Source organism: Haemaphysalis longicornis, unplaced genomic scaffold, assembly GCF_048455015.1.
Source record: "Haemaphysalis longicornis isolate Haplotype H1 unplaced genomic scaffold, Haemaphysalis longicornis Haplotype H1 scaffold_9, whole genome shotgun sequence".
Taxonomy (NCBI): domain Eukaryota; kingdom Metazoa; phylum Arthropoda; class Arachnida; order Ixodida; family Ixodidae; genus Haemaphysalis; species Haemaphysalis longicornis.
The window spans coordinates 130,154,969-130,227,057 of record NW_027526460.1 but is presented as its reverse complement, the minus strand read 5'-3'; the positions used below and the strand labels follow the sequence as shown (position 1 = coordinate 130,227,057).

The 72,089-nt window shown below is 47.2% G+C and overlaps 1 protein-coding gene and 1 non-coding gene across 2 annotated transcripts; both read right to left on the bottom strand.

Annotated features, from left to right (window-relative positions):
- Nucleotides 1-32,459: 32,459 nt before the first annotated feature.
- LOC144153434 (uncharacterized) lies at nucleotides 32,460-71,558 on the bottom strand. Its single transcript, XM_077685080.1, has 3 exons — nucleotides 71,521-71,558; nucleotides 33,964-34,762; nucleotides 32,460-32,471 (listed from the first exon to the last, which is right to left on the bottom strand). Exons 1-3 carry the CDS (start codon nucleotides 71,556-71,558, stop codon nucleotides 32,460-32,462), a joined length of 849 nt encoding a protein of 282 aa, XP_077541206.1.
- Nucleotides 47,221-47,291, bottom strand: Trnag-gcc (transfer RNA glycine (anticodon GCC)). Its single transcript has one exon. It is a non-coding gene; the product is annotated as a tRNA-Gly (tRNA).
- Nucleotides 71,559-72,089: the final 531 nt, after the last annotated feature.

The following is a 72,089-nucleotide window of genomic DNA, read 5'->3' as shown; positions in this document are numbered from 1 at the left end:
CCTTCTGGGAACACATTTTTTCAGGCGTCGTGTAGGCTGTCTGGTACGCAAGTGTTGATGCCGTGGGGCGTTTCGTTATGCAGGGTGATCGAAGTTAAGTCTACAGGTTTTTTTTTTTTAATTGGGTGCTGAGGTTTCCGGGAAGACCACCTCAGCATTGATGTTACGCGCCCAGGGGGACACCGAATGAGGTGGTAATTATTGATGTCGGTGACTTAATTAAAAAAAATTTGATAATGAACTTTTTAGTGGCTGCACTAAGCATGGCATGTTTGTATTGAAGAGTTGGACGCAATCGTATTTCCACGCAGTTTCATTTGGCAGAATTCTTCTAGCGCATCTGAACTCCGAGATATCGAACTGGGAAGCTTAATTGCCGTTCGCATGATTACGCACGCTAGACAGTGAAGACCGGTGCAAAGCTCCTCCCTCTTGTGACTTGCCTTCTGCGTATACGGTGGTTGACAACGGGGTGGAGGCATAGGAAAAAGTGATAACTGGCACCCTTTCAGTCTTGCAATCTGCAGTACTCCGAACCACTATGGAAACACAGAACAAAAGGGAGGAACATTGCGCCGGTCTTGACTCTCTAGCATGCGTAACCATGCGAACGGCAATTAAGCTCAGCAGTTCGATATCTCGGAGTACGGATGCGCTAGAAGAATTCTGCAAATGAAACTGCGTGGAAATACGATGGCGTCCAACTTTTCAATACAAACATGCCTGCTTACTGCACCCACTAAAAAGTTCATTATTAAATTTTAAATAATTAATCCATAATTACCACGTCATTCTGTCTCCCTTTGGGCGGATAAAATCGATGCAGAGGTGGTCTTCACGTAAACCTAAGCACCCAGTTTAGAAAAAAAAACGTGTAGACTTAAATTTGATCACCCTGTACCCCCCACAAGGCTCATAATCCCCATGATACGCTACATGCATAGCCCAGTAAAATTGGGCTCTAAATACATGCACGAATGCTTTGCTGGGAAAACATTTGTAGAAGCAATATAAGAAGACCTAGCGCCTTATATTTTATGAAACCCGATTTATCTCTGTGGTAGAGCGCTACGCAGAACGCCTTTCGATAACCGGTTTCACAACTGTACCAAGATGCTTTGCTGGGAATACATTTTCTAAGGAGAAATATAAGAAGTCTGAGATATGGCCCAAGGGATTTTTTATATACCTCTGTAAGCCCTCAGGTATCCCTAAGAAGCTGTTTAAACCGAGCTCTTTAAGGTTGTTGCAGTACTGTGGACAAAAGGGTTGCAGGGAAGACAACTCTTCAGGCGCATTGTAGGCGGTCTTGTACGAAAATATGAACGCACTAAGGCGATCAATTAATTGAACGCGCTTTCTGATTTGGTGAAAGTGTGGCCCATATAAGGTTACAGACGGGCAGACACGCTCACCCCCCGGCCCACGAATCCTTAACGAAAACCCAGGAGAGAATACTTAGGCTGCTTCAAACAAATACGTTTCCCCACTGTATCCGACCCAGTACTCCGCTCTGTGTCAGTTTTGTAGCGAACCTGGCACGCTCTATCATATGGTGTGGGGTTGTCAGAAAAACCCCAAGTCAGACAGAATTCCTCGTCCGGCTTAAGAGCAGTGAGAGAGCGTGTTTTGCAGTTCCAGTCCGGAAGACCAGCTTCGGTTGGTTGAAAGGGCTGTCACGGCTGGCACCTCGAAAGGGGTCCTGAAATGACGACACCACTCCACATTTTTTTGCTAATAAAGAAGTTTACGCTCTCTCTCTCTCTCTCTCTCTCTCTCTCTCTCTCTCTCTCTCTCTCTCTCTCTCTCTCTCTCTCTCTCTCTCTCTCTCTCTCTCTCTCTCTCTCTCTCTCTCTCTCTCTCTCTCTCTCTCTCTCTCTCTCTCTCTCCTAGTTGAATCCACATAGAAATGCTTGAACGTTTAAAAAATTGGGTGCAAGGGAGTCCGTAGGGAATCAAACCCCGGCCTTTATAGTGGAAGCCGGTTGTGCTACCGCGGCGCTCAATCACCAGGATGCCGGTGGTGAAGACAGCCCGCTGCGTGCGGCGCCGACGTAATGTCGAGTGGCAGGTCAAAATGAAGGTAAGTGCACGTAACGGCATGTGAAGGGAACAGGTGCACCGGAGCACGGGGAACGCTGATTGTTGGGAATTAGTGCTCGCATTAAAACAAAGCGAATTGTCTCCCGCCTTTTAAGCATGCTTGGAGCGCACGTGTGAGTTTGCGTAATGAATCCTACAACGTTTACATTAGCAGCACCCTCGAAATGCTTTGCCATTCCTTCACTTAAGTAAGCACCCTTAAGTGTCTCTGAAGTTTTTTGAGTGGGTACTAGGTGTTACAAAGTTGGTTTCTTTTACGGTATTTTGTATGGTTTTTCTTTCGCGGTTTTACTTGTTGTCGTAAACACGTGCGGACGGTGCAATAAAAAAACCACAGTGATTTATTTGGTTCGTTTTTAGTATTTTTCCAGTTCTTTTTTTAGTTGCTTCGACGAATGATCTCAATTGACTCTACTATAGCGGGTGAATGTGTTAGCCTGTTCATTCATGCTTCCTCTTGTTTTTTTTTTTCTTTTCTTTTCTTTTTTTTTTTTTTGCAGATGAGAGGCGAGGCACGGTTGGTGCCCTGGAGAACTCGGCACGTTTTATATCCACACGTTTACATCTTCAAAGTTTGAAAGAAAGAACGAATTCAGTTCCCGAGGTGTTAGAACTATGCGGCTTGGAATCGTTCGAAACTAGAAGGCAAAAGCAGCGCTTAAAATTATTTTTCGATATCTCACAAGGCCAAAAAAAAATAGACGAAAGAATTAACCTAGAGTCTCCAGGTCAGCTCAGCAGCTGACTAAACCATGACGCGGCAGTTCTCCCTTTCGGTGCCAAACGGACACCTTTCGAAAGTCGCGTTTTCATGATGTTGTATGAACATGGAACAAAGTGTCTCAACATAGTGTTGAAAGCTCTGATGTCAAGAAATTTCAAATTTTTATTGATGTTTACTTTACACAGCAATGAACATTTGATTGCGCTTTTCTTCCAAGTAGCTGAAAGTGTCTGTGCGTGTACTTGTTGTCTGTATCTTTTGTTCCCCTCTCTGTAATGACTCTCAAATGAGGGTTACAAATAAATAAAATATAAAAATAAGGAAAGAATCCCGGAGCACTACGTCTAAGATTGGACTAATTAAATCACAAAAGTCCGTGTAGTTCACCACTCTGACGGGATTAGGAAAAAAATAAAAAGCCGAAGACCCACAGACGATAACATAACCCAAGGGAGCGTGCCGTCGCCTAACGTCGTCCAACATACCAAGGGAGAACTAAAAACAGACGCACATCTGCTTCTTCTTCGGTGGATGTCTTCCCTTTCCACGTAACGCCCTCTTCTCTCTCCCCCTACCGCCCTACCACTCTTCCCATGACGAATGCAATGGACGTTTGCTTTTATTCAATTTTTCCCGCCTTAGCATTGCTCGCACGTCATCTGTGGTGACCTTCTGTTTCACTTGCTCTTACAGCAGATCGAGCCGACATCTTTTTTTTTTTTTGCTGTTTGTATTTGTCTCGACAATCTTCGACGTTTCAAAGTATAGTTATTCTGTCATTTACTATTCTAAAGAACCAATTTAGCGTGTATATCCTTAATAAAAATAACGCTGCCACTTTTGATGGTATACTCTTGTGTACACCTATTCTTTGTTTTATTGTTGCATGCTATTTTGCTATGTTCAAGTGTAAGCTTGTATTTTTGTGATTATGCTCGTCGCTGAGCCTTGTAGTGGTTTCTTGGGCTCCGTCAAGCCGCCTATGCTACTTTTACGCAGGAAACCGCCCAGTTTTATCTGGATATCAAAATTGATTTGATTTGATTTGATTTGATTGGATTGATACATTTTCATTGGCGTTTGAACAATGTGGAGATGTATAAGCTATCTCAGCTGTGTTATAAGTTTCGAGCGGTCTTGCCTATATATACTTCGTGTTTAAGCATTATTCCACTTTGGTGTGACATACAGACCAAAATTTCCCACCTTAGGTCGCCCAAGAACGGCTATCGTCATTAAAACGACGGTAAGTATAGCGCACTTTGTCTACAGATAGACAATTCTGGCTGTATGAAAAGCTCAAAGTGAAGAGAGGAGGCGTATGGATGTTTCCTTATTAGCAGATAATTATCGGAATTTGGGAACAATTTTTATTATGTTTCATTCACTCTGGTTACTCGTGTCAACCGTGAATTCTGCAAAATAGTTGCGTACGCATTGGCCGATAAGTATCGAAATTTCTTAACAGGTTTCTTTTATTATGCTGGTTATTGTCTAGTAACTCGTGGCAACCACGAATTCTGTAAAATTAGCACACATTACACATTAGCAGATAATTATCGGAGTTTGTGAACAATTTTTTGATCATGTTGGATACTCTCGGGTTACCCGTGTTAACCGCGGATTCTGCAAAAAAGTTTCTTACGCATTAAGTTGTGAAGTTGAAGGTGAAGTTGAAGTTGAAGTTGAAGTTTATTTTCACGTCTTAAAATAGCGTACAAATAGTAATGCCGAGGAGGTCCCGTAGTTAAAAAACTGTCGGGGGGACCTCCTGTGACAGTGCACAACGGAACAGCGTAGAGTAGGCAACCAGTAAACAACACATCAAACGAAAATGAGCAAAAGCAGGCAGAAAGCAATACATATATGTATATACATACATACGCACACATATGTACATTCTATTGTAGCAATACAAACATATGCACATAAATATTGAAGTAAAAACGATTCGACGTAAGAACAGAAGCACTGAAAAAAATGGCGCTACAACAAAAAGACGTTTATACATTAGGCCAAGGTAGATAATAGAAAACTTCTAATTGGTTTCGGAAATAATTGGGTAAGGGAATTGATTTGAGGGGGGTCGGTAGTTCATTCCACATTGAAATGGCGGCGAATATGGCACTTTGTTTGCTGTCGTTAGAGCGAATTTTTGGTAGAATTAGGTTATCGTGTTCTGAAAAGCGGATGTTGTTGACGTTAAAAAGTAACGACTGGTCGATGCAGGTGTGCATGGATTCATTATTTCTAGCGCGAAGAAAGAAAATGCACATTTTTATTTTATATTCAAATAGAAGGGGTAGGATTCGAAGGTCAAAATATAAATTCGGAGCACTGTCTCTCGGATGGCTGTAATTTATGATTCGGATGGCTCGGTTTTGCAAAGAAACAAGCGGGGATAGATGAACATCATAGGTGCTTCCCCACGAACCTAAACAATATGTTAAATGACTGTGTACAAGACAGTTGTAAAGAGAACGGAGAACAGGCAGAGGAAAATGTGCGCGAGTTCTAATTGGTACATGAATACTAAACGCAACTTTACTAATAAGTGACTTGATGTGCAAGTGAAATTTTAAATGTTTATCGAGGACCACTCCTAGGAATGTGCTGTAATCTGAAGGGTAGAAAAAATGCGTGCCAAGGCGGAGATGCGGGATTGAGGTAATTTGCTTATGAGGGGAGTGAAAAATTATGAAACTGGTTTTGCTAGGGTTTATATTTAACCTATTGTTTCGGCACCAATCGGATAACCTTATTAAATCGTCGTTTAATTTTTTAGTTAGGTTCGAGGGGTCAGAATCAGCCAAATAAACCGTGGTGTCATCTGCGTAAAGCATGCATTTTGAAAATTTTAAACAAGATGGGAGATCATTTATAAATAACAAGAACAACAGTGGTCCCAAAATCGACCCCTGGGGGACGCCTATATTTACTGTCTTGTATTCGGAAAGTATGCCACTGCATTCCACAGCCTGAAGCCTATCAGCCAGATATGACTGTAGTACGGCTAATGTTGGCCCACAGACACCAAATGATTCTAATTTTGAAAAAATAATATCGTGAGTAATGGAATCAAATGACTTTGTTAGGTCGACAAATATAGCTGCTGCAAATAGGCCGCAATCAATTGATTGTTTCATGAAATCAGTTATCTCGATAAGAGCAGCCTCAGTAGAAAAATTAGGCCGAAAACCAAACTGACAGGGGGTCAGTAGTTGAAATTTGGAGATATATTTCCCCAGCCTACTTACAATAAGTTTTTCTAATAACTTGCTGAGAAATGGCAGTATGGTTATGGGGCGATAATTATTTAACACACCACGATCACCTTTCTTATGAACGGGTACTACTTTTCGTTTCTCAAGTTCAGACGGAAAAACGCCAGGCCTAAAAATATTGTTAATGACATGGGTGATTACAATGGAAAGTTCGTTGGCGACAAGTTGTACCCTGGCAGCATAAAAACCATCCAATCCAGCCCAACAACTTTTCAAGGCTTTGATCACTTGCACTATTTCCTCGGGTGATGTGGGCTGCAAGTAGAATGAATGGGGACAGCGAGTGCAAGGTGCAAAATTTGATGTTGTGGTAGAACTGTAATTACAGAAATGGTCATTAAAAACATTAGCTATTTCAGCAGGGTTACTAAAAACTTTTGTGCCATCACTAACCTCTTTTATTTCAGGTCTGTGGTGCGACTGATTTAGAAATTCCTTTATGACTTTCCAGTTCTTATAGGTATTGTTGCCATTTTTATTTATTTTGTCTAGATAGTACTTTTTCTTTGCTACTTTTATAGCATGGTCAGCTTATTCGAATAATGCTTGAACCGATTCAATAGAGGCATATCAAATGGTTGGCGCCGAACTTTCTTTCGTAGGTTAGACCTCTTGCGTATGGAGCGTAAAAGCCCGTCTGCTTCTCGCCTGACATCGCAAGAGTTGGCGCCTACGGGTACCGTAAAGCTGAATAACGTGTCGGCATCTACGTAAAAGCCATGTCGTGAGCGATGGACGTAAAAAACCGCGTGTCACGGAGTTCGCTTGGCTGAGACGTGAAATGACGTCATTCTTTAAAGATATTACGACAGTTGCGGCGACAGTCTGAACCCGGCCTGAGTCGACGCACGGAACTTTGCGTGCGCACATTTTAAAGACATTAATCGTGACTTTTTTCATGCGCCTGTCCGACGTCGGCGTGGAATGGTTTACTGAACGACCCTTTAATCTAATGAAAACTACGTTACCTGCGGAAAGAACCCCTTTTATACTACCAACTAAAGGCGATGACGATCGCCCGCTTCGAATTTCGCGCGAATATAGATAAGGCTATAAGCCTTTTTTTCCATTTTCCTGGAGCTGACGGCCAATCACATTCTCCTTTCCTTTCTCCTTGATGTGCCTTTCTTGTTTTGGTAGACGCGGCGCCCTGATTGGTCACCGCGCTTTCTGCTAACTCAGAAGGCGACCTTGTGCGCAAGAGGCAGCTCGCGCTGCTCGGCGAATGCTGCACGTGCGGTGACTGGTCAGCATTCGCCGCAAAGTCAACACCCTCCCACCTCATAGTCAGCCATCATTGGCTGTATTTCGAGGGCAGAAGACGTAAATTCTTCGTGTTGTTCGGCATGGACCAGTGGGATGGAAGGTGTTGGGTGAAGGGTTTGACGTCATCAGCCTGTGCCACCGCCATTGCTGGCCGTGTCGAAATTGCCAGGCGGATAGTCATACTGCGACCACTCTTGCGGCCGTACGCACGCAGGCTACTGGCCGTTTCTACAGCAGTAGCTTCGTTGTGCCGCTATGGATTTATAAAAACAGCTCTGCTCCCAACGTTACGTCTGTGTTCCTGTGCTCCTAAAGCTCCTGCTTATCTTCGCATCTTTAGTCATCCAAATCGGCTGGCTACTTGGTGAAGTGCAGATCTTTTCGTGCCTTTGTGCTAAAGGAGTGAGTGACTACGCCGTCCCGACGTGTGACCGGATTGAAAAGTGATTTACTACGCATCGTTTCGTGGAAGTGCCTCTGAAAGAAAGAAACACACTCCGTCTCTCTTGTACTGTACTTCGGATGCTCCCAGAGTTCTGACAGCCGACCCTGTGCATGTGTTAGGAAGTTTCGGAAGTTCTTTGCGTTGTGGTTAAGGGCACTGTGATTAGTTTATTTATGATAACTTCCACCAACCTGCAAAAACAATTTAGAACAACGAAATTCGCAGGAAGACAGTTAATATAAAGGCAGAACTGGAATTACGGATTTCCCATTGCCGCTATTGTTTTGGGGTCCCCATTATCATTATTTCTTTCGAGAGTAGATATAGCGTTTAGGTTGACTTCAAAGCCGGAAACAGAATATCACACCACTTGACTTCCAAACATTAAAAAATTGATAATAAAATTTGCGACAACATTTTGTGCAATTCGGAGCAGTGCGATTCTGTAACGCTGGAATCAGTGCAAGGCCTCGCATTCCCCCAAAGCTACCGTCATACACCTACAGTCCCTCGAAAAGCTACTTTAAAGCCTTCCAGCGAGTAGTGTCGTTTTAAATTTCAGTGGTGAATGAAAGCACTGGCAGCGACGTTTTCGCCCCTAGCATGGCCTGTACGTGCAAACACCTTTGCGTTTGTTATCCTGCGACGAAATCGAGCGCACGGCTTGCTCCTTCCATTTCAACTGTTTTTTAGGCGGAATCCTTGTGTGCTATTACGCGAAAAGGTGACGGCGTTTCTGTAGCCGAAAAAATGGTCATACAAAACGTCACAAAGCACGCAGTGCACCTCCGAAATAAAACAAAATCAGCGCCACCTCGCTGCCACCCAACGCCTGGGTAAGCGCAACACCACGGGTAGAAGCGAATATAGCTCTCTTCTGCCGCGGCGCTTGTCTGGACTATGCCGGCTGTACTAGAGCTATATGTACCACTGGCTAAGTTCTCGTATTAAAAAAAAATTACACCATCTTCCCGTAGGGGAACCCACAGTAGTATGCGAAGCAGCCATGGGGTCGACTGAAGTTCCCATGCAGTAGTTTTCAGTTCGTCGTTTCCGTTGACGTTCCGCTTCGCGTGCCTTCGTTGTATCAGTAGCTTCTTGACGTAGTTTGAATAAGTGAAGGACATAAGGCGCGTTCGTAGCACATGCTCTCGTCTCGGTCTGTAGCACAGTGGAAAGAGCGCCACGTACCTCCCTTGCGGCCAGAGAGTCGTGAGATCGAAAACTGGCGCCGCCTAACTATTTATTTTTATAGTGGACTACACTGACGTCAGCCCAAAAGCTGACGGCGCTGAAGAGACGCGCATGCGCAGTAGAGTACGGACGGCGGACAACGACAACAAGGGAGGGAGGGACACAGCCCCGAGCATGTGATGCTTCGCATCTAAAAGCACCGGAAATGCCAGGCACACCGCAGGCGCAGTCCAGGATAGCTGCCTGTGAACGTAGTAGCTACACAAACACTATTTGCAAAGATTCACCCGAAAAGTGCAGCAACGCAGATACTTCGTCAAGGAAGCCGTGCAGCAGGTGGGGCTGACGCACTTGTGCAGTCGGGTGGCGTGATGTGACCGTTGGAGCGCCGGTGCGAAAGAAATGCGTCGCGTGGTGCGATCGCTGCAACATGTTTCTCCTGTTAATTGATTGATTGATTGATTGATTGATTGATTGATTGATTGATTGATTGATTGATTGATTGATTGATTGATTGATTGATTGATTGATTGATTGAGTGAGTGAGTGAGTGAGTGAGTGAGTGAGTGAGTGAGTGAGTGAGTGAGTGAGTGAGTGAGAGATTGAGTGATTGAGTGAGTGATTGAGAGATTGATTGAGAGGTTTTAACGCACCAATGCTACACAGGCGATGAGGCGCGCCGTAGGGGAGGGCTCCAGATTAATGTTGACCACCTGGGATCTTTAACGTGCGCTGAAATCTCGAACACACGGGCGTTTTTGCTTTTCGTCTTCATCATAGAAGCGGCCGCCGCGGCCGGGAATGGAACCCGCGTCCTCGTGCTCAGCAGCACATCGCCATAGCCACTGAGCCACCGCGGCGGATCACGTTTATCTGGTTGCAGGCCTGTTACTCGAAAACATTTCACCCGCGAGGTCGCACTTGTTTCACATTCCTACGAGTAAGCAGCGTTAAGTGTCCCTGCCGATTTTGAGCCATAGGGGTATTATTTTCTCAAAAGTGGTGTTTTGTTCCACAAAAATGTCTCGAAGCATGGCATGAATTCACAAGTAGAGAGTCATTGTTGCTCTTCGACATTCCAAGTACGCACCCAAAGGAACATTCAGCGCCCGCCAGTTATAAGCTTCAGTCCTGTCGCGGTTCCCGTGCACCAGCTGCAAGATTCCAGCCCCCGACCTCTCTATGAATGTGGAGCACGTCGTGTTGTTTCGCACGTACACCCTTTCGCTCCTTGCGGCATAATACGGCCCCTTTACACTCGCCGCACCAGTAAAAATACTTTAGAAATGCTGTGCCAAAAGAAATGACGGAAAAGCGCGCGCGATGAGGCTCTACTTCGTGTTTATCTCCAGGAAAGCGCAAATTTATGACTGCCACTTTAAGCCCTCGGCGTGCCCGGAAAAACCCGTTAGAGGACGAAATGACACGAGCTTACGTCTCGGCCTTCGCTCCTCAAACGTGTGGCTGCGATGAAGATATCATTCGTAGTGCGACTGCACCGGGCACGTGGACGCGTTGTCTTCCTGTTTTCGAGCTTCGTTTTCTTTGCTTTCGACACCTTTAAAGCACGGCACACTCCGTCAATCTGCCACGGTAGGCCGAGAGCCTGGAATGTTCGGTATTTCCCACGGACGCTGGCCGCGAATGGCGTACATCGCGGACGCTCCGAGACGTCAGTATCTAAACCTGTATGCACCGGAAGTCCTGTTCTGGCGTCTTCAATTTTTTTTTTTTTTTTACTGAAAGAGAAGCTAGGGGGCTATCTGATGCATATTCGCGGGTGCAAGCCAGCTTCATTTATATCATCTGGTCATTGAGTGGGTCTGAAAGGGACGTGCTTGCTCTCTATGGCGAGTGTACATAAGATGTAGCAAATACCCCTTCTTATCAAGCGTCGTTCAATAACCCCTAGGCGTACGTGCTACCATAGTCATTCGATGCTTTTCTGGTGGTGCTCACTGCGTGTGCAACACTTACGAAGGCTTCAGAGTACGCGTACAAAATTCTTGTGGTTTAAGGATTGGAATATGGAACAGGGAACGAGCTTTCGTTGAGTGCAACACTGGGAACACGTTTTCCCACCAATACACCTGTGTTAAAGGGGAAGCCTACCCTAGAGGCATCGGAGTAGCCTTGGTTTTTAAGAGCTCTTTCCCATATTGTGTGTTCCACAGTGAAGCCGGGCCACCTACGGAGGGAGTATGATTAGAGAAAACGGCTCTAACTCCTGGGTTTTCCAAAATATCCCGAAGCAAATTGTATGACAATTAGCTGCTAAGACGACTCTACCAGTACCCCGAGTTTCATTTCCTGATCTTAATTAGTTCCCAGTGAAGTCGTAAATGTCACAGAACTTTTTCTTCGCTATCCCGCTCACCTTTCATGCTGTTCCTCTCCCGTCTTGTTCTTCCCAAGATAACACGGTAGAGGCTTGCTCATGTCAATTTAAATTTATCGCGTTCTACTGCTCCAGGCCGAGTGCCTCGATGCCAGCGCTGCCGTATGGCGGAGACGCGCGTGATGCGAGGCACCCTACTACAACGTTTATACGTTCCCGTGCTCCACGTGCATTCCAAGCGGAATGTGGAACCTGTCTAGTGGAACCTTTCGTTACTGCTGTCGCTTGATTTCTTAAAATTCCACCAGGAGCTATAGTGGTGCGGGCAACAGCAGGCGACGACCTTCTGCAGGTTAGGTAGTATTTCATTTAGTGCCGCAAAAACATAGCATCCACGAATTTTTTCAAATAAAAGAACACTGTAAATATTACTTATGTATTGATTTTCTGCCTCACATTGGCGTTATGTTTGGTTCTTGTTCAACAGTGTTGACATGTAGGAAGATTACCACTAGACTTAAACGTTTAGTTCTGGCTGTGGGTATATAAGGCTATTGCGCAGATGCAGTTTCACTTTTCCAGGCTGGTTGAATCGAGTCACAGACAGACAGAAAGACAAACAGACAGAAAGACAGACCGAAATTTCTGCGTTTGAGTAGTCCAAGAAAGACTATCGTCTTTAACATTTTATGACAATTATAGCCGCTAAGACGGCTGTAACAGTACGCACCCCAGCTTCGCTGGTCATGCTACTTCCCAGAGTGGAAAGGCGCTGCATTTTTTGCTATTGGTGAGAGCAGGAGACACCCGTGGCTTTTTTTTTTTCCGCAGGTGTCTGCTTACTGAAATGTCCGCACGTATTTTTTTCGTTTCTTAGCTTGTATGTACACCCTTGTTTATTCCCAAAAACGAGCAGGAAAGAGTCGGCTCATTTTTTATAGGTGCGACCTTTCATCTGAAACATTCTACAGCGCAAACGTGGCTTCCGTCTTCACGCGGAGCGCGATAGATCTTTAATGGAAGCTGGTGAAGTCGGCACTGCCAGTGACAATGTTGGCTGCTGAAGGTAACAAAAATGCCCGGGGACTTGAGTCACGTGCCCCTGTTCTCCTTACCTGATGACTCAATATAGCGCCGACTACGGGGTGGGCTCAGGGGCCGGAGCCCCCACCCCCGGTGATGCTGACGCCCGTTCTCCTCTAGTCCAAAAAGTGCCATTGCCGGAGTTCGGTAACCAAATTAAGTTGAGGTTTGTTTTAGGTTTCCTCTACCTTCTTACTAAAAATATTATTGTTGCAAAAAGCTCACGACACCATTTTGGCGCAGGTGTTCAAAGCTTTCATCAATACCTTTAATTTACTTCTGACCAGGAAATGCTCTTCAAATCACCAGCGGCTGTTGAGTCATCTGCAGTTATTATTTCATTTTAATTTCTGAATGTGAATGCATTATATACACAAAATACATTTAATATGCACGTACGAATAATTCTAATATATTTTTAAATAGAAAGACGTAGCCTACTAACCATCGTTTTCTAATGTTGCGGATAGCCTAAACTTGGTGAATGAATATGTCGCTGTTTGTTCACCTCACTTTAAATTGTTCTGCATATTTTTTCAAGCTTGAAAAAGATGCTGCAATCTTCAGTGACCCCATCAGCAGAGTTTGCTTCCCAGCGGCTTGTCAAATGCACGTGAGTGTTCTGTGTCTCAATTTGCTGCTTTCCAGTAGGCAATCCTAGCGACTCATGAAAAAGTCGGCTGTTCTAATAATTTACATTTTTTAGGGATGGAGACATCGTCACTTGCATGCAGGGGTCATAAATATATATAATTCATTCAGTAATCAAAATGACTCCAAGCCGCACTCACTCAAAATCTCAATCGTATAAAGCTCCTGCGCTGCCCAGGGGGCGTTGCACAACCAACTCCCGGGTATAACTACCGGATAGTACAAAGCTGCGGGGGTCTCATAAGATCCCGTGTTGACAGAAGCAAAATGAACTCGATACTCCCGATTGTTTTGCAACATGGTCTCCAGCCCGTCCCCGATGCCTCCGATCTCTCCCGGCGAATGTAAGAAAACATTTCAGCATATCCACTCCGTGGATGATGGCGAGGGTGCGGAGTACGGGGACTCTAATTGACATCAAAGTTGCGCCCCGAGTGACATCCGATTTGCGCCCCGACCGTTATTCGATTTGAGCCGTTACTTGCACCATGATTATTCCCTAAATGAAACTGCAACTCACGGCTGAAATCAAATTTCGCTTGATTTTAGCTTTATTTCCGCTTGATGGTGGTGTGCGCACAGATGGACGCGGAAGGACATTGGGAGGTCCTAAGGTATTCCGCACAGTTACATGTGAGGGAGTAAGCCGTTTGACTCTCGGGTACTACCTCACGGTCCTGGCCCACCAGTTAAGACGGCTGACACTAACTCTGTCTGCTCTATTAGACAGAGGCGCGAATCTTGCCGGTGCCTGTGTGATTTTTTTGCTATTGTAAATGCTATGCGCACGGACGCAAACGGACATTGTGCGGTCCTAAGGTGCTCCGCAACTAAAAAAGGTTTGCAGCGCTAAATACGTTTACGGCGTCGACGAAAGTACTGGGTAGGTGACGGCACCCTGCCACTCGCAGATACACCGATCGATGGTCGTATGGAGTGGAATTTGAAGTGAAAGCTTCTTGTTTAAACTAACACACTTGGTGACAAGGACTTTTAAACAACAGCCGATCAAAATAAAAAAAGAGTGACGGAAGCGGTGATGATCGGCGATGAATCCGGCGGACAGCAGGCTTCGTCTGCTACGGTGCGCCGCGCTTTTGCGCACTTATGCGTGCACCTTCATTAAACACTGCTGGCCTCGCCGTTCCATTGCGTGGCTCAGTGACAAATCAGAGAGCGTCAGAAGCGTGAAATATGTTTTGAGTTTCCGAACGTAGTAGCCGTAACACAAAGTGGTAGTGCCAAATGAGTGGCCGTTCCGTTTTCTTGTTTGCTCTCACTTTGTCTCACATTTTCTCGTTTGCTCAACCACTTTGCATTTGCCTCCGTCTTGACACGTTTACAAGTACAGCTAAACCTGGATATAACGGAGTTGACAAAATTTCGCAATTCTTCGCTATATGCAGGCTTTCGTTGCATGCAGGTTTCGTGAATGAAGCAGAAACGAAAACAAAATGCTATACATCAGTGGTCTCACAGGGATTTCACAAGACTTGTTTCACAGTACAAAAACTGCGTGATCTCAGCCTGCCGCTTTCGCGCGACCTTAGGCATGCACGGTGCTCCAAAAGAAGCAAGGTAACTTACCCTCGTATTTACAAACGTAACTTTATTATAACTTTTTGTATTTCCACACTTTTGGCGCCAAACACGCTTCAATAGCCAAACGCATGCTGAAAGCGCGCATTTTTGCATACTTGATGTTCTTTCTGCACTCAAAATTGTCCAGAGGATACAAGCTTGATTACTCTACCTGACAGCGACGTTCTTCCTCGCCGATGGAGACGACATTTAAAATTTTAAAATTGCGAGCTTGCCTTGAAAAGACAAAATTTTCCATTTTCTGGCATCTCAACTGATCACGGAAAAACCAACACCGCAGATAGCAGTGAAGACGCGCGGCTACACGCCGACAGGCTGGCCTACCTAACCGACCCCGTACTCACACGAGAAGAAGCACCGCAATTTCCGGTGCGCGCGAAATTCGCTATATTAGTGCATTTCTCCGGCTGATTTTGCAAAAAAGAGACAAAAAACAATGAATAATCGTAATTGCGAAATCGTTACATCCAGGTTAACCCTCGAAACGTCTTCGTAACATTGAGGTTGCGAACATGAATTTGAAATGGGTTGGCGATGGGGAATTCAAAAACTTCGTTAAATCCAGGATTTAGTTACATACGGTTTTGTTACATCCAGGTTTCACTGTAAATTCAAAAGGAAGTTGAACAGCGACTCACCACCATACTCGATATTTTATTCAGTTTAGGTTTTCAGAAGGTGTTGCAAGCTTGGGGGGGATTCTTCTAATTAGACCCGCCGCGGTGGCTCAGTGGCTAAGGCGTTGCGCTGCTGAGCACGAGGTCGCGGGTTCGATTCCTAGACGCGGCGGCCACTTTTCTGGTGGAGGCGAAAAGCGAAAACGCCCGTTTGTACGAGATTTCGGCGCACGTTAAAGATACCCAGGTGGTCAAACTTAATCCGGAACCCTCCACTACGGCGCGCCTCATCGCCTGCGTTGCGTCGGCGCGTTAAACACCACAATCAATCGATTCTTCCATTTGGAAAGACTGGTCTAATCGCACTATACCAGAGGTCAAGGAACGAGAGCTCGAGTTTATACAGGGTGGAGAAATTCGTTTGAAGTCACGAGCTAGAGTCTTAAATGATTTTTGCGCGGCGCTTCCGCACCAAACCGCGTGAAAAGCACACAATATCCAAAAACGAAAAGAAGAATCAGGAGCGAGTGGAAACTATCAACTGTCTTTATTGTCTAAAAAGATTGATTATAAATAATCAAGCAATGAATGTCACGCTACAGAATTTATGACTAATGGCGTGTTTGACAGGCTTGTAGAAAAACATCGCGAACGACGGGACAAAGCAACAAGCCCTTTAGTCCACCATTCTGCATTTTATAAATCGGTAATTTTGGTCACCATATTTTGATCTATTTATTTATCTATTTATTTCTTTTAGTACCCTACGTGTCCGTGATGGGTTTTACATAGGGGGGGGGGGTAGAATAAAGAAAACGCTACAATAGTAAGTTTCAACGAGGAGTGACGTATCACTCCTAAGTCACTAAGGAGTGACTTAGAAGTGAGTATATCGTTCATCTATCTTTCATCCTGGTGTCCTTTTAGCTTTAACAGTGGATATATGAACTATGAACACAAATAAGTTAGTACTGTCACACTATGCTAACAACAGCAAGGCAAATGATTCATACGTCACATCAACGTCATCCTTAGACACATCTTCAAACTTTCTGCCCATTACAAAAGTACACCGGGCATCTGAAACTGCAAGCAAGATATCCACATTTTACTACCATTTTCTAGCAACGCATTTCGTAAGGGTTACTGATCAGCATATTGATTGATAAACAAATGCAACGCGGTCTGAAAAGAAGATGACTCCGTTAGCTGAACTATACTTGTCGGTAGCATGTTTCATTCGTGTAATGATAAACCAAAGGAGGAGTTCTGATATTTTGTGGTTATTGCAAAAATCGGTTTTTGTGTGCGTGATCTGTTCGAGGGGAAATGTGGTGAGCCCTTAAAGTATTGCATGACCTAGAGAGAATGAATAAAATATTTTTATTTATCCAGCACAGGATGTTGTGTGGGCCTCGCCCCGTGGAAGGCGTCCCTAGTCCGGGGATGCCTTGACTTCGGCTGGCCGTGCGTGTTCGGGTCACCAGCTTAAGCTGCATATCCGGGTCCGGGCTGGCCAGGGAAGCCCTCCACTGCTCGAAGGTGGGGTTTGGAAGTGGGGGCAAGTCTGGAGTTCGTTGGCACTCCCATATGATGTGATAGAGGGTGCCAGGCTGGGGGCAGTAAGCGCAGAGGGAAGATTGTTGGGTGGGGAAGATGAGGTGGAGGCGGGTGGGATGTGGGTAGGTGTTTGTCTGGAGACGCCGCCAAGTTGTAGCTTCCTCTCTGGAGAGGCGCCAGCGTGGTGGTGGGAGGCTGCGGTGAGTTTGGTTTGCTTGTAATGGGAGAGAATCTCTGTGTGGCCGCTCAGTGGGTGGGGTTGATCTTGAGGGGGTAGACATTGGCCACCGTCGGCAATGGCTCGGTGTATGAAATCGCCAGCCGCGGCATGAGCCGCTACATTGCCGGGGATGGCGGCGTGTCAGGAGCCCAGACGATGCAGATATCGGGGATTGTCGAGCAGTTTTGGAGGATGATTAGGGCTGATAATGAAATGCCGCCAATCTGGTAGTTTCGGCAGGCTGTCTGCGAACCGGTGAGGATAGTAACTGGTTCAGGGCGGGAAGTGGCGGCCAGGGCAATGGCTATTTCTTCAGCGACCTCGATTGAGGTTGCGGTAGTAGTAGCGGCATTGATGCATTGGCCAGTATGTGTAACTACACAGGCTACGTGGACGGCGCGCGCAGGGTAGGGGGTAGCATCGGTGTACAAGGTCGTTCCCGTATCGCGCAGTAAGGGCTCGAGCCCGAGAAGCCCGGCGGCCAAGGTGGTAGATAGCGTGCATATTTCGAGAGATTGGGGCCACTCGGATGCAATCTCGCAGTGCTAGAGAGATGCGTTTTTGTTGTTCCCTCGGGGGTATCGGGCGGTGTCCTAATGCTTTAAGGAATTGTCGACCTGTTCGAGTCAATTGCAGGCGCCGTAATTGAGCTGAATGATGGGCTTCTTGTAGCTCTTTCCACGTGTTGTGGACTCCCAAAGTTTTTGGGTCGCAGTGGCAGTGGGGAGGCCAAGCGCAGTTTTGTACGCTTGCCGAATCATGATGTTGAGTGGAGCCTTTTCTGTTGTTTTGAGAGCGAGGTATGGGGTTCCTGCGTGACCTAGAAGATGATAGTCAAGGGAGTGAAAAAACGGCAAGTGCAAGAATTTCCTTGGGGTATGCAGATTAAGCAGATCTAGAGAACGTTGCACAGCAGATACACCTAAATAAGACGAGTGAGAATGCAAGATGGATCCAGTAGCTTTGTTCTGCACAGCTTTAAGGGAGTTTACAAAGGAGGCCTGGTGTGGGTGCCAGATAAAAGAAGCCTATTCTTCTAACTTACCGAAAATAAAACAATATTACAAGCTTAATCGGCCGAATTTTCCGCCACCTCACCCAAACCTCAGAAAGCGCCAAGAAACAACACTCAGACTGCTACAAGTAAACACCTTCTCGCATCCAATTAGGCTACACGGTATATCCCCCACACAGTATCCAGCAGAATGCAAATACTTCCAACAGCCAGGTACGCTCAAACATGTTATCATAGAGTGCATAAAAACAAGCACCTACCCCTTCTTCCCGGCACACCCAACCGTCAACAGCAGTGGAAGACTGCTGTCCCATCCCTGCCTCTTTGACCAGCTCTTACTCGTCGGGAGAGCAGTTGATGTGAAGACGGCTCACGGATTCCTGTGAAGAGGAAACCACTCCTATACTAACACCATAAATGCTCTCAATAAACGTTTTTCTCCCTCTTTCTTTGACGTCGACCTTCTCAAAGAAATGTACGCATGCAGTATGGCATTCCAGCTAGCATGAAAAAAAAGATCTCGTTTAAGAAATAAGTTTTTTTAGGAGCTTCTTAGTGCTGTATACACAGTGAGTGCTCCAGTTCAAGTCGGAAGTAAAAAAGATACTCGGATATTTAAATGTGAAAACTGCTTCAATTCGACCACTAGCAACAAAATACTGATTGGAAGAAGTAACTAAGAGGGCATAAAATGCCATGTGATTGGTTTTTGATTTGCTAATCTCCATTTGGCATCTATTGCATTGTTCTGTTAATGTGGTCAAGTCAAACTGTAGACTAATGACGTCATCAATGTTAGTTATGTGCTTATAAAGCATGCAGTCATCGGTAAAGAGGCTAGGTAATGCCAGATGCTGTCATTAATTAGAAACAGGAGGGGACCCAAAGTTGAGCTCTGTGGGACTCCGGAATTTAAGGGAAACTGAAGTGATTTGTAAACATTGCGTGATTACGAGCGCAAATTGTAGCATTTATATTTTCCTAATCCATGGCGGATCATGGATCAAGAAGTTTGCTGGGATAAATTGGTCACAGTTGGCACAGGATCGAGGTAATTGGAGAATAATGGGAGAGGCCTTTGCCCTGCAGTGGGCGTAGATAGGCTGGTGATGATGATGATGATGATGATGATGAATCCATGGTGGCATTCTTTCTAGCAGCCGTCCGGTATGTTCTTTTCTTTTTGTTTAAACATGTCTCTTAGCGTCCCTTGTGCGCCTGTGCCCGTCGCCTCCCTTTGTCATTGTCCGTTTTTTGCTCTGCACGAAGTCATGGGGTCCCTTGTAAACCAAGGAGCATTTGTTTTTGATTAGAGATTAATTTTCGGCATGCACGTGCTTTCTATTTCTTTAAGCTCATCTCGAAACATTATCCCGAAACGTTATCCCAAAACATCATCTGCGAACATTCACCTCTGCCTCGTATGAAGACCAAATAAAACTTTTGAGCGTTTTACACGCCGAAGCTGCATCTGGGCTACATGAGCTGAGCCGCGGTGAAGGAATCCAGATTAATTTAGACTCCTGAAGAACTTCGACTCTATATGAAGTCAAATTCCTTATCGTGCTATGCAGGCTCCTTCGCAGCAAATAAATAAACCTTTTTTTGATGCTGGCAATTAGCCAGCATAGTGGAGAGAGGCGGCGTGGGCATGTTGCCCGAATTGCTTTTTATAGCTGGCTGACGATTTTATCCAACCTGTTATCAGCTTCGCGCCTGTTTTGATTATATTACCATTGTTTTCGTAGTAGATACACGCCGCTGATTGTCACAACTCGGCGCGTAGTCTTTGCATTCGTCCTTGTTCCACGTCGAACAATCACGCGTCGAAAAGCTAATCCTTAATTCCTTGTATAGTCTAGGAACGCCTTCTTTGGCTTCCGCTTTCGCCTGCCAAAAGCCGCGCTCCCCGCTTCGCCAGACGTGCCTGCCCGGCGGGGCGCGTGGCTGGTTGGCCCTCCGCCGCCGGTCGGGGTTCCTCAAGGCCTCCTGCGCCTCACGACGGCCTTGCCTGAGGTCAACGGATCGGCACGTGCGCCTCAGAACCGAAGGGGGAGCAAGCGGCCCGCTCCAAGAAAGTACTGCCCGACTCGGGCGGCATTGCACGCGATTGTGTGTGCGTTCAGTCACGCTCTGTTTGGCCGTAACCGCGGGACCTCGGGGCGTTGCATTCGGTGGGAGCAACCTTTAGTGGTAACGCACAGAGAGTATTGCACGTGCGCTGTGCAGCAAGTGGAGAATTAGCGCGTACTCTTGCCGGCTTGCGGGAGTTTCAAGCATTTCGCCACCGTTAAACTGCCGCAGGAAGTCGCTGCGCTAGGACTGGGATAGCAAACGCAATGCCACACGCCTTGTCGTGTTTGATCAAAAAGATCGTGACTGTTCGAACTATTTTGGCAACGAAGCTGTCTTGCGCTGTCTTCTGCATAAAACTGCGTGCGTCTATCCGGTGGAACCGACAAAGAATCGCATGTTCTCCTTCCAAAGCTAGTGTAAAATGATGTGACGCTCTCAATTTAATGTGCGCATGTTGGACAAAAGCACACTGAAATTGGCCGCTAATACGGACCTATTATTAGGGAGTTCCATTTACTAATCATAATTAGTTCACAGTGAAATTGCAACCGCTTCGGAATTCCTGTCTGCTGCCATACATGGCCGTCGACGGAGGGAGAGTATGGTCTTAGAAGACGGCTGTAACTCCTGTTTTGCCAAAATTATCCCGAAACAAGGTCTATGATAAATAACTTCTATGATAACTTAGAATTAATTTCAAGGCAGTATTGAGTATGTGTTTTTATTCAATCAATATGGTAAATCGCCATACATAACTCACAGGTTTGCTGCGATTTATGTATGGTGACTTACACAGATAGAAAGCTTTGGGTTCCTAGCGCGGACGTTGGCTTCGGAATTTGGCTGAATCGAAGTGAACTTTGGCCTCGGACTTTGCAGCATGGCTTTTCGACTTTAAGAGGGTGGGTTGTGGACCTCGATTTCATGGTTTAACTTAGTTTGCAAAGAAAAAGCTTCGCGCTTTAATCATCTTCCTCTTAAAAAGGGGGCAGATATAAGAAAAGACAAGTTAAAGCTAGCGAAGACCACCATTTCCACCGTTTCTTTCGTCTTCGCATCTCAATTACGAGGATGACCGAATTTTTTTCAAAAAACCGTAGCTTTAGGTTCAGCGCCTGTCTTGTGTTGCACCCTTCTCCTTCTCCCGGTTCTAGGAACGCGCTGTTTCAACAAGCTGACTATCAAGCAGCTCGCCCGAAAATCACTGAACTTGACCGTCATAACGCCACGGGCCCACCTCTATAGGCGTTGTTGTTTCACCTGCTATCTTCTCCTTTCTCATTTTTTGTCCGCCTTGCCATTTCCCATGTGCAGGATAGAAAACTAGGTCTGGTTACTATTCCTTTTTTTTTTAGGTTAGCACTCCGCTGTCCTAGCATTGTGAACCATCGGTACCGTCTGTATTGGCTGATGGGGAACGATCTGAAGATAATTTTGTTTACTCAGAAGGATGGACGTGGATAAAAATGTTGAGCGTTTTCATTAAAAGCCGTTCAAATGGGAATTGTTTTATAGCTCTTGTCAGAATTCTGCTGAAAATCACCGCAGCCCCAACAGGTTTCGCCTAACATTCTGTCGGTCGCACAGCCGCCATCGTCCAAGCCTTACATATCAGTGGGCTACTGCTGGCAGTGGTCTACGGAGTATTTCTTTTCGGGGGAACATAAAATCATGAAAGGAGGAAGAAGTTAAAGGAGAAGCCCTTTCTTCTCCTAAAGAATCACCTCTTCTACGGACGTTTCGATCACTTCTGCCACCTCACATTACTGATGTTTACCTTGTTTGGGTCCCTGGGCATGCAGGAACCACCTTTAATGAAACCGAAGATTCACTGGCTTGGGTAGCACTCTCCGGGCCTGTTGTCGATGTCATTGAGACAACGCCTTTATTAACCGTCGCAAGGTTCCGTAGATTGTTTAAGCTACAAAGGCAGCACGATTCAGTCTTAGTCTTGTTGAGAGGATTTTAGATGCGAAGCATCTCTTGCTCGGGGGGATGTCCCGCGTCCGTGCCCCGTCCGCAGCGCCTCTGATGATGATTGTGGCAGGATTCCCAGAGGGATTGACCAACCAAAGAATCCATCACGAGATAGCTTCGCATTCAACCACCGTCATCATCTTCCCGTAGGGGAACCGCTGAAGAAGAAGAAGGAGAAGAAGACAAAGCTGCGAAGAGGAGGGCGTTTTCGTTGCTCTCGCACCGTCCAATACTCCGGAGGCTTCAAACAAACACCTTTCCTCGCCCAACTTGGCTACATCGGATGTACCCCACCCAATACCCTGCCACATGTAAATTCTTCTCTAACCCATGTACCCTCATACACATGATCTTGGGATGCACACCCAACCCAGCCCTCCCATCTTTACCCACTTCCCTTCCCCTCCCTCAGCTGTGGGAGAACCTGACGACCAGCGCCGGCTTGGATGCACAGCAACTCCTGGTGTCCAGGGCTGAGACAGCGCGGTCGTCCCATGGTCTCCTGGACTGAGGAGCCACTCCCACATCACCAGGCTCACAAAAGTTTTTCCTCCTCCTCCGCAGCGCCTCTGATGATGATTGTGGCAGGATGCCCCAAGGCATTGGCCAAACAAAGAATCCATCACGAGATAGCTTCGCGTTCAACCACCGTCGTCATCTTCCCGTAGGGGAACCGCTGAAGAAGAAGGAGAAGAAGACAAAGCTGCGAAAAGGAGGGCGTGTACGTTGCTCTCAGCCGGTGCACCAACGTCAACAACCTTTACCTCACCAACGCTGACGGAGACTACCGATTCTACCACAGAGACGACAACATCGACAAGAACATGATGGACGAGTTTCGGCGCCTCGAGAAACACCGCCTACTGACCGTAACACAACAGTACTTCCGTGCCTTTGCCACCGGTCTGGACCCGGACGCGAATTCCCTGTGGCGCTAGTAAAAACCAGATCACTCAACATAACGGCCACACAATGGAACCACACGGAACCGCCACGATGCTTCGCATCCTCATCAGGGTTCCCCACGGGAAGATGGTGTACTTTTTGTCAACTAAAATTCTCCAGGAAACCGAATTGGTGCCCTTCACGTGATCTGGAGGTGATTGTAACGAGCCTTCGATGTCGCGTGCCCCATGAATAGATACCTGCACAGGTCTCGTCTGGCGCAGTCTGGTATGTGCAGTTACTGTAATGAAGAAGAGTCTGTCGACCATTTCCTTTTGTCCTGTCGACGATTTTCAAGCCTCAGACGTCAGCTGCTTGAGGTGCCGCTTCATAGCCTGGGATTGGCATTATCAGTGCCGGCTCTATTATCATTTGGGGCTTCAGAAATGGGATATTGGCGCCGGGATGTTTCTTCTGCGCTTCTGGGCTTCAAAGAAAATTCCAAAGGATTCACAACGTAATTCGATTCTTATTCTGGCACCTCACCAAAGCCCTCCAAAAGTCTTCATTTCTGAATATTTTTCTTATTTTCTTCTCCTTCATCATCCTTCTTCTCCTTCTCCTCCTCCTCCTCCTCCTCCTCCTCCTTCTTCTTCTTCTTCTTCTCCTTCTTCTTCTTCTTCTTCTTCTTCTTCTTCTTCTTCTTCTTCTTGTTCTTCTACTTCTTCTTCTTCTTCTTTATTTATTTTTTCTTTCTTTCCCTTTTTTGTTTTATTTTAATAGTGACTAATTTTCAGACTCGATTCCTCAAACACAAGAAGAAAAAATCGTCCAAACTTTTTTTTTTAATTTTCCTCGAGTAATGTACCTAGGTGGTAATCTCTTTCGGTTTAACGACTCATGTTTGGCCGATCCCCTGATTGGGTATGCGCCATTAATTATAAGGAACAACAACAACAATAAAAGAAGGAAGAGTAGCAGCACACTCAAACAAAAACAAATAATGATCGAGGTTCACTGTAACGATCGGTGCAGTTGGTGACCTCCCCCGGCCCTTCTTCCCAGATCCCCCCCCGCCCCCCGTGAACGCCAGTGACGGCTGCGGTTATTACACGGATACATCTGAATATGAACACGCAACCCTGGAGCACTATCCTTCCCATCGGCCTTCAGGTCGCGCTCTTCGGTATTTTTAGAATCGTCTGATACGCAAGGCCGCGATGGTTATCGGGACACGTTCCTAAACTGATACTGACCCTGCTACATCTATCCTTGCGCTTCTCGACGAACTCCTTGACGCATTCCATTCATTGGCGCTGCTTCGCCCGGCCGGATTTATAGTCCTGATGTCACTTTTATGGCTCGAAGTATTTGCAATAAAGTTCTTGCAGCATTACCTGTGGGAAAAATCAGCTAACCCAAAAAAGGTATAAAGAACCGTCGGAACATCAAAATTTAAAGTGTAAAATTTGTATTTTTTGTAAAGCTTATTCTTTGTCACCTTTGTGCTTGTTTATTTAACAAAAATAGTCGGTATTCCACCAGTAAACGCCGTTCGGTTGCCTGCCTTGAAAAATGGCGGTGTCTTAGTATGGGTTGCTGCGAAGCCTCAGACGATTGATGTATGCTACACGTAACCTGGCCAATTTTAGATAGCGGGGAAAAATGGAATCCAGAGAAATTCATGACGAAAGAAGCTGTTCTTATGCCCCTTAGCTTTGTTAACAAATATGGGTGTCCTGTCGAATTGCCAGAGCGTACGAATGGATGGCGGACACTACCTCTCTGTCGCAGAGACCCTAAAGTGCAAGACTGTATTACAGGGATCCAGAGTGGAATACGCTGCAAAAGAACGGAGTATTCCGCCCAACCTCAACGCAGTATGAAAAATTTGCGGTAAAATGAAAGAAAGTGATGGCTCGTTTATGGAGAGAGGGATAACGGTCTTTAATGGCACTGGTGACGTTAGCCTGGCAAAGGCGCCTGGCTTGCTGTACCAGATGCATAATAAAAAATGAATTTTATGAATGTGATGGAGATGACTATGATAATTATGATGCGGATGCTTGCGGAATCTTTAGGGAATCTGCTTTAGGGACTCTGATCAAGTCCTGTACTTCGCAGGAAAGTCAATAGCACTTTTTTCGCTCGGTATGCTCGTTTAGAATTGAATCAGGGGCCTAACTCGTCACTTCGTTTTAGTCTCCCAGAGATCGGTTACCCAGGGGATGCTAAGACGGATGTCCTACATACTGAATACCGCCGTGAACATGCATATATTACGTGGTTTAGGTCCTCGGGAAAGTCACAGAGTGTGCAGAGGGGCGAAGTGGGGGAAGGCTTGCAGAGGGGAGAAGGGTTCATGGGCCCAGTATAGCTGCTAAGTCTGCGTTTAGCCCAATGACCCCTCCAGATGTATTTCTGGAAAATAAACTGATTGACTTGATCGACTTGACTTGGCTTGCAGCTTGAATCGGAATTGCCTCGTGTAAGCTACATTGAGCCGCACGCGGTGAAGAATCACTCCATCATGCTTAGTCAGTCCGTGAGGCACACAAAAGCTACCGTGCAGGTCTATGGAGTGAAGCGGCGCGTAATGATGCCCTTCCGGTTTATACAGAAGGCGTCGTGGAATGAGCAAATACGAATGATATCTGTGTAGGCGACGACGTCTGTTGAACGGGACTTCCCTTTCTCGTATGTCAAAAAGAAGGAGGTACCAACAGTGAGCAATATTACTGAAATCCGGAGGGGAAGAGAAGTTGTACTGCGGATGAAACTGCAGACTAGAACACATAGAAACGCACCCCCGAAATAAAGCTTCCCCTGTGGCTGCTTTATTTACCGTGCTTGTGTTTTCTCGCACTGGCATTTAAACTATAATAGCGTCCTCGATAAACACGCACCGGGGTTGCCCCCAAAATCGGCGCGGTGCACCGTGCCCCACGACGGCGCGCACCGGCACGGAGCGTTGATCGAGGAAAAGATGCCTAATATGACACAGCGCCACTAGCAAGTGATATTTATTGAAAGCCAATCATTATATGTACACACAAGCCATATCCGTCACATGCGCAACAACGTAAGTACTTCTGTAAAGGAAAGTTTGACATCCACCTTTACAGAAACTTACTCCACCTTGGGGATTTCCCCTAAATCTGGTCCATTAACGTACGTACTTCACCGCTTCCACAAAACAGCTACCTACAAGCTGCTTCTCATCTTCGTCCTGAGAGCCATAACGCGAGTGCCTGTTATGTTCCGCCCTGCCGCTACAGTGAAGCATGTAGGTCTTCGTGGTCTAGGCACTCCAGTAACTGTTCCGTGTAATTCAATCTAACAAAACGAATGCAAAGCTCTTACTGGCTGGCCATGCATGCAGCCTTCTTTGCAGTACACGAAGTTCACGTCCTCATTTCCAATCTCCGGTCCTTATTAACACCCGTTATGAGCCCGTCGCATCGTTGTCTGATGAATTCGCAAGCCATTAATGCTTGTCCGCAACAAAATACAGCCCGCTCCGCCTTCACACGAGTGCGCCGATGCTACAATTCACTGTACCGATGCGCCGTCGCTGCAGCAGACTACGGAGGAAGCCGTTTCGCCGGCGTCGTCCGCGATGCATCTCGGGATTACACTCCGTCACACCGTCGACTCTCACGGTGCGCGAGGGGGCAACGAAAATTGCCCCGCGACGGTGCGCCCCAGTTTACAGAGGACAGATGGTGCTCACCGGTGCGGTTTGTCGAGGATGAAAAGGCGCGCCGGTGCGGTTTATCGAGGATGCTATAAGATTTGTGCAGCCGAATGTTCTCCCCGACTGGAAGACGACGGTGCAATGCGAGAAGGTGTGCCTTGTTATCCCCGTTTAAACAACGACACCCCCCTGCTCCCCCCCTCCCCCCCCCCCCCACCTCCACCCCCACCGCCTTTTTCGCGCACGCAGGCGGCGTTCGTCGAGGCACCAATTAAAGGCGGTGTACGTGCGAAGCCGGGTGGGTTTGCTTGGAATCTGATCGTTACCGCCGAGCTATGTGGAATGTTTTTCACGCCAGTACGCTCGGTGGATGCTTCGGGAGGGAGGGAGGGGGCATCCGTGTGTCCACGCGGGTTCCCAGTCTGTATTTCAAACCTTTGGGGCCCCCTCTCTGCTCCGTGGGGTCGTCGAGCGATACCTCCCGCCAGCTCTGGGGCGTCCTGGTTCAAGGAACTCCAAGTCACCGGAGACTCCCCGGAATTCACGGCGCTACGAGGTTCACCCCCTCGCCTCCTCGAACTCGCATCCCGGATGCAGCTAGACATTGAACACTTGTGCAATGCCTTGTCGCGAAAGCTTTCGCCATGGTGGACTTTCCTTTTCTTCTCGTGGCTGTCAGTATTTTCTTATAACACCGACTTCCTCTCAAATTTTTCTTCCGTCATATCAACACGTATACTCGTTTCTCTGTGCTCGTTGAGGAATCCCGTGCCCTCAAATAAAAGACAGAACGTCTCTTCGGGCCACTTTTACAGCCAGAGTTTAAGCTGTACCACTTGCAAAAAAACGCCTGCCAAGGTCCCGCCCGCTCATTTTTTCGCTCAGGTACACGAAAATGACAAGCCAGCACAAGAGTACGCGTATGCATCCGTTGCTAGGTGAACCCTGGGAATCCGGCCAGCCTTCTAAGCGAAAGAAAGGAAGCCGAGGGCATGACTTCCGTGCTGACAGAAACGTTACTGAAGCTGCGCTGCCGATCTCGTTCGTCAGGCATGCGCAGACCCGCCTGTACCAAAACATCATGTACCGAAATTTTCTGGACCAATACACCCGTGTGCCGAAACGCCCGTGTCTCGAAACGCTCTAATCCCGAAAGGTCCGTGTCCCGAAACGTCTGTGTACCCAAGAGACCGTACCGAAACGCCCTGAACCGAAACATCCTGTACCGAAAGGACCGGAGCCTGCGCAGAACAGCTCGCCCAGAGACAAATGGCAAAGCCAGCAATAAACAGAATTGCGATTCTTTGTCACTGGCAGAAATTCTTTCTGCCGCCCTTTCGTTGAGATGTCAGTTGGCTGCTTTATGTCTTTAGTGTGAGTGTTTAGCGGTGTTGGAGAACGAATGAGGCAGGATGATCGGTTCATCGAGCCGCTGGACGCCATGACAAACCCGAGTTAAATATTTTAAGGCCCCGGCCGGACAACTGAGGCGAACCACCGCAGATGAGGGGATGATTGCACAGGTGGTCATGAGAGTGCGCGGACCAGGCTGTACGCCGTCATTCTCCGCTTCCCCGTATTGAGAGGGTCCGATTTGGCGTTGCAAGACACTGCCCCACCTCTTCCTGCGTTCGTCACAATATTGCCACGAGAAGAAGAAAGCAAAGCGCTCTGGTCACGACGATTGACGATGAAGAAGCTGTTTGTAGGACGTGCAGCCTGCGCGGACGCTTCGTCATGGCCACCTTGTAAATAATGTATATATAGATCATCGCGTCTTTTAGATTGATCGCTTCATAATATATGGTTTGCGTCATATGTTCTACTTCCACGTAACAATATGAAAACTTAGTGCAGTTGCACGTCGCAGACAACAACCCCCTTCAGCTCAAAGTTTCACAGTGTTATACTTTACATGCATCACAGGCTGGTGTTAATACAGAAAGGGTTCCCAGAGTGATACACGGTAGGGGAGCCCACAAATTTTTGCTTACCTATTACGCGCCGTTAGCGTTGTCTAGCCTCCGTCTATCCATGATTAATGTGTTTTTATAAATCAGCACATTTAGATTTTAAAGAATTGAGCGCTGTATACATGCATAGCCACCTTTCTATGCAGGTCAGTGCGCCAGCGCTTTGATGGCCACTACTGAGGTTTCGTGGTGGTGACGGCGACGGCGACGGCGTTGTAACCGATCGAGCGAAGAGAGAAAAAAAAACGGTGGAGGAAAGTGGTGCGAAAGTGTGAGGGAACGGGCAGTATGCTGAGTCCGCACGAGACGCTCACGAAGCGGCTGGCGAAAGTGTGAGGAGGAGGGCCGCACGTGCTGCTATGGCGTGATTTCTCTCACTGCCAACCCTCAGACTTTCATCAAACGCTGCTTGAGTGTACTAGTAGTTCCAAACCACGTGGAATTTATGCGATATGTTCACACATGACTTGCAAGATCATGCTGGCGACGGGCTAGCAGCAGAGTAGCGCGCGCCGCCTTGCAGTCGCTGGTCACGCGATCAATTCCTGACACCCAGCAAATACGCGTTGTGAGTGAGCAGACTTTTCGCGCGCAGTTCGCGCGGCGCACAAATTTCGCCCTCGGGATTATAGTGATCGTCGGTTTTTTTTTAAATGCAGAGCATTTCTTTAACTCACAATGTCACCCGTCCGTTGGCGATCGGCGTACGCAGCCAGCCAGCATGTGCGCCCCTCCCCCGCTCCTCCTCGCTCTCAACAACAGGTGCGGGCGCGCATGCGCGTGCTCCGGCGCTGAAAGAGGCGTTGCAGCAGCAGGTGCTACCTCCTCTCCCTCTACTGCGCGCGCTACGAATATACTCGTTGCCCGAGCGAAGGATCCGCGGCCCGACGTTGACGTTTCGCCGCGGCTTCTCGTGCACGAAGTTCGGCGTCGGCAGCGCGCCGTCTCGCCGCCTTGTCTTCTGCCGCCGTCGACGAAGAGGATGGCACGATGTCTTGAACTGGTACTGCAACGCTGACGTTGGCTCGCGTCGCGGTACTGGTTGTTGTTGTTGTGTTGTTGTGTTGTTTTTTATGGCACATAAGCAACTAAGGATATCATGCGCCAAACAAAAGGTTTCGTGTTTTTTGTGGATAATAACCGATTGCTTTATCTCGTTATAGCTTGTTTAGAAGTGTAGCTTCTTTTAAAAAACTAAAGACAGAGGGAAGTTTGACAACAGCATTCTCTTTTAGAAGTAGGCTGGGGTGAATTGGAATTTGGTCGCTGTAGAACAGCCTAAAATGTTTTTTCCTCAAGGCCTCAAATTTCGTACATGAGAGTAAGATGTGATTTACTGTAAGTTCCTGGTCACAATCTTCACATCTCGGTTTGTCTTGTTTCATAAGAAGAAAGTTATGTGTAAGATGTGTGTGTCCGATGCGGAGACGACATAAAATCACTTCTTTAAGGCGTTCTTCATGTCTGCTTGATTCCCACTCTTCTATCGTGGGTTTAACTAGGTGGAGTTTGTTGTCGATTTCCTTATCCCATGAGGACTGCCAGGTTTCCCTCAGTTTGCTCTGTATAAATTTCATGCAGTCGCTGTGAGGAATCTGTACTGTCTCTATTGTTCTGTTACCCGCCTGTGCGGCACATACGTCGGCTCTCTCATTTCCTTTGATTCCCACATGGCTAGGGACCCAGCACAACTTAATTTCCTGTCGTTGTGTTGTGATTGTTACCAAATTGTGTATTATTTCTCCTACTAGAGGTTGAGCTACATTTTTGTAATGCACTGCTGTGACTGCGCTGAGAGAGTCTGTATATATAATACTGCGTTTAATTTTATTCTTCATTATCCTTTTTACCACCAAAGCAATGGCATAACATTCAGCTGTGTAAACCGAAGCGCACTGGGGTAGCCTGATCACCTTTTCCCATTTCCCTTGCACTACTGCACTCCCGACATAGCATGATGTTTTGGAACCGTCTGTGTAAAATGAGGTGTAGTCTGTATTTTTCGTTTAGTGCCAAAAATTCCTGCAAAATATGTTCTTGCGGTGTCTGCTTTTTTTGAAGGCGTGTTAGTGTGAAGTCACATGTTGTAGGAAAACTATACCAAGGGGGTAGTTTGTTCTGTCTATGGGCAATTTGAGGTAATGTGTGCAGCGTAGTGAATTCTTGCCATCTCTCTTCAAACCGAAGAAGCAATGGTCTGATAGCTTGGGGTTTATTATTCAACAGTGTTCTATATGGGCATTTTGTAACTATGGGTTAACACAGATGTTTCGGCAGTGAACGGATATTTAGTATGTATGAGCATGTGAGCATTGTTCTTCTGTGAGTGGTGGTTCATTGGTTTCGACGTAGAGGCTGTTTATGGGGGATGTCCTATACGCACCCAGACGAGAGACGCAACCCTAAATTGTGAACGGGATCCAATCGTTTCAAGTAGGACTGTCTCGCGGAGCCATACACAATGCTACCATAGTATAAGCAGGAGCGAACAACAGAGCGATAAACTTGTAGAAAGCATGATCTGTCGGAACCCCAGTGTTTCCATGACAGAACCTTAAGTATATTTAGAGCTCGCGAAGCTTTCTTTTTAACCATATTGATGTGGGGCAGGAAAGTGAGTTTTTTGTCGAACATTATGCCTAGAAATTTGTGTTCGTTTTGTATGGGTAAGTCGGTTTCCTTGAGGTGTAGGGTCGGATTGGTCTGTAAGCCTCGTTTGAGAGAGAAGAGAATAGCCACTGTTTTGTGTGCTGAAAACTGGAAACCATTTCTGTCCGCACATGTTGTCAGTTTGTTTATAGCCAACTGTACTTGTCTCTCGCATGTTGCTACATTGGAAGATGTACAAGCTATTTGAAGATCATCAACATAGACAGAGTACATAATCGACTTTGGAATTGTTTTGCATATGGAGTTCATTTTTACAACAAACAGTGTTGTGCTTAGAATACACCCTTGAGGGACCCCGTTCTCCTGTACAAATGTTCTCGAGAGGGTTGAGCCCAGGCGTACTTGAAATGAACGGATTGCCATGACGTCATTCAGGCAATTCAACATTCTTCCACGGATGCCTAACTCTACTAAATCCCGCATTATTCCAAACCTCCACGTAGTGTCATAAGCCTTCTCCAGATCAAAAAAGACAGCAAGACAGTGTTGTTTGTGTATGAATGCTTCTCGTACGGTATTTTCGAGGCGGACAAGATGATCAGTTGTTGAGCACGCCTTTTTAAACCCGCACTGGTGAATGTCAAGAAGTTCATTTGATTGTAGTACAAAACTTAGCCTGGTATTCACGACAAGTTCAAAGGTTTTGGCTAGGCAGCTCGTAAGGGCTATTGGTCTATAACTACTTGGGGAGGTTGGCGGCTTTCCGGGTTTGAGTAAAGCTACGATGAATGCTTTTTTCCAGGCTACCGGCATCCTTCCCGATACCCAAACTTTATTAAAGAACTTCAGAAGTACTCCTACAGAAGTACCCGAAAGATGTACGAGCATTTCATAATGTATATCATCTGGGCCGGGTGCAGTCTGCTTTCCGGCCTATAGAGCTCTCTTCAATTCTTGGAGCGTTATTAAACTATTATAAGGTTCGTTTATACCACCGCGTGTTGGAAGTTTCTGTTTCTCTACAGTGTGTTTGTATTTTAAAAATGCTTCTCCGTAATGCACAGAACTGGAAACGCTGGAGAAATGTTCACCCAGTATATCCGCCTGCTCTTCTAGGCTACTTTGTACACCAGGTGCTGTTAGAAGAGGAACTGTAAAAGGGGAGTATGTGCCGTTGAGTTTCCGAACTTGTTCCCACATTTTTTTTATGTGACTGAGCTGTTTATAGACGAGACGTAATTTTTTCATGAATCTTCTCGGCATTCCGCCGAATGTATCGGGCTTTAGCTCGTTTCCTTTTAAACTCTAATAAATTTTCTTGCGTTGGATACCTTCGCAAGACTCCCCAGGCTTTGTTTTGCTGCTTTTTGGCTTCCTTACACTCTTGTGTCCACCATACTTTGTTGTTTTGTCTCACCATTCCCGAGGACTGCGGCATAGCTAAGCGTGCAGCCTTAAGAATGCAAGATGTAAACCTTTCATTTAATTCGTCGATGCTCAGTGTGTCCGAAAAAACTTGGTCTAAAATAGCCTCGGAAGTAAAAAGACCCCAGTCGGCAAACTGAAGTTTCCACCTGCATGGTTTCGTCGGGATATTGGTTGGTGATGATGATGTTACGCTAATGATTACAGGTAGATGATCGCTCCCGTATGGGGTGTCAATGACATCCCACTTAATATCGCTAAAAACACTCGGTGAACTAAAGGATAAATCTATGCAGCTCATTTTCCCTGAGCTTAAGGAGAGCAGTATGTAGGTTTGCCAGTGTTTAAAAGACAAACATTATTGGATAGAATAAAATCCTCTAAAATCTGCTCCCTTGCGTCAGTTTTTTCGCTCCCCCAAAAAGAAGAGTGGGCATTAAAATCACCAACTATTAAAAAAGGCTCCGGTAGTTGGTTTACCAAGTCTTCAAAATCTTGCAGTGTTACTCTGAGGTGTGGTTCAATGTACACACAGCACACTGTTATTGTTTTAAATGCAAGCAGGGTGACCGCCACTGCTTCTAGCCTAGTTTTAAGTTTGTTTTCTCTAGTTGCTACGCCATTTTGGACAATTACTGCCACTCCGCCCGAGAGCCTACTCGCTTGCTCTCGGTCGCAGCGAAAGACCTGGTAACCTTTGAGTATATTATGGTGTTTAGGACCTAAGTTTGTTTCCTGAACACAAACGGCTACAGGAGAGTGGGTGGCGAAGATGTCTTTGATGTCATTTAAATTATTTAAAAGTCCTCTGCAATTCCAGTGGATAATGAATGCCATGCTGGTTTTTTTTTTTTTTTTTTGGTGGACTGAAAACTAGGGTTTCGGTCCTGTGATTCGGGGCTTGTTTCTCTTTATGTTGTCTAGGGAGTTCCGCCGCCCATCCGACGTAGAGGGCGCAGAACCTCCTTCAGTTGTGTCCATCATCTCTTCAGAGACGCTGGAGGTTCGTGCAAAACGCACGTGTGTCGAACTGTTTGACCTCACCGTGTGGGGTGAGGCCTTGGAGACTGCCGAACCAGGGGTCCGTGCAGCCCGCTTTGGAGGTGGTGGCGCAGCGCTAGCTGCTTCCACCGGGGGCGCGGGGGGCCTTGCTGGCACCTCACTCTGTGTGGCTTCAGCAAGCGCCGAAGACCGCTGTGATGCTGCGCCCTGTTGCACCACAACGGAGTAGGGTCGCGTATGCGCCGGGGAGAGTCGCCTCCGTGCTTCGCGAAATGTCAGGTTCTCTGTTACTTTGAGTGTTATTATCTCTTTTTCTTTTTTCCGTGCAGGGCAAACAAGTGAGTACGCTGCATGGTTGCCCTCACAGTTTACACAAAGGTATGTTTGGGCTTGACAGTTTTCAGGAGGGTGTTCATGAGAGGAACATTTCGCGCATGTCTGTTGGCCCCGGCAGTTCAGTGAGCCGTGGCCGTAGCGTTGGCATTTGTAGCATCGGCGTGGGTTGGGGATGTAGGGTCGAAGTTTCATTTTGGTATAGCCAACCTCCACAGATTCTGGAAGGATGCTTGATGCAAAGGTGAGGACGATATGCCTTGTATGAATTTCTTTGTTTTCTCTTTTGATTTTGATACGGTAGACATTTGTGACATTTTGTTCCTTCAGACCTTCTAGAAGCTCTTCCTCGGACACATACTTTAGGTCGCCATCTGAGATGACTCCGCGGACTGTATTTAGTGATCGGTGCTCACTGACAGTTACAGGAATTTCTCCGAAAGAAGTTAACGCTGAGAGCTTGTCGAGCTGATGTTTGTAAAGTACTTCGAGTAGCAGGTCCCCGTTTGCCAGCTTCTTGATCTTATAGCCTTCCCCAATGGTGGCAGTTAGGGTCTTTGCGACTAGAAATGGCGAGACAAGTCGGGCAGCTTTCTTTTCGTCACTGCTGTGTATTACGTGGAAGCGTGGAAAGTTGGCAACGTTCTTCGTGAAAAACTGGGCGATTGCATCGGTGCCCCCTCTTTTACGAGAGGGATCAGATGGGCGAAAAAAGGAAGCCATAAAATAAAAAAACTGTTCGGCCATGGTGCCAGCCGCCCACCATGGAGCCCAACAAGGGGACGGGACAGGAACTCGCGAGCAAGTCATGCCCACGCCAGCTGTACACCGCGACTATAACCAGATATGGCTGAACACAGGGTTGTCCGCCACACAAGGTTAATCCTTGCCGCCAGGAAAAAAGGAAACCGAGAAAGAACGAGACGACAGGAAAGTTGTTAGAAAGAAGATAGGAAAGTGAAAGGTTGAAGGGAGGACAGGAAAAGGCGACTGCCGATTCCCCCCGGGCGGGTCAGACCGGAGGTGCCGTCTACGAGAAGCGGAGGCCAAAGTGGTGTGTTGCCTTCGCCAAGGGGCCTTAAAGGTCCAAGCACTCGGCGTCGGCTCAACCACCAGGACCCTCTTTTCCCCGGTCACGGCGCTGCCACGCACGGCTAAACGTGGGTGCTCGGGGTCCGTGGTGTCGCACAGTACACGCAAACATCTGCTTTAGCAGATGCCCCCTGCGGGGTGGTACTGGTTGAAGGTGTTGCTTCCATCGCTTATGAACTTCGACGATGGCGCACTGCCCTCCCGAGAGGGATAATAAGAAAGAAAAGAAAAGAAAGAAAAGAATAATAATAAAGATCCAACCGATTGCCCCGCAGAGAGGGTGGGGTGCAAACGATGGCAATAAATAACACGTTACGTACTTACGTCTCTCTCTCTCTCTCTCTCTCTCTCTCTCTCTCTCTCTCTCTCTCTCTCTCTCTCTCTCTCGTCTCGCAACCCAACTACCCAACCCCTACGACAACAACAACTACAACTACCACCGCCAACTACCACAACCTACGCCACGTGACCACCCCCAATGCTCTGCATTTACTCGTGTCCCTCGCGCGGGGGCATGCGACGGAGGTTTTTTTATATTCGCCCACGTTTATGGTTGTGCATATATCCCTTTATGTTGATTTAGTGATTGTGGGATTTAACGCACCGACGCCACACAGGGATGAGGCGCGCTGTATATTAATTTCGACAACCTTCCGTTTTTTAACGTGCGCCCAAATCTTTAATACACGGACGTTTTCGCTTTCGGCTCCATCTGAAAAGCGGCCGCCACGGCCGGGAATCGAACCCGCGCCCTCGTGCTCAGCAGCACACCGCCACAGCCACTGAGCCACTGCGGCGGGTGTCCCTTTATATTCGATATACCTAACCACCTTTAACAGAGCCAAAAATAGCTAAGCTAAACAGAGAATAACCGAGATTCCGCTGGGCTAGCACCGCGTTCTCGCTGCAGTCTGGAATTTACGAGGCGACAAGACGATACATTTCTTTGTTGTTGCCATTGTTAGCCTAATTTACATATTATGCACCGAATTCTTGCTTGTGAAAAACACAGTTGCTTACTTAAACGGAAATGAACCCGAATGGTTGCTCGGAAGAAAAAACGTATGAGGTAATTGGCGTCAGTGAGTTCGACACGCTAAGCTCACGAGACATTAAATGTTGCGGACCCTACTCCAGCCAGCTGCGCTCCGCAGAGAGTCATTTTAAGGAAGAGTCTTCCTACTTCAACCCAGAAATTTTAGTCTGTCTGTCTGTCTGTCTGTCTGTCCGTCTGTCTGTGACTTGGTTCAGCCACCCGGCCAAAGTTCAACAAACTCTGCGCAATAGTCTTATATACTCACAGGCAAATCTAAGCGTCCACATCCGGTGTAAATGTTCATACCTGTCAATATTGTTGAACAAGAACAAGACATTAAGCAAATGTAAATCGGAACATTGATACATAAGTGATATTTACAGTGTTTTTTATACAAAAAATTCATAGATGCTCGAGTTTTGCAAAGTCAAACACTACATCTACTGCAGAAAAAAAAACCTCGGTCGCGTGCTGTCGCCCATGCCACGATAGCTTCTGGCGGAATTTGAAGAAATCAAGCGGCAACAGTTACGAAACGTTCCACTAGACATGTTTCACGTTCTGCTTGGAACGCATGTGGAGTAGGGCAACATGGTTCTATAAACATTGCAGTAGGGTGCCTCGATTCACGCACGTCTCCGCCGTACGGCAGCGCTGGCATCGAGGCACCCGGCCTTGGAGCAGGGGAACGCGGTAAATTTAAATTGACTTGAGCAAACCTTCAGCGTGTTTATCTGGGGAGGAGCGCAACGGAAGAGGAACAGCAAGAGAGGTGAGCGGGAAAGCGAATGGAGACATTTACTCGGCAAATGCCGACAAAGACTATCGTCTTTTGTCGACATTTGCAACGAAAGGAGCAGATACTCGGCCAATTTTTGTTGTAACGTTTTCGTATAGACGAGGGGCTTCGATTCCCGGCCGTGGCGGCCGCTTTCCTCATGGAGGCGAAAAGCGCAAACGCCCGTGTTGTCGAGATTTCGGCGCGCGTTAAAGGGAAGGTGAAGCGGTTTTAGAATTAAAAGAAAAGTTGACTAGCAGCAAGTACACATTGAATAGTTCATGTGTACGAAATATTTTTGCAATACATGCAATAGAAACGGCGCAGTGAGCAAACAAAAGTGGCCCGATGCCCCGCCCCCATCTCACCGCGCGATGCCGGAAGACCGAAGAGCGCGGGCGACAACCGGCTGAAAAACGTTATACCTGGACTTCCGGCCGGATCGGCCGCCTCGGCCATGCTCTTTTCGCCGTGTTTCCTTGCGAATGATACGTGTTGTTGTTGTGGTTGATAGCCCTCATTTGTACAATTTTCGTGTTCAAAAAGTATGCACGAACGCCAAACGAGGCATACGTTATCATGCCGTATTCCTAAGCAGAATAATGCCACGCCGGGATGCTTGATAACATACGGAAGCGACAGCCGAGGTGGCTGTGCTTGATGACAGGGAATATACTAAACTACGTTAAATACTTTGTAAACCGCTCCAATGCGTTTTTTTTTTTTTTTTTGATGCGACGGACGTGAATGTTCACATTAGATCCTAGATTTAGGAAGGACGGGGAATACTGCTGTACTTTGGCCGGTGATGTTTCGTTTCATTCCAGAAACCAAGTCACATTTGTTCAGGAAATACTTGTTTCGTTAAACGCGTCGGTTTTCTTTCCGTATGGGCTCAGGACAGTGTTCAAAAAAACAATTTTTTGGCGAAACTAAAACAAGGGGCCAATCCTGATAGAAGTTCTCTCCCGGCTAAGATGTAAACAGTATTCCTACAAAGTAAAAGAACCAAGACAACCAGATTACTTATTTTGCAAGTATACATGTCACGATAAGGTGATGTTTGTTTGGAATTAAAAAAAAAACACCACTCCGAACCACCACAGTGCCATAATTTGTGTTGACTGCGGGGGCCTAATTTTTTGCCCAAGATTCCGTGTGGCTGCATATTATAACCTGGCAAGCACTTGTTGTCACTGAACCTCAAGTGTGCTCCAGTGATAGTCGGTGATATATATAATGATGATACTAAAAAGATTAGGAGCGAAGAGTAAATATACGGCCTCTGTCCGACTAGCGCGGTAAATGCTTAAATCTAGAAATGCTGAAACAGGCCAACAATTCATTATCACAAACGCTTGGTGATTGTTACCTAAAGTAACGTAACTACAACATAACTGCCTTGTCTGACTGGTCTGTTAATTATAACGAGGTGGCCGTAATATTGTAGCAGAATGCGCAACGCACAAGCGAAAATCAAGCCCTACTGCAGCCAATAAAGCTGAGCAGGCACTAGTATGCTGCAGTGTTTTCAGAATAAATGCATGTGAAGCAGTAAGACGCCACTCATCGAAGTGCAGCTAGCAATCGCGGAGGCGCCGTAGCGTCGCTGCCGAAATGGCGCGCGCGTGTCGGTCTGTGTACGGGGATGAGTAACGGGGCTGGGGTGGGCGACAACGAACAAAGGAAATGCGGAAGCAGAGTCTGCTTGTTGGTTTATGCGTGTACCGGCAAGATGTGTCTCGCATATACGTTTACAGCGCATGAACGCTATTTTTTCGCTCAGGGCACGTACGTGCTTTTCGCTGGTAGATTGTTTATAAAACGCCCATTAATCTTCGGCATAAATGGTTTTGTGTATAATAAGAAACAGTTAAGGCAGTACCTAATATTAACATAAGGTATAAAATCCCCCTATGCTATTTGCCTAATTCAAAAATATTTTGATGGAACCCACTAGTCGACGTCACAGTCACTACTTTGGGGTTCTCTGTCGTGTAAAGCAAATTTAAGCTCCAAGATAATTGAACCAACAGCACGGAAAATTATAAAACAAACTTCCAGTCATGTGCGAAAATTAAACTGCAAGCTAAATTGCCGCAAAGGCAACCGTGCGATCGTTCGCAATGCTTCCGACAACCCGCGCGGCCGAAGGGTGTCCTCCTTTTACGTCATGACGGGCGCAACCAATCAGGCGCGTCAAGACGAAAAGCGCGCGTCTTTCAAACGGGGCCGCGCTTTTTGCAAAATAAATGCCACTTGGACTCGTGTACGATAAATTTCAATGTGATATTCGGAATCAGCGCGCAAGAAACTATATAACTGTTAATCTAACTCAAATTTTTTGGAAAGCGCTTCAGCCTTCCTTTAAATATCCTCAGGTGGTCAAAATTTATCCGGAGCCTTCCACTACGGCGCGCCACATCGCCTCTGTGGTGTCGGTGCGTTAAACCTCACTGTCAATCAATGGACGAGGAGCAACGCTCGTGTGACGGCATTCCTGCACCTTGTCCTTTTGCAAACGTTTTTGTGTGTACTTAACTCACCCCGAAGGAAAGGAGAATAGGCGCCGGGTACCTCTGGCCGAGAGGGGAGACGGAAAGGCCCTTTCAAAAACCCCTTCGCGGAGAGTTAGGCGCCCTTAGCAGGGGCTCTATGACAACAATGTAGCCTCCACAGTGCTGCATGCAGCTTGTGGTATGAACTATAGACCTGCAAACTCTTGGTTCGCCGGCAAAGGGAGGACGGTACGAACGCACAACGGGGGTCGCACAGCGGAAAGTCTTCAGGGAACCTCTATTATATACCTGAGACTCCACCGAGCTTCAAATTGTGCATATTAATAACTAACCTACTCAAAGCGCTTGATGATTGATCAGAGAAGCGACCAGAAAATGTGAAAGCAGGTTTTCTGATCGTCTGTAGGAAGGAGCCAAATGAGGTAGCAGACGACTAGAAAATCTGAAAGCATGTGAGGAAACAAATCCAACGTCTATTGACAGCGATGAACCGTGGGCATATTTTGTTATGATTGGTATCAGCTGTTATTCAACTATTTGGTGTCATCATAAACTAGGGACGAAAGAGATTTTCTGATCACCTGCTACCGCATTTGGCGCCTTCCTACCGTGAATCCTCATCGTCCATTTCACTCTGCGTACCACGGTTGAGGCCATCGTCCCAAGATCAGCTTGAACTGGCTCGCACATCCGAATCGGCCGCCATTTTTCCATAGGCGAATTTTTCTTTTTTTTTATAATAAACAGACAAGTACTGTCGTTGTTCCCGGTATCAAACAAAATAGACCACAAAATGCGACCTTCGTTGTCGGTTCGCTCAGGAAAAAAATTTCAAGTGTTCCAATTATCGCCGTAACACCCTGTATAAGCTTGAGGGCCAAGTCATGCTTTGAAGGGAGTGCGACTTCGGTGGTGAACTTGTGATAATAACACACAGACACACCAGGACGTTCGTTTTCCAACGCCTCGCGCTTCGAAGACACATGACTAAGCCGTAGTTTATTTCCACAACCTTCAACGTAAGCCGAGGCATCCTCGCACCAATGGAACGCGGACGTATGGCAAGTATAAAACATTCAGCCGGACGTATTAGAGCGGAGCCAGCCAACTGGAACCAACGAGCGGCGTTGCGTTGTAAGTATAGTGACCGGGGCGCTAGCTGGCCGGCTCTTTTTAGCGACTCAAGGCGGTATTTTTTCTTTGTTGTTGTTTTCTATCGGGAGGCACGTGGCCCGATCATGCAAATATCTCGTGACAGTCCTACTTACAGCGAAGCTGTAAGTAGGACTGTCACGAGATCTCCGCCGAGAGAAACGCTGTGCAACGAAGCCGACTTTCTCGCTAATGCTCTGTAGCAATCGACCCTGTGTAGAAGTTTAGTGCAACAAACTTCCCTAATTCATTGTACGAACGTGATTGCACAGCGCAGCCAAAGCGAGTGCAAGAAACAAAACATGAACCACGATTAAGTTGCGGTTCACCGGACTACTTAGTTTATTGGCTTAATGAAACCTCGAAAGATTACAATTTTGCCCTAGCAGGCGAACATGGGGCTGCCAGTTGCACTGTGGCTTCATAATGCTGGGGGACTGGCTATGCAGCAGCGGCTTAACCCTTTGATGCCCAATGTTGCCCAGGACACAAATTCAAACAATTTTTTCCCGCACTTTGTGTTTTTTTTTTTTCGACAGTTAACACCATCTGTTGACAGACAAAGGTTCCCGGACCTTGAAAAATTAAAAAAGAGAGGGCAGCACATACTTCCGTGTGCTAAAAAATGTCTTGTTTATGCGAGTCAACCCACATTGAGCCCAGAGGCTCAAAGGACTAGTGACAAGTAAGCTAAATTGTGCAATTTTATTGTTATTACAAATTACAGCAATACAAACTTTGCGTTATTGTCTTCACTTGAACCATAAATCATGCTGATCACGGTATCTTTCTCGTTCAACTGATATATCTGGAGCCAGTGCCTTGTGTTTCCCAGGGCCCAGTGTGCCCTAATGTGAGGCCTAATGAACCAAATTTTATTCTGACTTGATATTTGTGATGTCGGAAGTCCAAAAAGATCATAAAAATGTTTTCACAATCTTAAGCAAACAAATAAAATTTTGGGAATCAAAGATCCATGATACCTCGTGAGATAAAACTTGCCGCAGTTATGCATTCGTTCGAGCCGTCAAGCGTCATACCACTCGCTTTGGCATGGTTCCGGTAAACGCTGGCTACAGACCTTTCGTAGCGTGAGCTACACTGGCTGAGGTTGAACAGTTTCGCGTGGCTCCTGGAGAACCGTGCTGCGCATGCGCGAGGAGAAGAGCCGTCTCACGGCGCACAGCACAGCCACGGCCGCTAGATGAGAGCGCATGTCTGCGCCTTTTATTCAGCGGCCGTGGCACGGCTGGCGCGCCGGAGCTAGGGTGTCTAGAAGGGGTGTCTCCTTCTAGCCACCCTACCGTAGCCGCCGCCACCGCGACTGGATTGGATTGGATTAAATTGGATTGGATTGGATTGGATTGGATTAGAAATCGTTTTAGCAGCAGTAAGCATGATAATCAGCTAATCATAGACAACCAGGAAACCTAAGAATAACGAACGGAACCTTAGCTCACGCTAAGTATATCCTAGCCCAGCCGAGCTAAGCTACTGCAAATTTTTGCATCCACACTCCTCAACAAAAGTATCATAACTGACAGCAGACGGAAGTTCCGGTCTGTTTACAACTACTCGGTGACCTAACGGTAGTCCTTTCAAGTTCTATTCAGGCAATTAACTGCGCAAAATACTAAATCGCAAATTGCGTCTTGCACTCGTTTCGACTAACTGCGCCCTGGTCAAGCGTATTTCGTGCTCTGCTTCGCTCTCAAACCACGTTGCAAATCTATAGCATGGACTAGAACCAATTTTTTATAGAACGGCTATCTGCATACCCTCTTTGGGGTGGTTCCAGCTTGTATGAGTTAGAAAAATGAAACCAATCTGAATTGTTAGCTAAAAGAACACTGCTACCCTGTAGCGTCAAACGTGCACATGGGTTCCTCTGCGCTGAACAGTGCTGACGCGTTCGAATCATGCCAGCACTGACACCAGACGGTAAAGTTGTTTTCCTATATATACTTGTTATTGGTAGAGCCCGTTAGGATGGTCCACGTGAATACAAATCGTCATGACACAAGCGACGTGAAGACATCCGTCTGAATCGCCAGTTTGTAGTTCGCGCGTAAAATAAATAGCGCTCAAAATTGCGGAATTGCAATGAACACTGTGAATCCCAAGTAGCTAAAACATTTTTTTATAGTCGGTATTCTGCACCTTATGGCGAATTCCGTTGAGAGAACAGGAGCAGCGGCGTCGTGCAGTGATGGAGGCGAAAAGCAAAAACGCCCGTGTGTACGAGATTTCGGCGCACATCAAAGATCCCCAGGTGGTCAAAATTAATCCGGAGCCCTCCACTACGGCGCGCCTCATCGCCTGCGTTGCGTCGGCGCGTTAAACCCTACAATCAATCAATCAATCGTCGTGCAGTGACGAGTAGGGGTCAGAACTATTTATTTATTTATTTATTTATTTATTTATTTATTTATTTATTTATTTATTTATTTATTTATTTTGAAACAAGGCCCTTGGCAGGAGTGACCGATACAATATACAGATGACACAGCATAGATGAACATGTATATGAAAGCAGTTCACTGGGGTACTTCCAGTGAACCATACAGCACCTCATACAAACTCAAGCCGGGGAGAAGCAAAATTTTGCAACTGAACTGCACAACACAAGAGATAAACAAGAATAAATGCGTCGTTGCCTCCAATGACAAGATAAAAAAAAAAAACACTGACCACATTATTCGCTTTTGAAACAGCATATTAGCAACAGGCGCAGGGCGACCAGCAGGCGTTGCGACGCCGTGCGCGCACCAAATTATAGTGCAGGGAAATTACGAACAATGGGGTTGTAAATCAAGAGGTATTTTTAACGCTGATGGCAAAGATTGAAGGGACTCACATTCCACAATGTCTGCTCTTTGCCTATTCCACTCACGAATGGTCCTCGGAAAAAAAAAAGAATTTTTAAAGGCATCCGTTCTGCTGAGAAATATTTTATGTTTAGTGTTGTGAGCGTATAGAACATGCAACCGCTGGTTCCATGTACGTATTTTTATTTATGCCTGTTTTGTCATGGAAAGTTAGGTACAGTAGTTTTTCCCTGTCATAATACCGTCTCGACTGTAAAGTACCTCACTACGCGTTTTCTAAAAGCTGCTATAACTATAACTGTTGTTGACAAATCGGATGGCTTATCGTTGTATGCTTTCTAATTTAACAATATTGACCTGTGTATGATGATCCCAGACCACTTAGGCATATTCGAATATTGTTCGAACATAGGTTTTGTAGGCTGGTAGTTTGATTTCTTTTGTAGACGTTTTCAATGTCCTTCTGAAATACCCGTAGGTGCGGATGGCTTTGATTTTTATGTACGTGACGTGATCGTTCCATCGCAAATCTGAGGAAATTATTACTCCTAAGAATTTGTACTTAGTTACGGATGATAAAGCGTGACCATCAATCTAATAAAAAAAAGATTAAAGGTTCCCGCTTTAGCGTTATCCTCATAGATACTGTTTTGTTCACATTAACCTTCATCTACCAGGTTTCGCACCATGATTGAAGCTTGTCTAGTGCCGAAATTAGGAGAGCTTGTTCGGCAGAATTTCGTACTTCCTGGTAAAGCGCGCAGTCATCGGCAAGCAATTTAATTTCTACCGGTATGTCGTTAGTGATATCATTGACATAAATTAAGAAGAAAAGAGGACCAAGAATAGACCCCTGCGGTATACCGGAACTACACGTGGGCTTGAATACTCGCCGTCAATAACGACGCTTTGGCACCTGGCAGAAAAATAGGCCTTAATCCAACCAAACACAACGGCGTTCTTCAGAGTTGATTGAAGTTTTAACATAATTTCGGATGCGACACGCGGTCAAAATCTTTCTCGTGGTCAACAAAAATAACGTCGGTTTGGCCTCGCTTATCTAAAACAGAGCCGAAGTCATGGATGGTTTCGAATAGCTGCGTTGTTGTAGATAACCCCTTCCTGAAACCGTGTTGGCAAGAATTAATGATGTTATGTTCTTCCAAGAATTGTGATGAATGCTTAAAGATTGTGTGCTCGACAATTTTCGTGCTGTGCATTATCACGAAATTGGTCTGTAAGATGGAATGCGATTGGTGTTAGTTTTTGGTACTGGGACAATCCTGAAACTAAGACAGCGCTGGCAGCCTGGGTGCCAGCGCTGTCGTACGGCGGAGACGCGCGTCTATCGAAGCACCCTACTAAACGGGTATAGAACCACGTTGCCCTATCTGCACGAGCGTTTTAAGTGGAAAGTGAAACCTATCTGATGGAACCTTTCGTTGCTGTTACCGTTTGATTGCTTTGCCGCCTGACAGCAGGCGACGATTTTCTGCAGTTACTGCAGTGTTCCATTTGCTATCGCAAAAACCAAGCATCCACGAATTTCTAATAAAAGGGACACTGCAAATATTACGTATGTATTGATTTTCCCCCTTATATTTCTGTAATTTCTTGTATTCTTCAACAGTGTTGACCAGTACGAATACTGACACTGGACGTATACGCTTAGATTTGGCTGTGGGTATATAAGGCTATTGGCTGGGTGGCTGAATCGAGTCACAGACAGACAGACAGACAGACAGACAGACAGACAGACAGACAGACAGACAGACAGACAGACAGACAGACAGACAGACAGACAGACAGACAGACAGACAGACAGACAGACAGACAAAAAAATTCCCTCGCACTTCCCCGAGGGGGAGAGTGTGTAAGTGCGAATGCACGGTTGCATTCGCACTGAAAGAAAGATGCATTTATTCACAGACACCTATTTGTGTTGTCGTTTTGTGGTCCGTGAAATGGACCGTCAAAGGGTCTTGGAGGACGGTGCGGACTTGGCAGTTTCTCGCAAAGGCCATGTCGATGAAACCGCCGTTGATGGTGGTGGGCTCCTGATAAAAAGGAAGCGTTTTACATAGTTATCTCAGCTTTGAAATTTCGTGTCAGTACTCCTTTAAGCGGGTGCATTAGCCCTTCTCACGCCCGATTCCTGGTCAATCCCTCACGTGGGTATGTGCCATGAGGAGGCGCCCAACACCCGCAGTCACTGAGCGGAGAGAGGAGGGGGAGAGTAGCGCGCGCCCATCTCCCCCCGTTGCTAGGGAAGACGAGGAGGAAGACGAGGAGCGCGCGCACCCGCAGCTGTTGCTATGCGGACTACGGCGGCGGACGATTCAGGCTCGCTTAAGAAGTGCATTCGCACTTAAAATCCCGCCATCTCCACGAAGTGAATGATCATGAGAGGGGCGAAGCTAAAATGCTTATCGGTAAAACCGTGAAACATTCGCCCGCACAACGTACAAATATTACACATGGCAAGCTTACCACCGCTCCGTTGACAAGCCCGTCGACGACGTCGATGTTTGTGGTGATTATGTAGGGCTTGTTTGGGACGATGAGAATATCTATGGGTAAGTTGGCGAATTCGGTGAGTGACATTATAGCCACCTTGGCCGTTGCCTTCTGCAGACCGTCTTCTGTCGCGTGCCCCCGGTACGTGTCTCGAGCTCGCAGGTGACAAACGACAACCTCTTCTTCTTCCTCTCCTCCTTGTTGGGTAGCAACGAACGCGTTGATCGTTTTGACCTCTTCGGTCAATCTTTGGTTGGCCCATCCCTAGGGGGATCTAGCCACAATCATCATTAATCTGCCATGCCGTATACACCAGCAACGAGGGACGGGACAGGGCTCGAGCAAGAGGAGCTTCGCCCCTAAAATTCTGTAATTAAGTTGTTCAATAAAGACTGTCGTCTTTAAAACTCGCCGAGCGCTCACCGAGTGATGCGGATCTCTACAGAGGTGTATAAGACAGCGCTTTACTGCAGCTGAGAAAAAAAATCATTTCATTCATTCATTCAATCAATCAATCAATCAATCAACCACAAAGGAAGCATTATGGGGTCTGTGCGCTGACTCTGAATCGTTTAGGCTTACTCTAAAGTCTACCGAAATAGGCTTCGGTAAGCCTACCAAAGTAAGCCAATCATACGTACAGAGCAGCACATGCACGCAGAGGTATATAGAAAAGCGCTTCTTAAACAGGAATGTATGCCACTTGCGCACGATATTCCGTCGTTGACGGGGCTAAACCGCCGCCTGCCATTTTTTTCTTACAACGCAGGTCGCGTGAAATGCGCGACCTATCGAAGTGTTCGATGCACGGGAACCTAAACCTAAACGTTGCGTGCACGACACCAGCCTAAGAAGGGTTTTGCGTGCAAAAGTTCGCCGAATGGCGCCAGCTCATTAGTATGCGTTGGCACTACCGACTGCCGATTGCGTCGCTGTTTCAGCATTTCCTGTAAATGCGCGAGGAAAAGTAACTTCTATTACGTATTACCTTGCACCTTTGGCTACATATCTCAGCGACTAACGTAAAATTGTGCCTTTCGGAAACGTACCATCAAATCAAAGTAGGGAAGACAAAATAAAAATTATCCACAAAAATGTCCAGAACAGCCGTACTTTGTTTGGAATTGTTGTCGCACTAATTTGGTGTACGTCATGGGTCCACGCCACCACGCACGGGGATGACTCGCGCTTGGCAGCTGTAGGCAAAAAAGACAAAATTGCGTCGGCCGGGAATCGAACACGGGCCACCCACGTGGCAGGCGAGTATTCTACCTCTGAACCACCGACGCTTTTTTTTTCTTTATTTCCTTTTTTTAACATTTTTACAAGTCTACGACGTAATAAAAAGCGCCTACCGTGTTTTGGTTGGCGGAAACTACTATAAACATCAAATTATGTCAATTCTTGAAGTGCTGGCAAGATTTCCGCGTCAGGAGTTTCCACTTTGTACAACTTACACAGATAGTTCCCTTTTTCCCTGAAACATGCGCTCACAGTTTGCGCATTGACATTCGCATGGCGCACCGCCATTCGAGAACGCCAGATACTATACAATACTAAAAGCATAATCATATCACGCGGTACATCGCCTTCATTATTTACGCTGAGGAACCTGATTCCATAGGGTGTCACCAGATACTCCTGCCTTAGGGTTCTCATCAGGACATCCCACAAGAAAATGGCATCCCAACAGTCTATAAACACATGTTCTGTAGTTTCAGGTTTTTGACAGAGAACGCACAAGTTGTTCCAAGCAACAAAAAGACCTCGCTCTTCCATCCATGTTTTCACAGGTAGTGTGTTGGTGTGCAATTTAAAAAAGAACGTTTTCACAGAGGCTGGGATTCACCCATAGCTTTCACCCTCATCGTGTCCTCGGCCTGCAGAGTACACTGCTCGGTACAGAGGTACAGGAAAGAAAATTTCTTTCAGCTCTTTTTTCAAACCCTTTCTGGAAACATTTGAGAGATAATCCAAAGAAAACCGCACCGAAAGGAATCTAACTGCGTCAACTACTTCTTTCAGATATCCTCTAATTGTAGGTCATTCCTCGTTGCACGAAGAAACGATGGACTAAAGCATTGGCAAGTGCAACTTGGAAAAAACCATTTCTCTTCGGATTTCGCAAGGACTAGTATATATATATATATATATATATATATATATATATATATTTATATATATATATATATATATATATATATATATATATATATATATATATATATATATATATATATATATATATATATATATATATATATATATAAGCGTGGATGCGCATTCCGCTACTGCACGCAGCTTACTTCTGTGATAAAGATTTTAAGCGAATCTGCTGGCACGTAATAGAGTAAGCAGGATGCACTTCACGCAAATGACACGTTTCTATTTTTAACAAAAAAGTAATAAGCCATTGCACTCTCTGAATGCGGATGGCGAGGGAAGCTGAGGTAAAACAGAATTTTGATCAGAGGTACGAACTCTTGACGGAACTGGTGCTGCAACTAGCCGTTTCTCAACTTAAATTGATCTTGGTAGATGGTGTGCGGTACACGTATTCAATCGCGCTGGACAGCCAAGGCACAGATTCTTCCCAAGTCACGCACACTTGCAAATCTTCAGCGTCCCCGGCTTCCGAAAGTCCGAAATATACGCGGCCTCCGCACTACGACGACATAAGGGAAATTCAAAATGGAGAAAGGCTATTTGTCGAGTTAGTGCGGAGCCAGATAAAAAACAAGAAAGCAAGTAAGCAAACAACACATACAGACAGACCGACAGACAGACATGGAGACGGACAAGGAGGTGGACAGGGAGACGGACACGAAGGCCTTGCGCTTTGGAAGCCTCCCGCTATTGTACCGAATTCGGGAGCTGCGTTTCTGCACACCTAGACTTGTTGACAGACAGGAAAAATCCACGAAACCCGAGCTATTTACAGTGCCGCAGTAAAATGTAATTGAAACAAAGCGAACTGTACACCCCAGGACTTTGTGACGAAGCATGCTTTGCAAATCGCGGCCGATCATCGGCACATCTCATCCGCCACGCAAGAACCAGTCTTTTTGTTATACTAATAAAGCTGCATGTTCAGTCGGATGCCAATCAATCTCCTTTAGGCAGACAGACAGACAGACAGACAGACAGACAGACAGACAGACAGACAGACAGACAGACAGAAAGACAGACAGACAGAAAGACAGACAGACAGACAGACAGACAGACAGACAGACAGACAGACAGACAGACAGACAGACAGACAGACAGACAGACAGAGCGAGAGAGAGAGAGAAACTGCCTTCAATGACACTGACGAGGTTAGCCTGGTATAGTCGCCTGAGTTGCTGCGACAGAAGATTCGAAAAGAATAAAGAAAAAGGAACCTCGTTTATTAGATTTACTGCTTTAATGAGGTGGTCTGACGATTGCTTCTCAGCGCCCATATCTTAGCAGCTCACGTGCGTTCCCTTATAACTAGCCGATTTGTCCTACTTTTACAAGCATTCCTACGTGGTAGCCGCGCGATCGAATGCATCGAAGGATAATTATTACGCCATGCACAGACAATACGACGAAAACTGACGCACGAAGGCAGATTATTTTTCGATCAAAGAAAGAGCGGTGACGCCTGGAAATTGCAAGGGTACCGTAACAATTTCTTGACGAGCAACGCACGTGTCTTGCTACAAAGAAGAAAATCGGGCACGCATTGAGGTTTCGTGTAAGTGGAGATGTTTTTGCAGAGCTCGAAAGGTGTCTACCAAGTCGGTTGAAATTGGCCGCCGCTGTCACGCATTGCCGAAAGCAGTTAAAAGCGGCCGTAAGCGTTTCAGGCAGTATGCGTCGCGCGCGTGAGTGTGACGTTATTTCGTCGGAACATTTCACTCTCGGCTTTTTCCAGCGAAGGTGCTACTGTCACTTTCCCGGAACTTTACCGTGCGTCGTCGCTGCCATCATGATGATTATGATGATTATGACTACTATAATGATGGTGATGATGATGATAACTATGGTTATGATTATGATACCCTCAAATATTTTTAGCGCGTACCCATGAGGGGGGATCGGTCAGGGCTGAATCACTTCGTTAGGACTTCAAAATATGCTTATTTATTTTAGGAGAGAAAGTGGCCGTAAAATGAGAGCTTGCTATGATTAAAACCCCATTTACCCATTAGTTATTATCCTGCACCAATTCAATCGACCTGAGGCAGAAAGGTGAGCTTTAATACAATTAAGACAATTAACTCGTTGAATTAAGACAGAAATAATGGTTAGCAGTCAAGAAAACCTCGGAAAGCAAAGAGAGAATGCGGTAGGTCATAAAAACAGATGAAGCATTTTTTGGTACAGAAAGAAAGTGGTGAAAAAATGCCCTCCGGGTGTTTCCCCACCACTTTCTCGGGTATTTATGTAAAGGTATTTTTGTTTCCTGCACTTGGGGGTGGTAGCGAGCGCCACTCGGACTACTCGGGGTGAAGGGGACCTTCTTTTTAACCCCCGGGCCGTGACTCGAGTGTCTACGACATGTCGAGAGTGGTCGACCAGCGTTGAACCCTCTTAAGCTGCGTTTGGCACCAAGACTGCCAGAACAGAGGCCCTCGCTATGCATGTAGCGAATCAGAATAAGAAATGAGGGGCTCGTTGAAAATAAGATAGAAAATAAGGGTTGGCAGTCAAGAAAACCTCGAAAAGCAAATGGGAGGTTGTGGTGGGTCATAGAAACAGATGAAGAATTTTTTGAGTCAGAAAGAATGAATGAATAAAACAAATCTTTATTAAAACAACAGGTGCAGTTTTTAGGGCAAAGTGGTGAAAAAATTCCCGCCGGATGGGATCCGAACCCCCGACCTCCAGAATACCGGTCTGGTGAGATAACCACTACGCTACCGGCGGGGCTGTTTCCCCACCACTTTCTCGGGTATTTATGTTAAGGTATTTTTGTTTCCTGCACTTGGGGGTCGTAGCCAGCGCCACTCGGACTACTCGGGGTGAAGGGGACCTTCTTTTTGACCCCCGGGCCATGACTCGAGTGTCTACAACATGTAGAGAGTGGTCGACCAGCGTTAAACCCTCTTAAGCTACCTTTAGCACCAAGACTGCCAGAACAAAGGCTCAATAAACGCTCAATATAAACGCTCAATTGGGTCCTTCCATCCAAAGCAGTTGTCTAGCTGCCGAGAAGCAGCGACAGGTGAGAAAAAAAAATCCCGGACCATCCCAACTAACATGAAACCAGGTGAGCGGCGAAGCATGCAGTGTGTAAGTGTATTCTTGGCGCCTTGGCGTTTTCGCCAACGGAGAATAAACCGTTGAGGGGTAGAGGTATACAGCTTTGCTGTAAAAGTCTCTTGCCTTTGAGAGAGAGAGAGAGAGAGAGAGAGAGAGAGAGAGAGAGAGAGAGAGAGAGAGAGAGAGAGAGAGAGAGAGAGAGAGAGAGAGAACGCCTTTAAAGAAAGCTGAAGAGGTCAGCCCCACTAACGGTAGGGCTTGCTACTCTAGATGGGGTGAATACAGTGAAGTAACAGCGAAAAGTAGAGAGAAAAAGAAAAAGAAAGGGGGTGGGAGAGGGAGAGGGGATATGCACACATATACAAAATTTACATTCTCAGAGGGTTCCCAGAACCTCTTCTAGCCCTGCTCCGCAAGAAAATTAATCAGTGTTTGTGTACCCAGCACTGCCTCATCACGATTTCGCCAGGGTCCAAGGAAGTGTGAGGGTTCTAGAGAACCTCCACGTCGTAGTCGCACAAGTGCCTTCGATGGTGTTGCCCGCTGACTGGCATATCGCGAGCAGTGGCTTAAAATGTGCCTGATGTTGTCGGTAGTACAGCACACTGTGCACAATGGCGACTCTACCCAGCCAAGCTTAAACAAGAAGCTTCGGGTGTATGCAACGTTAAGTCGCAACTTGTCTTTGAAGCCCGAAGCTCTCTAGCGCGAGGCGTAAATGAGTGCCCCGGTGTTTTTTAGTACACGTTACGTTCCAGCGCGAGGCGTAAACGAGTTTCCCGGTGTTTTATTACCGTGACTACATGAGACGATCGACGACTAGGACGACGACGACGGCGATCGGATACCCCAACAGGCCCAGCCCCTTCGGGGCTTCGCCCTTAAAATGTTCTATTGGTTGTGGGACCTGGAACCGCACACATAGCTCCGTAGGGGAAAGCCTTGTTTTAAACAGATAGTCGTGGCCATCGTCAACAGAAAAATACAATTGAAAACCCAGCCTCCTCAACTTCTCACACCTCCTAATGTTAACGAAGGGAGAATGAACACGCGATGTCACAACTTGAAGTGGTCATGAAGACATAATAAAACTTCGGTTCAATAAAAAGTCCGCTCTGTCCCGGTAACCGTGAATTTAACTTACCGCAGAGTTCATTTTATCCATTTTTTCTAATGTTTTAAGGAAAACAGACGTAGCCGTGGTGGCTCACCACGCACTTCCTGACTGAGTCCTTATGACGTCACCGAGTCTTGTTTGTGTGATTGACATCCGCCGACCCACGCCACCCACGTGACTGGGCGATTGTAGTCGGTCCTCTAGTTCCGTTTCAAAGTATCACTTGAAAGCTGACGTGCAGTTAGCATACACCGATGACAACGCTTTTACTGCTGACCCCCATGCCGTTACCGATGCCATCGCGTTAAGCGAAATGTAAACGTATTTCAATATTTCAATATCTTTCGCATTTTTTTGGTTAAAAAAGCGTCTTTGGTGGCGGAAACGTAGCTCAGTGAACTGCCAACGGCTACTTGGTTCAAATTGAACAAAGCTTTATTGTCTCTTGATCGCCCCTTTAGGAAAGGAAGCTGTTATGGCTTGCCCGAAGGAACACTACCTGGGTGGGGAGCTAGCAGGACGCCCACGACGCCATCCTACGTATAGTGCACGCGTCGTAAATCCATCACCCCCCCCCCCTTTAGTCGTAAGGAAGCGGGTGACGCAGAATTGGCCCCTCATAGAGAGAGAGAGAGAGAGACTTATTGAGCAAAAAAGAAATCGATGCACCTTGCGCTACTGGTGCAAGGCTGGAGAAACAGCAGAGCTGGCGACCCCTCTCCATCCGTCGGAGGCCCCGCTGTTTCACCTCACATGGATTTCTGAACTTGCCGCTGAAAGTTCTCCATGACTGGCAGGCCTGGATCTATCATTTTGTCCGCAGCCTTTCCCATATCTCCCAAAGTGTACCGCGTTAGGACGCGCTCGACCCGGCGCCAACCGGCGACGCGAACTCGGCGTCTGTAGCGCGAGCTGTCCTGTGCGCCCCACTTCAGGCGTGGACGCACGTAAACCGTTTTAAGTGCGAATGCACTTCTTAAGCGAGCCTGAATCGTCCGCCGCCGTAGTCCGCATAGCAACAGCTGCGGGTGCGCGCGCTCCTCGTCTTCCTCCTCGTCTTCCCTAGCAACGGGGGGAGATGGGCGCGTGCTACTCTCCTCCTCCTCTCTCCGCTCAGTGACTGCGGGTGTTGGGCGCCTCCTCTCCCCTCCAAAATCACGATATCCACCGTAATCGCGCAATCCACAACCGTGCATTCGCACTTACACACTCTCCCCCTCGGGGAAGTGCGAGGGAATTTTTTTCTCAGTATTTTTTTGCGAGCTCTTCACGAGGCGCAAGCCCACGCGCAAGCCTGGACGTCGCCGGGCGCTCCTCTAGAGGTACACGCTCACGTGCGCTCGGTTTTCTCTTGAACACTTTTTGTGAACCCCACTGGACGAAGCTCAATCTCAAATATATATGTGCTGTTAAAATTTTCGGGGTGGCTTCCTAGTGCGGAAGTCCACGGGTATTACTGTCGCTGGCTGCTCCTTTAACCAATATAGTCTGTGTTCGCCGAGGCGCGGGCTGGACTACACGCTGTACCCCTTCTCGCGGGGAGGGCTGGGAACGGAGGGAAGGTCGGGGTTTCGGTCGCACTCCCAGACGATGTGAAACCGTGTGCATAAATTGCCGGATACCGTACACTCTGGGGAGTATTGTGTAGGGAATACATGATTTAGTCGTACGGAGTTTGGGAACGGGTTTGTATGAATTTGTTTTAACGTGTCTTCCTGCATATTTACAAAGTAGGTTGAGCGCTTAAAGAGAAGGGAGACCCTTGGCTCCCAATTTTAAGAGGGTAAGAGAAATGACATTACCATCGCTGTGATTTTGACGTTTGGATCGCTGCGATTCTGCTGTTCTGTTTAATTCTTTTTTGTTAAATATCCCAGATTCCGTGGCTACATTTTAAAAAGAGAGAAAAAAAAGGTCAGCGTGTAGTAGTAGGAGTTGTGAAAGGCGCTATCCAAAACTTGCAAAACTAAAAGGGGGCTAATGTGATGCACATTGCGCGGATAATGTCGCTCAGCTAGCAAAGGTCGTCTGTGCAGAGAGCGTTACGTAAGGCCAGCATAACGTTGCCACAATTTGATTTTTTTTTTCGTGCGCGGTTACACGCTTAGTCTGCTCACGCGCTTACCTCGCTGTCGTTGCCTCGCCGTCGTTACAGCGTACCTATCTGCAAGTCTACGTTAGGAAAGCTCGGGTGTCTGGAAATGCACCTTTCTCAAGAAAACCACTCCGTACGCACTATCTTTTTAGAAGGTCAAGTAGTCACTGGTGGTAGTGCGTGCTTGGGTGCAATAGGACGCTCTGGTTTTACTAGCGAATGCCAAGAAAACGGGGGCCTCAGGCTTGTCACGCACCACAGAACCGCAGTGATACGAAACGCCGTGTGCCCTTATCCTCGTGTATCGAAATGGCACGTATCACGGCTATCTTTGCGGAAGACTGTGTCGCCCAGATCTGTGCTTCACTTGCGGCTGGCGCGCAACCCAAGGGCAGTGTTCAACGGCGGACAGCGGACAGGGCTGTAAAAAAAAAAAAAGAAGGTTCCTATCACAAGCTTCGTCAGCCCTGGATTCCGCTTTTTGAGAAACAAAAACTAGCCGTTGACGAGTCCTTGAAATGGTTTTTCAACTTTTATCAAAATCTGAAATGCTTTTAGAGCGTATAGCCAACAAGCGCTTGATTAGGTAGCCATGAAGTGCCCAAGGCAAATCTATATTATTGCTCTGTGTCTGCCAGATAACTTACAAACTCAGAAGATTTTTTTTTTTTACGGTTTCTAATGCGGCTTGACGATGTCACTCAAGCCGCATCGGCGCTATTGGCTGCCTCCCTGTCAGTCGCAGCAGAAAACGCATTCAGCAGAAATGCTAAAAGGACATCTCAGCAGAAGCAAGGCGGGCACAGAAGGACGTAGCTGATATCCCCTGCGATGAGCGATTCGCGCAATGTCGCTCTGTCCTGGCAATAACTGTATTGCTACGCGGCGCCAGGACAGCTGACACGAACCGTGGTAGATGATGAAGCCATGTATTTACAATGTCGATCTATGTACGTAAAACGGCCATAACAGCCCCGGCCAAGGTGGTGCTGCCCACTCTTTCGTCGTTGTTGTTGGTGGGTCCACATGGCGCTACGCGACACTTCGCACATTTCGTGATATACCGTAAATACCCGGTTCTAACGCGCCCCCGATTCTAACACGCACCCGATTTTCCTGGCAAAAAAAAAAACGAAAAATCTTGCACCTCCAATTGTAACACGCACGTAACTTTGTGACCAAGAAAAACGAGTGCGAGAGAAACGGGTGATTTATTTCCTACGTAATCTCACTCATCCCACTCCTCGTCGCTCTCCGCTGACCACAACATCTCGTACTCGGTGCCGTCAAGCGCGTTCGCGATGCCACACTTCTGAACGAACGTTCAACCATGGTCGATGGCATCGTGGCCTACGCCTCGCAAGCCCATCCCGCGAGCTTCTCCAGAAGCGCACGCTTCAGCCGACCACTCGTATTGAACGCGAGAGAGCCGCTTCTGCCATTGCTGTTATCAAACGCGCAAGTGGAACAATTTGACGATTTGTGTGAACGCCGATAGAAAAGCCCAGGCGCCTATGCTTCATGCGTCCGAAGAATTGTTGCTAAAAACTTTGGTGCCATCTTGAGATGGCGATGGCGATGGGTGGGACGAAATTTCCGCGGTTGCAGCAATTTTGGTTTCGTATCCGATTCTAACGCGCGTGCGATTTTTCGACCTATTTTCCCGGAAAAAAGTGCGCGTTAGAATCGGGTAATTACGGTAGCCCCCCAGCTCAAAGCGACCGCCCAGGTCGAAGCCGCAATAGAGTGACGAGTGCGATGAAGTTGGACGATGTGATGACCATCACCCGTGCCTGCCGCAACGGGTGATGCTGATGTCGTTGGTGATGCTTGGTCCCGCAACAACGATGTTGTCAAGGTTAGCGATGAAATACACTCTAAGAAAAAATTAGCAGTGGCTTAGCTCGGCTATGCCAGGATATACGTAGCGTGAGCTAAGGTTCAGCTGGTTATTCTTAGGTTTTCTGGTTGTCTAGGATTAGCTGATTATCATGCTTACTGCTGCTAAAACGATTTCCAATCCAGTCCAGTCCAGTCACTGTTCCTCGCGCATGAGCAGCACGGCTCTCCAGGAGCCACGCGAAACGGCTATCAAGCGGCTCCAGAGCAGTGGCAGACTTGGCTACTGCGCAACGCAGCCGACAGCTGGGCACGCGCCGGCGCCAGTGCGTCTGCCGCGGCTATGACGTTACTCCTCTGGAATGCGCAGACTGGCGAATGTGGAGACCTAATTCTCTACACACACGAACTGCAATTGGATTGCATTTCCAATAAAATCCAATTCAATCCAATCCAATCCAATCCAAGCCAAGCCAAGCCAAGCCAATCTCATGCTCTTCGCGCTTGCGCAGTACGGCCCTTCACGGCCCACGAGAAACTGCTCAACCTCGGCCAGTGTAGCGTACGCTACAAAAAGGGTGTGGTAGTTTCTCCCTAAAAAAACTAACTGCGATGTATCATATGTTCCTCCCCAAAAGTAGAAACGTTGTGCCTTTAGCGGAGGGAGCAACGTTGCTCCCTTCAACAAAAATGGCCGCCGGTAAACAAACCCGCTCAGTGCGGCGCTCGTGTTTGCTTCTTATTATGCATATCTCATCGCCACCAGGCTACGCGTATAGTAAGCACCGCCTAAGGGGTTTGTGCATGCTGCTATGAGCGTGTTTGAATACCTTGAGGGGCATTTTCGGGCACTACGAGGATTGTTGCGGCAAAAAGCATTTGTTTATTTAAAAAAAAAACGATCGTTCATAGATTGTGCTGTCAATTGATTGTTCAACACCAGAGCCTAACGGAAGCTCCAATATTCTTGCTCTAAAATAGCCTTACAAAAAAAAAAGCACGGTTCAGCCCGAAGAGGCTTTTTCGGAGGCATATGCAATTCATAGATGTATGCATTTACACGCACCACTCTGTGTAAGGATACGCCATAACCTCAACGTCAGGAACACACTACATGCACATGCACAACTGCACACCACAACACAAACGACAGAAACGCAAACAAAAGCTTTTTTTTATTGCCTTCTTTGACAGGATGACAAAACAGACACATGTAACTGATAATATGTACACTCAATACTCAATACAAACACTAGAACTGCAGCCCTTCTTGGGCAAGCGGGGTGATTTCAATATTCTTTCATTACCAACAATGCTTCAATTCTGGGTAGCCACTCTGTTTTAGAGGGATGAAGTTTCTGTATCTGCACAAAAGAACCTATTGACTCTTTGAAGTAGTGTCTGATGAGCCTGGCATCTGGGTCGGAGTAGCGTACCGCCATACTGTTTCTCCAGATGCTATGTAGTCCATACAGCATAATTGTGTCAAGCGGCACACGGTACTCATTTTCAACGTTCAAAAACTTAATACCGTAAGCATCAACAAACGCCGTATCACAATTAAACACTCGCCTCGACTGCACTTCATGTATATATAGCCGTCGTTTGTCAGATGCGGAAGGCGGGTTGAGGTGTGCCACTCATTGCATGTTTATGAAGCTGTACATTCATATTTATAAAATACAAAATTGGCCAACATTAGGACGTTAACGATCGCACGTATCTTCTTCTTTATATGTTAGTTACAAAGAGAACAGAAAACTGGAACTCATTGCTACAAGTGGGCGAGGACCGCGCCCGCGGTGGCTGCCTCGGGTGATTGACGCGTTTCTCCCTGAGGTACGGTCGTGCGTCACGCAGCGCCGGTGGCGGTTGTTTTGAATCGCTGAGAGCGGACAAGACGTCTCCGCCGGCCGGAATAGGCTTAGTATAGCGGGCGATATGCGATGAGCGCCGCTATTAGGGGCGCGTGCAGCAGTATGTGGTGAAATATTTGCGCTCAAAATTCGCTTACTTCATGCATGTGGCACTTAGTTTACGTAAAAAAACACCGTGGCGAGCGGTGGCGAGTGGTTGATGCCGCTGGCTGGCGCTTGTTCGGCACCGCTGAGCAGCCATGTTTCTCGCCATGGAGGGTGAGAGGGAGCGGTTCGTGGAGGAGGTGGAGGAACAACGCTGCTCCTCGCCCGATACCCGTGCGGCTGAGGGAGTAAGCAGTTGGTCAGAGGGTCGAACTGCGTGGTTCAAGGGACGAACAGTGAAAGTTGCTCCCTTTTCTGCTATTTTTTCTTAGAGTATGTCTAAGGTAGTCAGAACCATGTCGGATGAGAGAGCTGAGGGCTGTGGACATCTTTCGAAGTGCTTCAAAGTGTCTTCCGCCGAGGAAAGAGTGAAACCGTTCATCCGCAGCGCTGCCAACAAACGCTTTCACTATTTCCTTCATCCCATTGGCTGAGAACACAGCATTCCATCTCACAAGTCTCATCCCATTGGCTGCGACTCGTCACGTGGCCGCAATCACGCGCATGCCTTCTGTATACGTGCCAGCCTGACGTCACCATTGGCTGCGACGCGTTATGCGGCTGGGGCTGCGGATATGCAGTGGCCTGACGTTTTCATGAGGAATGTGACGGCCCCATGGTAGGCGTAACAAACCTTACGTTGAGCAGCTCTAACGTCATCGTCTGGTATACCCGAAGCTTGCCGTGCAGTGAGTTTGACGTTGGTAAGCACGCCGTTAGGCTCAACGTTAAACGAACTTTAAGGCTGAACATCCGCCCCTCAACATACCCACTCAGATGGATTGGCCAGTGACGCGAATCTCACGGCCGATTACCGATTATCATCAGCTGTGGAGTAGATGCCTCCAAACAAGACAAGAAATGGTTAACATTGTTGAAGTTGGAGCAGAAAGCTTGTATTTCTAGCATGATTCTCGGAGCCTCCATTCTTTCGAGATCAATCTTCCACAAGTGCATGTTGCATAAATGATAGTGAGCCAGAGGATTCTGGGCAAATCCCCCACAAATAAACTCGGATGACGGGACATTCTGTTTCCAAGACTGTGCAGGTCGGGCACTTCCCGTCATACCTAGCGCCGTCTGGGGGTTAGCTTTGAACACTGCGGCAAACTTCGTGATCAACTGCTAAAATGAGCTGGCTATTCGCTCTGTAGGCTCGATGGTTGCGTACCTGATGCGCTTACATAGTGGGTTCGAGACCCAACAGTTCGAACTTTTTATTTTAGGTGTTTTCTTACAGGAAATCCACCTTTAGATAAGTTCTGTACATTCTTTTCCTGTATACGGGCGGTTTCGCACCCTTCAGCTCATTTTTGGCTCGGACAGAAGCTTACGACCCCGTTTAATTAAAGTTTTGCATCGTACCGGAAGTTCCCGGCCTGCACGCACCTGGAAACGAAATGTCGCGCACACATAAGGGGGTGTGAGGCAGAGGCTGAGTTTTGTGTGTGTGCGTAGGGGGGAGAGGTGTTGAGGGAACGCTTCCACCAGTTATAGAGGCCATGAACCCAAAATGAAAATTTGTTTTATTCAAAAGAATGTGTGTTTTATAGTGCCCACAGCGCTTGTCCGGCAGTAAACGATGCTGTGTTCACAGGATAATTGCACAATTTAAGACAAAATTTCAATTCTCCCGCTAAATCGTCTGTTCCGTGACGTCAGCGATGAAGTATCAAGGGCAGGTGTTTCAAAGAAATATTTCAATTACCCGTCCTGCAGCCAGTTTTCAAAACTGCCCTGCGGCCAGTTTTTAAAAAACTATGCTGACTAAGGCTCAGCAGACGGCGAACTGTTTTTTGTTGCTTCGTTTACCGTCCATCCTCTAGATTGCGCCACAATGCGGCTCAGGCCCACTGCCAGCACTCGCTTTGTTTATGACCGGATTTGCACCTGGGTTATTTTTGTTAATGTTGATAGTAATCGTTCCGTGAAACATTGGGTATGCTCGACAAACATGGCGACGTAAAACAATGTCGCTTAATTACGCCAAACGGCCAGTGTCGTGTGAGACAACCCCACAAGGCCGGACTGCTGTGCAGCTATAACTAGCATTGTGCGTGCAGGAGGCACTGGTGCTTCTAAGCTTACGTGTTTGTTCCTAACTTCCATTGTTTACCCCACCATTCTTACAACTGTAAAAAGAACTTTCAATAAATTAAGCCAAAAAGCTTGTCCTGCAAACTTGTAAGCCCAGCCTAGCCTTGCGTTTGCTTTTGCTGGCCTCAGCCGATCGCACAGCTGCCCATAATACGTCCCAGGTCACAGGTCACAGGTTAGCTCGTGGTTCACGTGACCATTCTCTTTTTTCCTAATTAAATAGCTTATTTGAGTGAAGTTTGTGTTGGAAGTGGTGTCAGTGTTGTTCTAACGAGGCAATCTTCTGAATGAACCAAACTTGCATTTTGCTGTCATGGCCACTTTCCCGTTGCGTTCTCTCTTATGCGCAGGTGTTCATGAGGAGTGGGCTCATGCGCAGTGGGCTCGACACCGCGATGGCTCAGTGGCTAAGGCGTTTTGCTGCTGAGCCCTGAGACGCGGGTTCGATTCCCTGCCGCGGCGGCCGCTTTGCTGATGGAGGCGAAAAGCAAAAACGCCTGTGCGCTCGAGATTTCGGCGCACGTAAAAGATATCCAGGGGGTCAAAATCACTCAGAAGCCCTCCACTACGGCGCGCCTCATAGCCTGTGTAGTGTCGGCGCGTTAAACCTCATAACCAACCCATAAGATCAGTGGGTTAGAACATGTGCGGACTCCTTGTTTTTTCAGGGAAGCTGGCGCTCCCCCTGTGCTCACTGATGCCCCAGCCAGTGAAAACGTCACATAACTTACGTTTTGGTCACAGCGGTGGTGCGTATCTGTAAAACAATATGAAGCACAACAGTCTTTCTTTGGGTCCCTAAACGCTGAAATTTGGTCCATCCGTCCATCTGTACGTCGATGCAACCACGCCCAGCCAAAAAACAGGTGAAATAATGCTTGAATAGGAACCATATATAGCCAAGACCATTCAAGACTGCTAAAACTGCTGTCGTGGCTCATATATACATGCCTGCATTATTCAGGGCAAAGGAGGCCTCAGGCGTATTCCAGACAAAATTTAAGCATTCAAATTAAAAGATCAGCATTCGTTTAATTAAGAATTTATGTGAATCCGTTTTGCGACAACACATAAAAAACAAGGCGTTAAAAATAGTGGCGAAGAGATACAAGATAAAAGCAAACACCAAAACAAAACATGTCGTATTGAACTCCTTAACTAAAGCGCAACCAAAAAAATGGCTCCAATCTACGCTTTGAAGGTGGTTGCAAAGGAAAGCTGTAAACGACAACACTGATAACAAGTGCCCATGCGACGTCACTTGAATTCACGCACGTGGCTCTACAAAGAATGAAACCAGAGATTCTGCCAGCCTTTACTTGGGATTCGCGGGTTCTGCGTACCGAACGCAGCAACGTCGGTAACGGCAGGGCTAGAGCGGCGGACGCCGCCGCTGTAGCCCGGCCGTGCGTCATCAGAAAGAAAACGGAAAGGAGCGTCTTTGGAAGGGTGAGGTAGGGGAACCTGGCCATCCTGATGTTCTAGCTCGAGGCTACACCCTTTTCTGATGGAGGCGAAAGCAAAAACGCCCGTGTGTACGAGATTTCGGCGCACGTTAAAGATCCCCAGGTGGTCAAAATTAATCCGGAGCCCTCCACTACGGCGCGCCTCATCGCCTGCGTTGCGTCGGCGCGTTAAAGCCTACAATCAATAAATCAATCGTGGCTACACCACCGCGCAACACAAGCGTAGACACCGAAACGATTCGGCTTGTGAGCTAAGTGATTCCCATTTATACTGATTTAAAATAGTTAGTTTAGTAAGTTTGGGAATTGTGAGAAAGCTGAGGGAACTTTTATAACCGCTATTTATCAGAATCAGCTGCTCCTTTCGCCTTTTGTAATACCTATTAAAACACAGCCGACCTGGTATTCACCAATTTAGAAAACGCGGTCCTATTTGTGGCAAGCAGTGCGCAGAAGGTAGCGTTTCTCCAGCGGCCAGATATCTGTAAGTGGTCTCTACATTATGTTTTCACGCCCTGCAAACCAATCCTTAGGGTATTTTTCCCGTACGCCCACTTAATTCCGTCGGGTCCGAGTTAGCCAGGAGGTGCTGACGAACGAGTTAATCAAGCCATGCGAAGGAAGCGCGCAATGGACGCGAAGCTTCGCCAAAACAGGCCCAGAACAACCGTCTCTAAAGCAGACGATAAAGCCGCTGAATGTGTTCCACCCACCGACCGACGTTCCCGCCGATGTGAGCAGGCTCCGGCGCGCGAGGAACGCTCAGTAATAGCGCCCATTCGCCGCGACATCTACACTGCGCTCCGTGAGTGAGGGACACTGAGGGCCCGTCGAAGAGAGTGAAGTCGCCGCTCCTCTTTATCTTACTCCTTGGTCGCCTCCAAAAAGCTCCCTCCGCCTCCCCAGCCGCTGAATCAAAACCAGCGTCTGTCTCCCCGTTTCCACGTGTTTTTGCGTAGCTTAGTCGCTAAGAAGGCGGGCTCTCGCTCCGCTTTCTCTTCGGGCCCAGGTTCGATTCCTGGCGGCTCTAGCAGATTTTTCAGCCTGGTTGGGAGTTTCTGGTCGGGAGCCCTCATCAGGCACTCAATGTCTTTACCTCCTGCCCCGTCAGCAGGCATTGTAACACCGTCTGCTGAAAAAAATAAAGGCTTGTTATTCTTCTTGTGGCACACGCTATGACGAAACGTCGGCTGGTAAATGTAGAAAGGTTTGCTTTAAAAAGAGTCCCCAACAGATGGCGCGGGAGCAGCGCGAACGCGAGAAGGTTTGATTTACTGAGCAAACCACGATTTCCTTCCCCGTTGGAGGAGCAGAAGAGGAGGGGCAAAGCGTCAAATTGGGAAGGAGATATGTTACCAGGCAGTGGCGGCAGAAGTATACCGTCTTTCGACAACATTTGCAGCTAAACAAGCAGACACGCGGCCAGTTTACAACTTCCGCCTTACAAATACCTCTGTTGGGTGTGAGCTTGCTGTGAAACAAAATTCTTCATAGAGATATTGCACGCATGGCGGCATCACGGGAACACGTGATATCAGAACATTCTTACATGAAAGCGGCCTTCGAGCACCTATTACTCTGCAGCGCCTACTTCCGTCAAACTGTAGCAATATATATTTCGCTGTAGCAATCCGGGTTTGTAAGAGCGAGCTGGCGTACGCTTGCTTGCATGCGTACGTTCGCAAGTAAATGGCCTCGATAGAATCACGGGGTCATCATTGCGACGTCCTAAACCTGCTTCATTTAATACGCCTACTGCAGGAGGAAGCGACATTATATTCGCACACACAACAAGAGACTAACCACGGAACATCGATGGAGCGATGAGATCATCCGGCAATTTTGCAGAGTAGAATAAACAGCGTGTGACAAACAGGCATGTGCTGCAAGAGAGCGATAAACTGGAAATGCTCCCGCTTTTCCGCCTCAGGGTCGTGAGGCGTTATTGATAGTTAGTAGGAGAATGGACGACGGTGTTCCGAGACATCATTTAGCGGAAATTCAGGCATCGCAATGGGTTTCTGGGATAGCTCGATTGTCCTACACGACTTTCTCGTCTTTTCGTTTTTTCCGTGTGTCGGCTGCGTGGACGTTAGTCAACTGATTATTGTTCTTGCGAAGGTTTATACGCTCATACCGCAAGGACAATGACGCCATTCCGAAGTGCAAATTTCTAAAACTAGAAACATTGTTACGGTAGTGACACAGAAGCAGGTTCTGGCACAACTGTTTATTCCGTGCGTTGCTTCTTGTAGTGGCGAATGAAATGCGGGCACGCGTTCTATCAATTTCAAACAAAAGATGTGACGTTTTGCCCAAGATTTCTCAGGAATTCAAAAGTGTTCCTGATACGGTCTTCGGCCAAACCTTGGACGTGCGGTTGTAACCAATGCTTTTATTTTTACATTACATCCATAGGCTGGAATCGCTAGTAAAACGAAAGGACGCATGGGGTTTATATTTTTCGTTTTGCTACGTTAGAATTCTTGCTTCCCTTTTCGTCACGACAAGAATTAATGAAAGAAAATTGGCTGGTGATTACGATATTCCCTAAAGCGATATTTGGGCGGAGCACCAGTGCGCTGAGGCAGCACTCGCTCGTGGCCTGTTCTATCAACGATGATGAGCCTCTGCGTCGGCGGCGCGAAGTGCGTCTCAGGAAGGGACGGCGAACTGCGTCTTCAGCGAACGCACATCATAGTCACCCACACGCCCCCCTCACGTTTTCGCCAAGTGTCGCGCCGTCGAGCGCCTCGTGCGAGCACAGCATACCGCCCCCTCCAGTTCCCCACCGCACACTTTAGGAGAGCGCTGGCTCGCGCCGCCACGGTGAACCACCCTACCCTAACAATTTCGCGACACTCGACCTCCTTTGCTTTCTTTCATCGTTCGCTTTTTCTTCCACTCGTTGGTCCAGCCATCGTTTACTCGGTCACGACGACGGCGACGCCGCTCAGCTCCCGAACGGGCGGCAAAGGGCTGCGCCCTAAAACTGGATCGTTATTTCCGCTTGATGGAAGCGTGCGTCTCTGTCTAGGGACTACCTAGGTTTCCAGTTGTGTCCTCCGAGACGGCGTTGTCTAGCTTGTGGGGCTTTGTTGGGTCGGCGTCCGTGGATCGTCGCTCTTCGTTGCGATGTTAGGTGGGGTGGAGAGAGGCTATGGGTTGCTTGATGTAGGCGATGAGTCTTACTTGATCATCTTATAATAATGTCTTGTCCACGTATTGTAACGCAGTGTTCGAAGAGTCGTGATAGGGGTAGGAGGATACCCGTTTGCTCCTTGCCTCAGTTGGACCTGTTCATCTTTTATAAGATGTATAAGTGTGGCTTTAGATACGCTTCGCGGTTGTGCCGTAAGTCCTTCAACCTGGTGGGTTTTGGGGTAATCAGATCTATCTGGGGATGGTGCTGGTTGCGCGGGCGAATCGGTCGCGTTTGAGAAAGATGATCATTTGTCTTTTATCTCTGTTTTCCCACCTTCTCTCCTTTCCTATTTGTTACACAGCACGTTGCATTACCCATAGTCTGACAATTCCCTTTATCTTCTCATAAAGCGTGCCTGCCGTAGAGAGAGTGTGGTTGTGCACGATGCATGAGTATGCCGTGGCTGCACACATGCATATGCATGAGGGTTTGTTAAATTATTACAGAAATGAAAACTAAAAGTCAAGAATTGAAAAGGTGACAAAGGTCCCGTTATTCGCCCTTTTCTTGAGCAAGAAGAAGAGTAATGAATGTTACATAGAGAGAAGTGATTGAGGAATATGTGCACCCCAATTGCTTAACCCGCACACTCTCCTTAAGCTTTCGATTTATTTATTTATTTATTTATACACATACCTACATCGCCCTCAAGGGCATTAGTGTAGGGGGGAGGGGGAAGCAAATAGGAATACAAATACAAATACAGTTGTGAAACTGAGAGGTTGCGATTTTTTAACAGTGATTTGTACTAAAAAGGTGCGACTACAGATGTGACATAAAGATACTGTATATCAAAAAATTGCCCCCACCTCCCCGAAGGGAATCGTGAGGAAGTGCGAATGCATTTCTTGCGCCGAGAGTACACGGCGTAGTAATTCTGACATGGCCTTGAGAGGCGCCCAGCCAGCGAACGGTCTAAACTGGAGCAGAGCGAGCAGGAGACTGTAGCGAGACAGCGCGCGCGAGCCGACCCACGGAGGTCTGGCGGTTTATCGCTGCATATAAAGGGGGGTACGCCGCGCTGAGCGCGCCGAGCCAGGTGGCTGAGAGAGAAGGCGGGCGCGCGAGAGAGAGGGGTGCGCGCGCAGCTGCAGCCAGCGAGGAGAGAGGAGGAGCGAGCGAAGGGGGAGGGGGACGCGCGCAGCGGCGCACGGCAGCTGCCGGGAGAGGAGGTGGTGCGTGACGTCACGGCGCGGGTGAGGAGAGGGATGCGCGCGGCGCACACCGCCGCGCCGCGAGGGAGCGGTGAGGGCGTGGCGTCACGTGGTGAGTGACGTCACTGCGCCGTTGCTACGGACGCTCCTCTCCGCTCTGCGCCGTTGCTAGGGAGAGCAGGGCTGCGGACGCCGCCGCCGCCGGCAGTGGATGGTTTGGGGTCGCTTATAAAGTGCATCGCACTTAAAAAAAATGAAGTAACACAGAGAGAAGAAAAAAAAACTCCCACCTCCCCTCGCGGGAGCCCCTGTGTAGATGCGACGCATAGGCGGAGCGGCGAAGGGAACGCGTTTTATAGCGCGCATAACGTTGAGGGGACTGCGTAAGCTGGTCCCAGTCGATGACGACGTTGGCGTACTTGTAAAGCGGCGTGGACTCTAGGTGTTTGAGCCAAGCGTGGATGTTGCTTCGCCGGAGAACGGCACACCGGTTATATGCGCAGCGCGCCCGAAGGAGAGGAAACCGCGGAAGAGAGAATACTGCACATGCGCCGGCCCCAGCGCGTCTGCCGCGGCTATGACGCAACGTGCCGCGGCTATGACGCAACACAATCCAACACAATCCACTTTAATCCAATCCAATCCAAATCCAATCCAACCGAATCCAAGCCAAGCCAATCCAATCAAATCAAATCAAATCAAATCAAATCCAATCCAATCCAATCCAATGCCCCTCGCGAGAGAGTGTTCGTTATCGGAGAGGAGAGGAGAGGGGGTGAGCGACGGAGAGCGGCGGAGAGCGCAGCTCGCGCGGCGAGGAGAATGGCAGAGGGGTGGACAACGCCGACAACAACGACGACGACGCCGGAGGGACAAGGCGAGTGAATCAGATGCTCTGCATCTAAAAAGGCATGTACAGAAAGCAAACACCATCGCAAATTTTACAAGTGCCAGTAGACAGAACGGCATGCTATTTCTTCAGCAAAAAAGTTTGCAAACTTTTGATGAAACATGACGGGGGTGCGCAGACAATTTCCTCCGGCAAACAATTCCAATTGTGTATAGTTCTAGTAAAGAAAGCATGTTTAAGAACGTTAATCCTAGAGTTATATTCACGAATTTTTAGGCAATGATCGGTACGAGGGGATATATATATGTTGGTTGTTTTAAGTACGCTTCTTTGTTGATGCCAGTTCTTGAGTTGAATATATTAAAAAAAAGCGAGAGTCTTAGGTATTTACGTCTTACTGCGAGCAGAGGCCATCCTAATTTTTTACAAATGTCTGCTGATCTTTTAGTGAAATCATAGTCGCCTGTCACGAAGCGGGCGGCACGTGCCTGTATTCGTTCAAGTGCATCAACATTTGCCTTTATTGAGGGGTCCCAAACACTGCAACCATATTCCAAAAATTGGACGCACATTTGATACGTACAACGCCTCCTTGACCTTCGGCGGAGCCTGTCTGAAATTACGTCTTAAAAAATTGAGCACACGGCTGGCCTTGTTTGTCAAATTATGAATGTGGTAATTCCAAGATAGGTTGCCGGAGAAAGAAATTTCAAGGTACCTGTACTCAGTGGCTACAGGCAAACATGCTCCGCCCATGAAGTAGTCAACGAGTAGTGGCTGTTTTCTGTGGGTAAACCTTACTAGATTACAGTTCGACAGATTGAGGGTCATCCCCCTGGACTGACACCAAGAAAAAAGAGAGTTAAGATCATGTTGCAACAACCAAGTGTCGGCTACGGTAGTAATGTCACGATAAATGCAACAATCATCAGCGTATAGTCTAGTACGACTCGAAGTGCAATCAACAAGATCATTAATAAATATTAAAAACAGTAGTGGGCCCAAAACGGATCCCTGTGGGATGCCAGATACCACAGAAATACTCGACGAACTCACGCCTTCAAGCACAACGCACTGTTTCCTATCAGAAAGATAGGCATCCAGCCACTTCAGAAGTTCACTCGGTATATTAAGTACAGATAGTTTGCGCAGTAACAAAGAATGTGGTACGGAATCAAACGCTTTGCGGAAATCGAGAAAGATACAGTCAACCTGGGTGCCTGCGTTTACAGAAGTTGCGAGGTCATGCCCAAATTATATAAGCTGCGTGTCGCACGAGAAGCCCGCCCTAAAGCCATGTTGCATCGGGGAAAAGAAATTATTGCTTTGGAGGTGAGTCATTAGATTTGTATAGATGATATGTTCCAATGTTTTACAGCAAACGCTTGTCAGAGAGATAGGCCTGTAGTTGAAAACTTGGTTTTGTCGCCAGTTTTAAATATTGGATTCACATTTGCATTTTTCCAGTCGGTTGGCAGAGCACCCAGTCGAAGTGATGATTGGAACATGAGGGTTAAAAAGGGGGCTATAGACACTGCACAGCGCTTCAGTACAAAGTTAGATATGCCATCAGGGCCAGAGGCTGAATGCACATCTACTTCTCTAGAAGAGACACAATGCCGCCTTGGGATATTACTATATCCTGCATTTCCGTATAACCATTAAAACTTTGCGGTATAGCATTCAAGCAAGTTTTCTGAGTGAACACGGATTGCAAGTACATATTAAAGCTTTCAGCTTTACCCGTTGTATTATCGGCATTGTTAATACCTTCCATGACGTCAGGAATAGTAGCCTTGGAGTTATTTTTACTTTTAACATATTTCCACATCAATTTAGGGTTGGTTTTCAGTTTTTCGCCGAGTGAGCATAGATAAGTATCTTGCGCCTTGCGGATTTCTTTCGTCACAACTCTGCTCAACTCTTTAATCTTGGAGCGAAGCTCAGGCCGAGGCAAGTTGCAATGCTTTTTGAACAGCCTATTTTTTTTGTTTCCCTGCTGAGCCATGGCTTATCAGTGCGACGCTTCGCTGAGATTATGCGTGACGGGATGAACATTTGTGTTAAAGACAGGATCTTAGTTTTGAATAAATTCCACTGTTCGTTTATGTCTAGAGATAAACTATACAGCTGAAATTCAGGAAAAAATGCATCAAGGGCTTGTGAAAGCGAGCAGTAGTTCCCTCTTTCATAAGAGAACACTTTTCGTGGTTCTGTAGGCCGATGGTTCTTGGTGGTACAAGTTAAATTAGCGATAACAACGTCATGATCGCTAATACCGGGTATTGTGATTACAGATGATACAAGATCAGAGTCATTGCAAAAGAATAAATCAAGTAAGTTAGCACTGCTAGCACCAATTCGAGTGGGCGTTTCTACAAATTGCAGTAACGAGTGCGCATTGATCATTTCGTGAAAAGCAGAATACAAGAGAGATGCATTGCGCAGCATGGGCCTGGTGGACTGCCACTCTATGTCTGGCAAATTAAAATCACCTCCGAGAATAACATAACTCGTTTGTAAGCTCAACAACGTGTTGCTCAACTGAAACAGGGGTTGAGGGGTTCGTAAGCCAGGTGGTCTGTAAAAAGAACCTATGGCAACTGAGGCACCATTTTTCAACGATATCTTGCACCAGACAGTTTCACATGATTCGGTCTCGATGCTTATAGGCTGGCTTACTATGCTGTCGTGGACGAGGATGAAAACGCCACCACCATGGGAATTGCGATCTCTCCTGTAAACCGAATAATTAGACGGGAATACTTCGCCCTCATTTACGGTGTTGTCGAGCCAGGATTCCGTTCCAATAACTATATGCGGCTTCACAAGTTCCATTAGCGAACTGAATTCGGTAGTTTTATTCTTGAGGCTGCGGCAATTGACAGTGATGCGTACAAGGTCATGGCTACCTGATGGCCCTCTTCTAGAGGAAGCAGTGTTCTGTCGTGGCTACCGAGTACACGGAGTCACAGCGTCAGTTTCGCTGTTATAAACAAAAGTTTCTTTACCTATTTTCAGTTTATTAAACCGTAGCTTGTAATCCCCTCCCCGTTCTCGAGCAAAGTGAAGCAACTTTTGTCTTTCAAGCCTAGTCTTAGCCGAAAAGTCCTCGCTTATCGCAAACTTCGTTCCCTTTAGTTTAGCAGCCACCGTAAGCACTCGTTGTTTGTCTTTGAAAGAAAGAAACTTCACAATTAAGGGCCTCCCTTTTGTAGGCGTGAACTGACCTAATCGGTGAGCCCTTTCAATGGCGGAAGAATCAAGTGAAACACTTAGTCGCTCTGAGCAGAACGCGATAATACGGGCCTCTGCTTGGTCCCAGGTTTCCCTTACATCGTCCTGCAGGCCATAAAAAATTAAGTTATTCCGTCTTAACCTGTTTTCTTGATCATCCTGACTGCTTTCTAGTCTAGAACACGCAGAAGTAAGGCTGTCAATCTGGGAAACAAGTCGTGCTACGTCATCCTTCACCGATAAGACAGAAGACACGTTATTTTCAACATCGGTGATCTTCTCGGTTAGTGCTGATAACTTGTTTTCCAGAGCCTCTTGCTCCAGTCGAATGGAACGAATTTCTTCAAGTATATCGGACTGCCTCTCTTGCATTGCTGGTATTGTCATGATCACATTGAACATCTTGCCTAGTTGTTCTTCTGTCAGGGGGCCTGGATTCAGTTCTATATCACCGGACAACAGCAATTGTATACGTATACCATGTGCGCGAGACAAGCAGTTCACGACAAGCCAAAGAAAACCCCGAACAGCAACAATCAAACCAGAGTTGGGAACCGGCACCGACTTTTTGAACGGTCTGCCGTTCACAGAAAGATAAGTATAACCAACCTGAACAAAAAGTAGCAATGAGCAATTGGCGTCCATGTCGGCGCCAGATCCCAAAGTGAGTAGCGGCAGCAGTTGCTTATGTAGTTCTACGTCGTCCTGTAGTGTCCCAGGTTTCCAGCCAGAGTAACAGCGGCCGATAGGAGCGAGCAGCGCCGTCACAGGATGCGTTGGGTAGTTGTAGAAAAGTCCTTGATAAGCTGGACAGACACCATTTGAGGGCGTAGTCCGGTCGAAAATCGGGCACACTGTCGGTCCAGATTCACAGAAAGTCGTCAGCATCTGCGCAACCTGAACAAAAAGTAGCAATGAGCAATTGGCGTCCATGTCGGCGCCAGATCCTGTGGTGGTGAACTATGCTCGGTCCCCTGCTTTCAGTGCACCTACATGTGCTTGTAAATGCATATTAGCTCTTCGGAAGGAAGAAGAGAAAGGCGAGGGGCGTGGAAGTTCCTTCACGCCGTTCCCGCGAAAACCCTGTTTTTCTCGGGGTCATCTTATCCCATTTGCCAAAACGCCCCTTGGGGTTTCTTTCTGACGTACGTGGGCTCTTCAATTCGGAGAATCCCGTAGATCGCAGTAACTTCGTCACGACGAACCCAGCCTCCTCGGCAGCGACCACTGCCGCTGCTGACATGGCTTCTCATAATCTCAACCCCTACTTAGCGCTAGAGATGGATGTTGGCGATCCAACAGAAGACATCGACAATATAACTGGTTAGAACAATACAGACTTCATAACAGTTATGACAAAAAAGGCCAAGCGGCAAGCCTTCCGTTCAAACCCTCCGCCCGACGCCGCTATGCCTGCTGGATAGCCGCATCAACCGACGCTTTCACGAGCTCCTCTCAGCTCACTACTGGCAACCAACACAAGGACGTAGAAGCCCCTACAACCAGCAAGGCTAACCACAACACTTCAGGTATGCCAACTCAGCGAACCCGATTGCCCATCACCGTCATTTTCCGCCCCAAGAAGTCAGTCAACCTAAAGAAAATAGGCCTCATTCAAGCGCACCGAGCTATTGAGCGCCATGTCAAGATGCTCCAATAAACTATGCCGTTCAGGTGCGCCTTTTGGAACGCTCAAACCTACTCGCTGTAGACTTGGCGTCACCTCTGCTTGCTACTCATCTACTCAGTCTCACGCAACTGGAGGGGCAAGGAA

Bases quoted from the DNA above. Each gene is read 5' to 3' on its own strand.
- LOC144153434 (XM_077685080.1), bottom strand. From the start codon at position 71,558: ATGTCAGCAGCGGCAGTGGTCGCTGCCGAGGAGGCTGG. The intron at 34,763-71,520 runs GTTCGTCGTGAC...CTCTCGTAAAAG, and splicing joins GTCGCTGCCGAGGAGGCTGG to AGGGGGCACCGATGCAATCG.